Source organism: Hyperoodon ampullatus, assembly GCF_949752795.1.
Source record: "Hyperoodon ampullatus genome assembly, chromosome: 6".
NCBI lineage: Eukaryota > Metazoa > Chordata > Mammalia > Artiodactyla > Ziphiidae > Hyperoodon > Hyperoodon ampullatus.
This window is the reverse complement of record NC_136919.1, coordinates 31,775,799-31,847,887: the sequence shown is the minus strand read 5'-3', so window position 1 is coordinate 31,847,887 and position 72,089 is coordinate 31,775,799.

The following is a 72,089-nucleotide window of genomic DNA, read 5'->3' as shown; positions in this document are numbered from 1 at the left end:
TAAAAAGTCTCCTACTATTTTGATTGGGATTTCATTGAATCTACTGATCAACTTGGAGGAATTTACATAATAATAATATTTAATCTTCTGATACTGAGAAGTGTATATATACTATAGTATAACACTCCTTTATTTGTCTTATTTAATTTATCTCAGAAATGTTTTGTAGGTCTCAGTATGTAGACCTTGGACATATTTTGTCAATTTTATCCTTAAGTATTTCATGTATAAAATCCATTTTAATTGCTATATGATAGTCCACTGAGCTCAGCCATTCTACCTATTTTTTACTGAATAGGTTGTTTACAGTGTTTATTCTAATACAATTAATATGGTGATTGGTAATTTGTGCACACATTTTTTTGTATTTAAAATTAGTTTACATACACTTCCAGAAGAGAAGTTACTAAGTCAAAGGGTATGAAAAAATTTCAGGTTCGTGATGCATATTGAGTAACTTTTTGTCTTGAAAAAGAATTACAGAAGTTTTCCCAGATATTCCACTCTTTCCTCCTCTGTAGCCAAGGTGAACAGAGTCACTGTTATATAATCTCCAAGAAAGATAGAGGAAGAGAGAAAAAAATTTTTAATCCCTTTTAAAAGAGAAATAGAACACACCCATTTTTTTCTTGCTATACAGTTGAATATAAGAAAGACCAAGGCAAGTTGTTGCAGGTGATGCTTTCATGTGTTAAAATGGATGGATTCTTTCTAGTAAGTAACTCTTCCTGGACCTCAGTTTCTTCATTTACAAAATAAGATTGTTAGAAGTATCAGTGGTTTTCAAACTCTGCTCTGAAAAACCTCAGGGTTTTGGAGGGGAAGGTTTGCGATGCAAGTCTGAGCTGGCCTGCTTTGGACCCCCCAGTATCTCTTCATGCAGAAAAGCTTTTTTTTGGTCAGCTTTGCATAACATGGTTCTTTCTCAAATGTGTTTTAAAAATTGGCATCCACTAATAAAAACAATTTAGAAACCCACTGAACTAGATGGACTCTAAGGTATTTTCTAGTAAAGTCTTTGGTTTGAATCTATGGTATCTTCTGGGAGCTTGTCTACATAAGAAGCCCTGGGGAAACTGGGATTAAACTGGGATTGCGTGCTGCCAAATATATCATAAAACACCCCTAGAGTACCTTCAGTTCATAGGACACAGGGGTTCTGGGCAGGTCCCAAAAGAGACTAGAATCAGAATTCAGATTCAAATTCAGATTTCTGGGCGCCTACTACCATAGGCCAGGTGCCCTGACTGCATTCTAACATACACAGTCTTATTGAATTCTCACAAGAGATCTGTGTTATTATCACCATTTTGCAAATAAGGAAATTAGAGCCCAGCTTAGTAAGCAATGGAGTTGTGACTCAAACTCAGGTCACCTGACTTTGCACCATCCCAAGGTATCCCAGATTTGTGAACAGAGCTTGGTCAGAGTCTGGGCATCAGACATGGATTGCTAAAATAGTCAAGGGATAAAAACAGGTGAGAAGCTCAGAGAGTCACAGGAAGAACCCAGGACTGGAACATGCTTTTATGTCTACTTACCCCCAAGAAAATCAAAGCCAAAGTGGACCATTTGAGACCCAGTGCTGCTTTTTACTAGCCTTGTAATCTCGGGACCATGCCTTAACTTCTCTGAGACTCAGTTTCCTCGTACATGAAAGAATAGCAGTGAACCTCACAGGGTATCAGTGAGAACTAACTGAGATGATGAATATGATAATATCTAGCTCAAAGTCTGCACAGGGAATGTGTCACACCCAAAGTGCCACATGAGCGGACCACAGACACATCATCAGATACAGCAGTTCTGAATCAGACCCTCAACAGACAGAGAAGAGTGAGGGCAAGGAAAATAAGATTATTATCGTTTCTAAGCAACCACAGAAAAAGAATAATATAAAGGCATTTCTCATAAGGGTGCTACACTGGCTACTTCACAGAAAGACTCGTCAGGTTTTAAAGGTAGGATACAACTACCAGTGACTGTAGAGAGGCTTTTGATGATTTACAATTATTCAAAATTCTTCCTAACCCCCCGCCCTTCCTCTCTCTCCCAGTTCTCAAAGTAGAGAGTGAGGAAGACAAGAAAGACGTTTTCATTTTAATTTTATAAATAATCAAACTGAGTCTCTGAGAAAGCTTAGAAAACTATACACAGTCATCCACTTTAGGCTCAAAGCCCCCCTGGGCTATAATCTTCTTGAGGCCAGGATCTATATCTTATTTTTCTTATATACCTTCCCAAAGTGTCCTCAGAAAATAACTATTGAGTGAAATACATTCGTTTAAGACCTGCTCATTCAGACATTTTTCTCAGAAGCGGAATCTCAGATCAAATTTCAAGGTCACAGATGCTGTGGAAAGCATCTTTGGTTGGTACATATCCGTTTAGGAATAACTTATTTTAAATGTCTTGGTGCATTGTCATGTCCCACTGCTAATCCATTCTTTCTTTTCTTTCTAATTTTTGAATAATGCATGTACTTTTTTTTGAGAAACAGCATAGAAAAAAACACTGATTAAGGATAAATTTTCATTTTGAAAAAATCCTTGATGTTAGCTTATCCTCCTGATTGGCTTTAAGTTGCAAGGAAAATTAATTGACCTTGGACATAACATGTTTTAAAGCCAGAATGGGTGAAATTTTACTGAGGGCATATTTATCTGAAGTTGAAATGTAACTTGCTGTCTCTGGTATTATCTCTGATTGAAGGCAGGAAGTGTTGTCCTGTCTATTAAAAATATACTTCATCTGGACCCAAAATAAAAATATGTCAAATGCAAAGAGACCCATATTTGAACCTTGACTCCCCAGATTTACAATGTTCCATTATGAATATCACTTAAAACAGCTCTGTGTCTCCAAATAAAATAACCACTTGCCCTTCATCCCCAGCTCGTAAAAATTAATATAATGCTGCAGAGGACTGACATCCTTAGAAGAAAAGACTTGCTAGGTAAATGCTGAGACTCCCCCGGATTCTTAGAACCACAGGTCGTCACTATTAAAGTCATAAAAATAGGACAGAGAAGACATGTTTTGCTTCCGACAATTTGAGGATTGGATTTTCCAACCACCTTTGAACCTTTTGATGTTCAAATTCCTCACGGGCAAGCATTCCAAAGCCTTGCAGGGCTCCTGAAATCTGAGAAGTCTTCTCACCAGAGACATGTTGAGCTGAGCTGAAAGCTCACAGATGTGGCTGCAGCCTGCCTCCCGGAATGGGAAGGACCACAGTAAATTATGTAGATGATGCTTTCTCTCTGCTCTACCCCTCTCAAGGTCCCCTCCTATTCCAGGCCACCTTCTTTTTCTTTGTGGGGAGAGGTTTTGGCAACCAAGAGGGATCTCTCCCCTCTAGCACTGCCTGATAGAGGGTACATCTCCCTTGCCCCACCTCAGGGGCTGCACTGACAGCCTTTCTTTGACTGTGTCACTCACAGCTGGAGGAGAGTCCAGCCTGGAGATAAATCTCTCAGAGCTCGCTCATTCTTCTCCACGGGGCTGTGAGGGGAATGTTCAAGGCAGTGTGACAAGGCTAGTTTGCTCAGTGAACCAGAGAGAGAGAGAGAGAGAGAGAGAGAGAGAGAGAGAGAGAGAGAGAGAGAGAGAGAGAGAGAGATTACAAAGGGCCCATTTAAATACCGAAGTCCCCTCAGCTCCCCCCTCCTAAGTCATGGCCTTGCTCTTACAATTTCAATGGATGTATCTACAAACAGTGACCTCAGGGAGGTGGCTGGCCAAAAATATCCCCTCAGGCGATGACCCCGGCAGCTTCCTGAAAATAAGGCCCTTGTACATATTTCGAAGAGGGCGCCTCTCCACCATAATTGCCTAAGCTGCCAGTTGTTCATCCGATGGAGAGCAAAACCCTGGGACAAATGAGACTGGGAGATTAGGAGGACATTACTGGGCCACTGACAGGTGCAAGGAGACAAACATTAATTTGCTAAGATTCTAAAGCCCCGCTACAGGCCCCAGGCTGGCAACAATGCATTCTCTCCAAGAACCTGAAGGTATTTCTGGGGCGGCGGGTCATTTTCCACAAGCCAGAAGGCTTTGTTGGGTTTCTGTGTTGTGCCCTGCATTCACTGTGCATTCCAGGAGCCGGCCCGTCACTACGGCAACTGGTCACTAATCTGGCCGGCCTTTTCTCTCTTTTTGATAGACTGGAAGTAAGGGTGCAAGTTCTCTCCTCTCTGAGCCCAGTAGCTCCATCACGCTGGAAACAACTTTCAGTAGGTACTTTTCTTACATATTCTGCCCGTCACCCTTGGCACATGCCTTGTGATTGGTTCCACTGCAACCAGTTTCTTCCTCTTCCATTCATATTCTTTCCATCCTGGCATCAGAGTGATCACTTCAAGCCCAGGCTTCACAATGCTATTCTCCTGCTTAAAAAAACTGGATGGCTTTTGATCAATGGCAGGACGGGTCTCTATACTTTGTGGGTCTTACTCCATCATCCTGCATCTGGGCATGAGGAGGACGTGGAGTCAAAGCCAACCCACGACGGACAAGCCTGCAAGAAACAGCCTTTTCTGTTGTCAACCGCCAAGGCGTCAAGCATTACTTCAGCCAAACTGAGCCTAAACTGCGTGAAACTGTGACTATGGTCATCTTGTTTGAGACATCAAAGGACATCAGGGAAACTACTGAGGACCGATCGTGTCTTCAGGAAGAAAGGTTTTTAAACAATACACTCCTAAGTCCAAGCTCATCCTAGGCCTTCCTAGAACTAGGAATTACAGTAGTGGAGCATGAAAAACTGACTCCTTCATCACGATCCAAAACACCTTAGTTTGAGAATTCCCCTATATCTGAGAGCAAGAAATGATTTGGAAATCTGAAAAACAATCCATGATCTCAGTGTATGATGTGGTTTCCAGGACAAGGAAAGATCTACATTTTAACATTTCCACTGTGCACCAAACACTGTGGGAGCTTTAGATAGATAGATAGATAGATAGATAGATAGATAGATAGATAGATGATAGATAACAGGGTCTCAGCCTGAGCCTAAATGTGGATTCAGACACGTCGGATGTGTCTGATGAGTATGAGGCCGGCCAGCCACATGCCTTTTTGCCCCAGGGTCTGAGCGAGAGAACTCAGGGAAGGAGGAGCTGCCCGATGGGTACCATCATTCTGAGACTGGTGTGATGGCTTCTGGAGTCATTTCCAAGCACAGGGTTCATCATATCTGAGTCCCATGGCACAAAGAGACTGAAGGAAACACCTAATGAATTGCCTTCATAAAAGTCTATGAAACATCACGTCTCACGCAGTCCTGCACGGGGACCCCCGGAATGGAATGTGACACAGAGCAGGGACAGAGGCCTTCTTCTCTACCTTGTCCTAAAATATCTCACAGGCTCCAGGACCTATTCAGTGTTAGGAGTTCTTGGCTTATTGCTAGTGGCACTGAGCAAATGCCCTGCTGGAGACAGGGCAGCAAATATGGCACCAGGGAGGAGATACACGTGGAAATTGCCATAAACCCTGGAAAAGTAATTACACAGAGATGAGGTCATGTGCATAGAAAAGGCCCAAAGCTATAGAACCATAATTACTATTGCTGATATAACCCCATTAATATCAATCAACAATTATGTTTCCAGCACCTACTCTATGCAAATTACTTTGTTACATGCTGAGCAATAATCCTTGATCTTAAGGGGCTAGTCTCTAGCCCTCCGTGGCCTGACAATGCTGGAAGAAATTCCATCTAATCACACATTATCTCATTTAATCATCACAGTAACTCCATGAGGGAGATTTTATCATCTTTAACAAGGGCCTGGCTTCCCTGGTGGAGCAGTGGTTAAGAATCTGTCTGCCAATGCAGGGGACATGGGCTTGAGTCCTGATTCAGGAAGATCCCACATGCCATGGAGCAACTAAGCCCGTGTGCCACAACTACTGAACCTGAGCTCTAGAGCCCGCAAGCCACAACTACTGAGCCCGAGTGCCACAACTACTGAAGCCCATGCGTCTAGAGCCCATGCTCTGCAACAAGAGAAGCCACTGCAATAAGAATCCCGCGCACCGCAACGAAGAGCAGCCCCCACTCGCTGCAACTAGAGAAAGCCCACGCACAGCAACAAAGACCTAATATAGCCAAAAATAAATAAATAAATAAATAAAATAAAAAATTTTTTAGAAAAATTTAAAAGGAGGGCCCAGAGAGGTTAAGTAACTTGTTGAAGGTAACATAGCTTTTAAGTGGTAGAGATAAGGCAAGTCAGATATGATGACACAAACAACTGATCATCAAGGCAAGGCAGAGTTCCTGCTTATTACTAACAAAGCAAAAAGATGAAGAAACAAACAAAAGAAGTGTCACAGACCTTTTTTCTGTGATTCTTTGGTGGAACATGTCACCAGCTCTAACACCCTGGGGAGAAAACAGCAGCTGTCAGAGGCTGCCCACCTTGCTTTGCCTCTCGCTTGCTCTCTAGTAGCTTCCACGATTGCTCCCCTTACCAACCTGAGCCTCAGGAGTAATCAAATCAGTAACTGATATTCAGGAAGTAGGTACAGGCTTAGCTGAAGTGGATTTTGTATGTTAATTAAGTGTTTTATGGAACCTCTGAGAGCTCAGATGACACTCGGTAAATATTTCTCACTGAATCCACAGAATCTGTGAGCGGGTTCTGTATAATAAAGCAATTTCAATGTCCTGACAGATGGGCCATAGAAACTGACTGGGTGGCTATGATTCCAACAGATTATATACGATGAGAAATCTGGACAATAAGTGCTTTCTGTGATTGTTGCCTATGTCCTGGTCATTTTCTAGAAGGGAAGAACTCAACGGTTTTCAATTTGCATTACAGAGAGAGGAGGGGTTCTGAGATGCTTGCAGTTCTTTTGTCCTGGCATTAAATAAAAAAGAAGAAGAAGAAAAAAAAAGTACCTCCCAGTTCTGCTTCCTTGTTCTTGCATGAACAATGCAACCCGCTAAAAGTCATTTGTAAAGCATTTATCAAAAAGATAGAAGTGATAAATTCCCCCTTCTCTTCTTGAGTTCAGAGCTCTCTTTTTCCCTACAATTTCTCTGTAGAGGGCCTGAACGAGGTTCTGCTGTACCTTCAGCTCTTTCAGGTCAGGACTCCAAATTCTTGGAATGAGTTCATGTACATAAACCCTCACCATGTGAACGTGCACACACACACAACCCAGGAATTGGCGAACCTTGTGTTGTTAAACACGTTCAGACTAATAAATACCCACTAAGCAAAATATTTTAAAAACATTCACATAAAGATCTTTCTAATGTGAACAGAAAAAATTCTAGGCTTCTAATCTGTGGATTTTGCCTACCTTGGACAACCACATTAAAGAATAAAATTTCAAAATTGCCTAAGCCAGTCACAAAGATAAATACTGTATGATTCCACTTATATGAGATACTTAGAAGGGTCAGAATCATAGGGACAGAAAGTAGAATGGTGGTTGCCAGGGGCTGGGGGAAAGGGGAATGGAAACTACTGAGCCATTGTTTAATGGGGGAAAGTTTCAGTTTTACAAGAGGAAGTTTTATGGAGCTAGATGGTGGTGATGTTTGTACAACACTATGAATATATTTATTACAACTGAATTGTACACTTAAAAATAGTTCAGGTGATAAATTTTATGTTATGTGTATTTTACCATAATAAAAATTTTTTAAAAACCATAGGACAAAATTAAAAACATAACAAAAAAATTTTTAATTTCCTTTGTTGCTACTTTACCTTCATCAAGAGTCATCATCTTCTGCCTACACTGGCTGGTGTATGCTCAAATGATGAAAGGAATCTGGTGCAGCCCCACAATTAGATAAAGGCAAAATTGCCTATGGAAATGACCGAACCCTTAATTAGCTAATTGTAGGTGCAATTGGCCACTTGCACCATCAGATGAAGGGCAAGTGGTTAATTGAGCCCACAAGTGACCTACTCAATCAGAACTAACAAATGGCTCATCAGATGAGGTCCTGGCCAAAACGTATCTGCAAACAATAGCATGTGTGAAAACTGCACAAATCAGAAGCGGCAGTCGGGCTGCTATCTAAAAATGAAACCCACAAAACATGAGCTAATTATGGAAATGATCAAAATAAGGAAAATTCAATAATGAGCCATGATCATGGGGGAAGGGAGGGAGATGAGTGATGAAGCAATTTTGGGAACCATAGGCCCTAGATATTGGAAAGAGAATCTGCTTGGAGCCATCCCTACTTGTTCTTATTTAAAACTTTCAGGAACACTTGTCATTTTCTTCCATTGTACATTCTTATTCATGGAAGGTATCGAGAGACCTCAGCACAAAACGTTATACTGATAGGGGGCTTGGGAAATGTGAATGAATGAATGAATGGGGGACACCATATTTGCACATAGAGGGCTGAGACACAAATACAGCCACTTCAGTAAATTGATGGTACTGAGAAGTTCCTGTTGGGTCTCCCCAATACTGAATATTTTGTTTGACTGTGTTGCTACCACAGGCAAGTTAACTAGTAGGAGGAAATACTAACGATTATGAGGCTGTTGACAGAAACAATAATAATAGTTTGTACTCATCAGGTTAGGCCAGGTCTATGCTGAGGTAGAAATCCCAAAATCTCAGTGGCCCTAAACAACAAAAGTTTATTTCTTACACAAAATTCATTCTAGGTTGTTTCTCCTTCTCACCAGTAAAGATTCTTTCATCCTGTGATTCTGCCATCCCCACAAAGGCCTCCCTCTTTACCACTCAAGAGTACAAGAAGACCAAGAACTATGCAGTGAAATAGGGCTTTTCATTGCGTCAGCCCGGATGTGTCACATGTCGCTTCTGCTCACATTTCTTTGGCCATAATTAGTCATGTGGTCCCGGGGAGCACAGGCTCCCATTCACTCAGGAAAGAGGAGAGATGAAATAGGGTTGGGTGAATCTGTGGCATTTTTTCTACCACAGAGGCCAAAAACAAAGAAGAATAAAAAATAATCTATCCATTTGGAAACTTAGAATACCTCTTCATATAATGCTATTTTAAAGAAGTACACAAAATTAAATGCACAAATGAGTCAGAAACTTTCATGAGAAAACATATAAGCTGAAGTGGTGTTCATAAGGAAATGCAAAGCCATGAAACTCCTTACAAGAGGAAAGGTAGACTGAAAATAAATGACCCATACTTTCACTCAAGAGTCTTAAAGACAAGAAATAACAAGTGTTGGCGAGGATGTGGAAAAAGGGAACCCTTGTGCACCATTGGTGGTAATGTAAATTGGTGCAGCCACAATGGAAAGCAGTATGGGGGTTCCTCAAGAAATTTACAATAGAACTACTAAATGATCCAGTGATTTCACATCTGGGTATTTACGTGAAGAAAACAAAAACACTAATTTGAAAATATATATGCATCCCTGTATTCATTGCAGCATTATTTACAACAGCCAAGATATGGAAACAACCTAAGTGTCCACTGATGAATGAATGAATGAAGAAGTGATGTGGTATATATATACACACACATACACATACCTACACACAGTGGAATACTATTCAGTCATAAAAAATGAAATCTTGCCATTTATGACTACATGGATGGACCATGAGGGCATATGAAGTGAAATAAGTCAGACAGAGAAAGACAAATATCATATGATCTCATTTATATGTGAAATCTAAAAAAGAAAAAAAACAAACAAAACCAAGCTCACAGATACAGAGAACAGATTGGGGGTTGCCAGAGGTAGGGGGTAGGGGTAGGCAAAATGGGTGAAGGGGGTCAAAAGGCACAAACTTCCGGTTACAAAATAAACAAATCATGAGGATGTAATATACAGCGTGGTGACTATGGTTAATAATACCGTATTGCATAGTTGAAAGCTGCTAAGGGAAGAGATCTTTAAAGTCCTCATCAAAAGAAAAAAACACTTATGACTATCTATGGGGACCAATGTTAACTATGAAGTAGACTACTGTGGTGATCATTTCACAATATATACAAATATTGAATCATTATGTTGTACACCTGAAACTATTCAACAATATGTCAATTATATCTCAGTTAAAAACAATCTTGTATATATTGTGATCATTTCACAATATATACAAATATTGAATCATTATGTTGTACACCTGAAACTATTCAATAATATGTCAATTATATCTCAGTTAAAAGAAATCTTAAAGAAGCAGCAAAATAACACAAAAGAAATATGATTAGGAATTATTGAAGATTTTTTAAATGATGAAATAAAAAATATTTTAAAAGTACATCATATTAGTAAAAAATTAAAATGTGTTCTTTGTAAAGATTGATAAAGTAGAAAGATTTGGGGCCAGTAGGATTATAGGGAATAAAGAATGGATTACTATGAACAATGTTATAAACAATATAGGAGACATAAATATAGATGCTGAGGAGATAGCAAACATCTTAAGAGAACATACATAACAATTTCAACCAAAAAATTGGAAAATATAGAAAACTGATGAAAATCTAGGAAAACAGTCATTATTAAACCTAGGAAAATTATTTATCCTTCCTCAAAATTTTTTCTTTTTCTTATTTGCCTTCCTTAAAAATGAAATAATCACTCTGGAGTTTGGGCTGTGCTCTGGGGTATCAGTACCAGGATTCAAATCCTGACTCCACCCTCCTGGCTGTGCCAAATTATTCCACCTCTCTGTGATTCAGCTTCTTAATTTACAGCTACTCACTGATTATCGTGAGGATCGGGTAGGTAGTAAGCTATCAATGAACACTGATATTATTCTTTAAATGGGACTTCAAGCATGTGATTTTTAAGTAGGTTGAAAAAAAATTTTAATAGATTATATTTACAGAGCAATTACATCAATTATTCCAGAGTATAGAAAATATCCTATAACATCGTGTTAATTTAAGGATATAATCTAGGCACATGAACACAGATCATAGATACACAAATCAGTGGATCACAAATTCAGATGCTTTCAAGAGCCATGCAGCAATCTAAATGAGAAAAGTAGGCTTGGTTTAAGAAGGACCAGGCATGCATATTTTTTGGTCTATTTTGGTATTCTCAGTTTTAATAGAAACAAGAGACTAAGAAGCAGTTCTCTCCTATAAGAGAAACAAATGGGCACTCATAGTTAAATCACCCTCTGGCACGCTGAGGTGACAGGGAGCAAAAGGGACCATGAGAACTAGTGGCCATGGGCCCCCATTAAATGGGGCATTTGCCTCTGAGCTACAGCCAAAGGCTAACGTGCAGAATTAAACTCCCAGTGTAACCTCATCATCTCAATTTTTTAAAGAAAAATTCTCTTTTCTAAAAAAATGTAGATCTATATATTTACAAAAAAATTATATTGTCGGATCCCTACTTTATACCTTTCACAAAGCTAAATTTCAGATGGTTTAAAGAGATAAACTAAACTTAAAATAATATTTTTATGATCATGGTGTAAGACAGCTTTTCTTAGCAAAGCACAAATAAGGAAAAAATTAACATGTTAGACTACATAAAATTTTAAATATTTATATCACAAAATAGTTGTAAAAGGCAAGTAACAGTCTTGGAAAAGTATATGTAGAGTATAAAACCAAAGATTAAGATCTAGAACAGTGCTGCCTAGTAGAATTTTCTGTGGTGAGGGAAATGTTAACAATTTGGTATGTATTCTTCTCGATATTTCTCTATATATTTATATGGATATTCAGGTGGGTACCTGTAAGTATGTAGTAATATTATGCTAATAATAATATTGTAAGCAATATTGCTTACTATGTCCTGTACTGTTCTAATAGCTTTTCATATATTAATTGATTTAATCCTCATAACAACCCTATGAGATAAACACTACTGTTATCCCCATTTTACAGATGAGGAAACTGATGCACAGATGGGCTTAGTAAATTTTACAAGGACAGAGAGCTAGCAGGTGTCAGAGACACGACTCAATCTTAGGCCGTCTGGCTTCAACGCCTATACTCTTCAAATTTATACTAAATTTCCTCACATATAATTTTAATTTTCTTGATTGTTTTTAAGGTTGTTGTTTTTGTTAAGCATAAGGTGGATTTTATTGCACATGTAGCTCTACAAATGATATCTTTCATTAAAAGTCTAACTGGCATATGTCCTCACTAGGACATATATCTCTACTTCATTCTTTTTACTGATATGATATTTCATAGTGTGGATGAGATGTACCATAACTAATTTAACTGCTCTGACATTGTATTAGGCTTTCCAAAGAGCATCACCCAGAGAGCACCATTCATAGAAACTACAAAGTGAAAGGCATCTACTGGACATGTGCAGTGCATTGCCCAAGTGGTCCTGCATTTAAGTATTTCCACTTTTTTCAATAATACAAATGGTGTTGGAATAGACTTTCTTCTCCAGGTCTGTGCCAGTATCCCCACAAGCCAGATACCCAAAATTGGAATTGTAAAGAAAAGAGTATGGATGGTTTAAATGGTGATAGACACCGACGGAGTGATTCCAGAAAGACCCTATCACTATTCTCCCACCAAAAGTATAAGAGAGAACTCATTTTCTTCCACCCACACTAAAACATACACTGCCAATATTTATGTTTCTTGTCAATCTGAAGAATGAAAACTGGTACCTGACTTCTGGTTGCTTCAGCATCTTTTCATATGTTTACTGACCTTTAGAATTTCTTCTATTGGTTTATATTATTAATTTGTAGGCACATATATAGTCTACATCTGCAGTGTCCAATATGGTAGAGACTAGCCATGTGGCTATTTGAATGTAAATTAATTAAAATTAAAGTTAAATATTTAAGTCCTCAGTTGCACTAGCCACATTTCAAATGTGTATGCTCTCTGATAGAAAGGAGACAGTAGAGAAGAAGACTGAAGATAAAAGAGAAGAAAGAGATAATTAGAAACTAAAGGGAAGATGGAGAAAGTAATATGATTACAGAAAAATAGCCATAAACATAGACAGCTAGTACTGAAAGGAAACTTGGAGATGATCTGATCCCATAGTTTTCAAATTCTATTTTGTGAAGTCCAGGAATTCTGTACAGATGCACAGATCTATACATTTTAAGATATGTTTCAATGTAATTTAAGGTTGTAAATAAAAACATAGGCTCAAATTTCAGCACATCATAGGCCATTGGAATTTTAACTTGTTTTACCATTTTAACTTGTTTTGGGGCAGACCTGAAAAGTTTTCTGGGGTGTGTGTGTGTGTGTGTGTGTGTGTGTGTGTGTGTGTGTTAGAGAGCAAGCGAGAACAAACTTATGGAAAGTACGCCATTGGGTAGGAAGGTTATAGCTCTATGTGGAAGTTTTTTTAAACAATTCAAGACAATATGTCAACACTCATAACTGTGACCAAAAGCAAGCATGCTACCTTAGCTCATGCACACAATACCCATGCAAGGCAGGTCTCTGCTACATCTGCTTGACACATGCTCCCATCTTCAATGAACAGTCAATAGTGCAATACGAAGGAAATGTCAATATATACAGTCAAAATAATATGTTACATAGATAGCTTTAAAGCTCATTTTAAATCTTAGAGGCTTCTGGTTTGACTTTTTATTGATAAACTTTCTGAAAATATTGAGTTATTCTTATTTCATTTTTGTATTTATAAACATTCTCTTTTTTTTTCAGGAGATGTAAAAAAATACTCTTGAAGCAAGAAAGAGTTATCTGGTGAGAAAGAGAATATTAAAAGGGGAAGTCAGATGTCATATTAGCATGTATTGGTGTATCCACTAATGTTAACCCATTGAGAATCATGTAAGGAATGAAGGCAAGTGCTGACAACTCTCACACAAACGCACTTAAAATTCACACAAGATCAAGAAACTACATGATGGAAGGAAAAACTGGAGGAATCTATGTTTATGATCATAACATCGTCCCCATCTGCAGCAGGTTTTAGGCAACCAACTACTTCAAAATAGTGTTATGGTCCCTGACAGGTTAGTCCTAACTAAACAGAAGACAATGAGCAATAAAGTTAAGTCTTTCTACTTGCTTTTTTCAATGTTAATTGAACAGTTTGAATGCTATCAAATTTGATGCAAATTGCTTGTTAGTGAACATGCACTTTCTCCCATGGCAGAGAATCAGATTCTATGAAGGGAAAGTTTTAAAATCCAGTACTTTTAAACAATCCTACTCAAATGTAAGAGAATGAAACTATTATAAATATATACATACAACTGTTTCCATTTTCTGATGATATGTCTAGAGAGGAGTGAATTTTTTTTTTTTTTTTTTTTTTTTGCGGTACGCGGGCCTCTCACTGTTGTGGCCTCTCCCGTGGCGGAGCACAGGCTCCGGACACGCAGGCTCAGCGGCCATGGATCACGGGCCCAGCCGCTCCACTGCATGTGGGATCTTCCTGGACCGGGGCACGAACCTGTGTCCCCTGCATTGGCAGGTGGACTCTCAACCACTGCGCCACAAGGGAAGCCCCGGAGTGAAATTTTTTTAAATTAATTTTTATTGGAGTATAGTTGATTTACAATGTTGTATTAGTTTCTGCTGAACAGCAAAGTGAATCAGCTATACATCTATCCACTCATTTTTTACATTCTATTCCCATATACATCATTACAGAGTACCGAGTAGAGTTCCCTGTGCTATACAGTAGGTCCTTATTAGTTATCTATTTTATATATAGTAGCATGTATATGTCAATCCCAATCTCCCAATTTATCCCTTCCCCTCTCTTTCCCCCCTTTGTAACCATAAGTTTGTTTTCTACATCTGTGACTCTATTTCTGTTTTGTAAATAGGTTCCTTCATACCATTTTTTTTAGATTTCACATATAAGTGATATCATATGATATTTGTCTTTCTCTGTCTGACTTACTTCGCTCAGTATGACAATCTCTAGGTCCATCATGTTGCTGCGGATGGCATTATTTTTTCTTTTATATGGCTGAGTAATATCCCATTGTATATATGTACCACATCTTTATGGATAAAGGAGTGAAATTTTTAACACCCAAAATACATGACGGATTAGTGAAAGTTGTCAGTTTTATGAACTCTATCATGAATTTTACTAATAATACTGTGGATTTCAGCATATTTCTTATTTTTCTATGTTGGGTTCATGCAGATGAAAACAAAAAAAATGTACCTTACACTGGCCAATGTGTAGTTAACATCTATACAGATGATGTGAAAGTAATATCTGAGAAGAACACAGACGTAATGATTCTCTTAAAGCTCAGCACAATGTGTTCAAGCAGTCTAAAGACTCTTTAACAGAACTGTAGAGTCAAACATTAGGTGTTAACTTCTTACAAACGTGCAAGCATCTTTCTAAATATTGTTGGATCAAACCATATAAATAATGAATTACATTAAGATACAGCCTTAAAGCTGCAGTTTTTCAGAGTTATTGGTAATTATATTGGCAGTATATTACAGAATAGCCTTTTCTTTACAGGAGACTTACACGATGAACTGAAGGCAAGGAGCTAGTACAAATATTTCAAAGATTCTAAGGGAGAAAAAAAATTGTGCTTGTCAGTGAAGGAATTCCATTTATTAAGTAGCTAACAAAAATACAACAGCTTTTCAGAAATCCAGTATTTTCATGCTTATAATTGCAAATGAGGTGTCAGAAAGGGAAATGAAACTTCAAATTTCTACTGAATGGAAAACAAAGTAGATTTTTATAGCCTTGAAAAATGACAGAGGTGTGCTAAGACATGTGAGATTTTCAAAAAATGAAATCACTGAGAAATCTTATATTGTTATCAGATATATTTGAAAAATATTTCCTGCCAAAGACATTTCAACCAGCTAGATAGGAGTGAGCTTACCTACCCTCCCCAAATAAAACACTTACCAAGTAACCTAAGCGAGCGGCTATGAGATAATGTTAGTGATTCAGTCTTGAAATAAAAATATCCTATTGCTTCTCTTTCAGTCTTCTCTGATGGTTAATGCAAGAATAAGCTTAACCACTGAAAACCTGTTACCTTTTGTAAAAAACTTCTCTAAGTGAATCAGCATTTTTGTCCCATAAAACCAAAACAAATCACTGGAATAATTGGATTCTGACACTAGTTATTATCCATAACTCCTGATTTCAAAATTATGTTTAATGACACATAATTCTGAAATATTTCAGTTGCCTTTACAATAAATAATAAGCATGCATTAAATAAATATATGTGTATATATAAATATATATAAGTGAATACATACTGAAACTAAGAAAATTATACTAAATATTGCTTTTTCTCTTGTTATATATTTGAGTTCTTCATATCATTTTGTTGAAAAGAAATACTGCTAGAAATGAAGCAGAGCTGATTGATTCAACTCCATTTTACAGAAAAGCGATTGCAACCAAGGAAGCAATGAGCACCATACTTCAGAGCATGGTCTCTAGGTTCTGACAGATTTGGGCTTTAATCCTGACTCCATCACTTATTTTCTGTGTGCCACTGGCTATATTTCTTAGTTTCTCACCAAGTTTTAGTTTCATCATTTGTTTGATGAAGGTAATAATAGTATTGACCCCAAGGGTTCTTATTATGGTTAAATTCAATGCAGTGAATTCTCTTAAAAAAGAAAAAAAAAAGAAAACAAAATGAAACATGCCCTGCATGGGAAAGTGATCCAGTATCACCCAGAAGTCAATAGTTAAGCCTGGACAAGTTAGTTTTCCTAGTTATAGAGTTCTCTCCATCATACTAGTCTGCAGTGAACCCAGTGGGAAAGTTCCTTCGGATGAAGACGCATATGGCTTCTTCCTCTGCAAGGAGGGGAAAGAGACAGGAGTCCAGAAATTCTGATCTGGAAGGTGGACAATGGCCAGAAATATTTCTTAAGTGGTGGTTAGTTTTTCTGTTGAAAATGTGGGTTTTGAGTGGCATCGGAAAAGGTGGAAAAAGTCTTTGTAGCAGAGAGTATGAGATTAATAAAATTTATTGAGCTGCAGTTTTGACTAAGTTCGGAGACTTTGGAAGAATATGAAGCTTTGAATTCCAGTAGAATTGCTGCAAACTCAAGGTTTGCTACATAGCAAATGTGTGGTTTTGGCAAGTCTTTAATATCGCCATACCTTTCTGCTGAGGTTACTGTGGTAATTACATTAGATAACATTAGGTGAAATTCCAGGCCTGTTGCTGAGGCCCGCAGCACAGAAGACAGACATGTGGCCCAGATCCTCCTAGACCGTGGGCTCCTTGAGACCGGGAAGAGTGTCAGACTCAATGTTTGCTGAGTGTTGAACAAACCCTGAACTCTCGTTTCTAATACTCCTTGATCTGAATATTTGACCTTTGTTCTGCTAGTGGTAGCCCAATTTATTAAGACTTCTTCCTTCATCTTTCAGGCTATGTTACTACCCTCAGCCTCTGGTCCCTGGAAATAAAATGGGAATGATAACCATTTTGTACAGGTATTATGTGATTTAGCAGTAATTCATGTAAAAGCTTCAGCACAGTCCCAGCACACAGGCACAAATTCAAGTTCTAGTATTTATTATCTTCTAAGTGTCCTCCCCTGTGAAATGGGATAATAATGCAGTTTTCCTGAAGTCTAAATGAAATTTTTAGATGTGAAAAGACTTTTCAAATTATAAAGTGCTAAGTGAATGTTGATTAACATCTTCAGTAGAGAAGAGGTAATTTAGGTATCTTCGATTAAAGACAAAACAAACATTAAGTGCCAGAACTTGAAGTTTTCCCACTAAGTTCTCAAACTGAAGGATATTCTTCCTATTAATGTGTTGGTTAAATGTGGTCCCTCCACCTGCATTCTTGAAATCATTCCCTCTACCCTTTCCAGGAAATTTGTTCTATCAGTCAATGAATCGCCACCTCTATAAGATCAAACTGCAGCTAGTAGCTCGCACACTTAACAAATCAGTGCTTGAAAAAAAATTGGCTAGAGGACTCCACTTTCCAAGGATGCTATAGAGGAAATGCCTGTGTTGGGTGGAAGACAGGACTAAAGCGATAGGAATGTTGAATTGGAAAGGGTTTATATTCCAGTTCTTACCACAGCAAGTGGATATTTATCTGCTTCTGCTCAAGGATTTCTAGCCATTTGATTTTCAGGGCACCTTCATTTTTAGAAAGCTCTTTAGATTGCATTAAATTCTACCTCTCCTTAGGCCACATTCTCTCCTCTGGAGCCATCAAAACCAGCCTCTTCCATCTTCAATGTGAGGCTGTCAAATATTTAGAGAAAGAGATCAAGCTTTTCATCATTTGAGCATGTTATTTGTCAGCACACAAGGGAGCTTGAGGGAAGGGTGGTCAGTGGGTTTGAGGAGCAGCTCAGACAGGGTTGGGCAAACCCTCTTTAACCACAGTCTATATCTTGATTGGCCACATCAGATCCAAAGAAGCCACAGGATGTCACTAAACCACCCAAATCTGCCCATTCTCTTGAAATTCTCTTGATCTTAGTCATACTTTTGGACCCCTCTCATTTTCTATAGCATATTAAGTAGTACTTTGGTAAAAGACATGCTTTATGTGGGAAAAAACCTCTTACATATTGCGTAGCTACAGGCATTACGATTCCATCTTATTTTTTCCCCTCTCAGGCTCAAGTGTCTTTTTGTCAGCCTTTTGGTATTCAGCTCCAATCCCTTCTCCTTCCTCATTTTCTCACTGTATAATTTCTTCCTTCCTTTCTAATAAGCCATTTGAGAGGTTCCCAAACCATTTTAGCTTTTCCTCAAATAGGGTGACAAAATGGCATGGAATATACACATAGTCAGGATGGCCTCAGGCAGGAAGAAAATTATAAGGGGACAGTAGAACCTCTCAACTTCCATGCCTCTTGATGATGGGAAGGCTATGGTTAGATTCTGCAGTGAACCACAATTCTGTTGTCTAACTCCAGGTACTTCTAACTAGCTGCTACTTATAAGTAAACTATGGTTTCTTGTTACATTTAAGCCAGTGCATCTATTCTTATTTTTTCATCTCACTGTTAGTTGCTTAGTCACTCATTCAATGAATAAAATATCAGTCATTTCCATAAGTCTCTGTGGACCTGTTTTCAGATATTCAGCAAGACATTGGCCTAGTCTGCTAGGATTTCTCATTAGTATTTGTAAACTGGTAGCAATAACACACATCATGTGAATGAGCTGTTATTAAATATTTTATATATGTCATGAAGATCCTTATGACACTTCCATGATGTATGCAGAAGAGAGATATTATTAATAATTATCATTCTAAAGATGTAGGAACCAAGGTTCTGGAAGATTGTTTGCCTGGATAGATTGTATGTGGTGGGGTTAAGACCCCAATGCGGGTCTTCAGACTCACAGTCTCACTTTATTTACCTCACACTGTATTACTTGTGCTACTCCTTCCCAAAAAGAACAAAAAAAAACGCACCATGGAAAATATTATTACGTACAAAACGTTTCTCCTAAATTCTTCACCCTTGGCTTAAAAAAAGTAACACCATGAAATCTCCCTAGAATACTTTAGTCTGAAGTTCTGTCTCTTCTTCTAAAACCAATGTATTGTACACTTCCTCTTTGACTTTAACTCATGTTCATTCATCCATTGTGCTTTGGAGTGTCTTTCTTGTACCAAAGAGCCAAGCATTGGGAATTCAAAGTTGAGTAAGAGATGGTCCTTGCTTTTGAAGAGTTCGCTGTGCAGTACAGGGCATAGGGAACTCTTTTAAATGGTACAAAAATAATGATGCTTATAACAATAACGGCTAACATTTATTGAGTACTTACTATGTGCCAGACACTTATAAGCACTTTACACATATGGTTAAAAAATGCACAGTGTAATATGATTTATATTTTCTTATGAATACATATTACTTGCCCAGCTGGTATGCAAACTCTTTGAGAACAAGAGCCTTCCTTCTCAGTGTTTTGCTTACATTATATATGTCCTCAGTTAAACCAAAATGAACCAGTTTATGGTAGCAACCTGGGAATTATAAACTAAACTGGAATACAATGAAGACTTTCCTACCTGTTTTAATGACAGCTGTTGCCAAGCGACACAGATATTATTAGAAATCATTTTGACTAGGTTGAAAGGGGACCACAAAAGGACAAGGTTTAATAGCACATGAACTGGATGATAGCTGTAAATACATTAAAAAGTTTGAAAATTGTTAGGATATGAAACACCATGTTTCACAGATCAAAAGTGTATTTGGAGAATTAACCTTACAAGGGAAGGAGTAACAGATGAAAACAAGGGACTGGGGTCTACAAGTCCTACCTAGCTTATAAAGCAGTAAAGAATACAAATTTCAGTGGTTTAAGCAACAGTTCTCAACCAGGAGCAATTTTCTCCATAGGGGACATCTAATGATGTCTGGCCACAGTTTTGGTTGTCACAACTTGGGGAGGGGTGCTACTGATAGCTGGTAAGTAGAGATCAGGGATACCGCTCAATACCCTTTAGTGCACCTGAGAGCTCTCCTCTCCACCCCCAAGAAAGAATTACTCAGCCACAATGTCACTAGCACCGAGCCAGGGAAACTCCAGATTAAAATAAAAAAGGATCATTGCTCACTCCTACAACATGTCCACCATGGAGGAACTTAGAACTCTGCTCTGGGATCATCATCATCCTCAGTCCAGGATTCAGGCTAACAGAATAACATGGCTGAGAGAAGAGAGAGCTTTGGTGTTTCTCACAGTGGCAATTAGATCATCCAGCTCTGAAATGCCATGCATCACTACCGCTCAAACTCATTGGCCAGAACCAATCACATGGTCCCACCCAAGCCATAGGAGCCAGGAAGTGCAATTCTGAAACTAATCACACAGTCCCACCCAAGCCAAAGGAGCCAGGAAGTGCAATTCTACTGTTTGCCCCAAACAGGGGAGAACTCGTATATATGATGAATAGCACAAATGTATAGTTTGAGGGATGGAGGGCAGGAAATAAGAATAGTATTGGGCAGAATTATCACTGTTCTGATCAGTTTAAAGTTCTGAAGTCAATGCAGATTCCACTTTCAGAAAATCTTTACAGAGAAGGAAGTAGTATATTCACAACAAGTGTAATTTAGAGATTCTTCAGCTGGAAATGGTTAGAAATAATGCCTACCTCTTAATGTTATGTGAAAGCGTAACCTCTCAATATGTGAAAGCAATTGACATGGTGCTTAATTTCTAAGAAATACTCTTTAAATAATTTCCTCCCTTCTTTCCTTTGCAGAGTGGATAGAAGGGCAATAATGTAGCTGAAGAATAAATTTATCAAAAATGGGCTACTTCTTTTGCATTAGGGAAGAGAAGAAAACACTGTGTTATGTATGATAGCTCAGGCCTTTGCTCCTTCTTGCCAGGATTGCATCAATTAGGTTATGGATTCCATAACTCCACTCTCAGTCCTTTCCTCTTCTCCCTCCCTCCTTGACTTCAAAACTCCAAGTCAGTCTTTATTGTTTCCTTAATGAAAACCCTTCAGTGGCTTCTTATGACCCTCACTAGAAAAATCTAATTCCTTAGCACGGCATCCTTCCCTTTATGACTTTGTCTGCCCAACTCTCGATCCTCATCTTTCTCCCTGTTGCCCAACGATTTATATTTTCTCAAACACAATGCTGTTATCCATGTTTCATGCCTTCTTGCAAACTGACTTCTTCTATACATTGGCTTGGCAAACCGTACTTTGCCCACAAGAAGATCTCAACCATCACTGTCCTCAGGAACATATTCTCTGAGTCTTCCCACCCCCATACTCATTTCTATGATAGCATTTATTAAGTTACACTATTTGACTGTCTAACTGCCTGTCTCCCCCATTCTATGTAAACTGCTTTTACCAGGGGCTGCATTTCATGTCTATAGTCACAGAATCTAGCCTAGGACCTGACATTGAATGGGAACTCAACAGTGGTTTTTGAATGAATCATTAAGATATAAATTTCATTTTGCTATGTCTTCATAATGACCATTTTAGCATATGCATATTATCCAGCCAAGATGATATCAAACTTTTCAAAACACTAAAACAAGGTAATATTTTCCTTTAATAAATTAGGGAAAAATTTGTATAAAGAAGAAAAATGTCAATCCTCAGATATTTCCTGCAGCATTATATAAAAGCAAGATTATCACCTTCTTTTCTCAGCAGTAGCTCTTCGGAAGGGACTGAATAAGGTATCGATGACTGAATAAAGTTAGATAAATAAGTAAGAAAGGGGTTTCACCTTTTCTGTTCCTAGGAGTTTCCAACTCTTGCACCACACATTCTAGTTTTATTATCTGTCCTAGAATGGTCCGACTTGGACTTGAATCTCAAGTTTGCCTGGATCATTACCTCTGAAGACTCTCTTAGGAAACAAGGGATTCTAAGCAGAGCAGACAGGAAGACATCACAATTCTTAAAAAGCCAAGAACAGAGGCAAGTGGAGGATAATCTGAAGGATGAGAGCAGGAAAGATGGTGAAAGGCAGGGAGGGATGGTAGCAAGGAGGTGGGTACAGAAATGTATGGGGATTAGGACACACTGAAGAAATGGAAAAGAAGGCCAGTGAGACTGAAGCTCATAGGATAAGGGGGAGGGTGGTGGACCAGGCTGGAGATACTGCTGGGGCCAGACAGGGCAAATCTTGTGAGTATGTTAGGTGTACAAAACAACAAAGGTGAATACTTGCTTCACGCTGCTTTGCAGTTAATTTTCTGGTCCTTCCGGAGGACCTTCTCCCCTGATACTGGAGGGTACATGGATGGAAAATGTGAAGCACTGGCTTATCACATATCTTGCAAAGTCAACTGTACTGGTCCTAATTTGCAGATGAGGAAACTGAGGCACAGAGAAGAGAAGTGAACAAGGTAGTTTATGTTGTAATCAACAGACAGGATTTCAACTTTTGTCTACTGGACCCCATCCTGTGGTGAGACTTTAGAAGTCAACTTTGTCTCCTCCATGATTTACCTGTGACCAGTCAGGGCTATGTATACTCATTCTGTGGGCAATAGTTTCCATTTTTATTGCTTTCTAAAATTGACCTGAACATGATTTCCTTTAGGCCCAGCCTCTTTGTGGAATCTCTAATCTGGGATCAAAGCAGGTTTACATGGTTGTCTTAAAATGATCTCCTTCTGTCACCCCATCAGTCACAGGTACATTCAGCACTCAAATGCAGTCAGCTTTCCTTTGGCTCATCTGAGATGTGAATCACTTGTCCATGCCAGTTACATTTTGCTTAGTAAATTCACTGCTCTACCCTCAACAGGTTATTCTCATCCTACCTCACTTCTCTGGAATTTATAGGAAACTCAGAATTTGTCAGAGTTGAAATTGACTCACTGCAACTTCTCACTCGAAGAGATTTCATTCAAATAAATCCTTGATGCATTCAAGATCTTAATGAATCAGCACATTCACAAATATCACTCTAATATAATTTCTCCCAGAAAAAGAAATAATGAAATACTGAAACAGTTAAGTTGTGCTTTGATGATTTACTTAATGAGTAGCATTTGCCTGGGGTAGAGTACTGCCTAAAGTGGAATCAGAAATATCTTTTTCTCGATGCTGTACAGTGCGTATGGGGGACTCGTTTATGTCATGGAACCCGAGCACTGCCAAATGTGACGTTCCATTCCTTAATGAATCCAAGGGTTCAGCTTTCTGGCAAGGGATTATCACTTTCTTAGTCTTCTTATTTTCTATTCCCTTTCAGCACCAGCTCTTGCAATTGATGTTCTTCTCTTGTTTAGTTTTTTCACAAAGAAATACAATTTATCACATTATGAGAACTGCTAAATTCTCGTCAAGGAGTGTGAAACCACAAAACTGATTAAGACACAAAAGCTGGACGGTTGGCTAGGTTTGGAGACAGAGTGGCGTGGTCGAAACGCGAGCTTTGAAAACCCATGTGATTTAACGTGCTGTTGCAGCAAAATGATAAATCACACCATATCCTGGCCCTGCGAGGTCCCTTGTGAATAGATGAATTCATGGATACCAAATTCACAAATGCTAATGGTCTCCTCTGTTCCCGTAAGTTTTCACCTAACTTGTGTTTTGCTTTTTATGTAATAATATCCAAAGTCCTAAGTCCTTTGTGTATACTCAGTCTGTTCTGGGTCTCTCTTTGAGCTTCTGCCTTTGACTGTGAACTTGCCACATGACTTTAGCCAATTCGTCATTGACACTGACCTTATTTAGCACCCCAAAAGTCCCCATAGCCATTTCTGACTTTTCTGCGCATCTGTTTCTACCAAACAGATTTTATCTGACAAGGGATATAAACAAAAACCTAGATTGTCTAAGGATCTAGGTTTTATTACTCTGGGTGAAACAAATGTTCACTAAAAAGAAACATTTTGAATTTTTTCAAGTGAGTCACAAATTCAATGAACTATTATATATTCATGAAAATTATGAATAAATAGTGATATAGGGAAATGATTGTGATGTAATACTAAGTGACAAAACAAGATACAAAATGACAAGTATGGTGAAATTTCAATGGTGTAAAAAAAGTATACTAAAAATACTAAATTTCAATATACCAACAAATAGTAATCATATCTGGGTACGTGAATAATTTAAATTTTCCATTTATAGTACCTCAGATCTTCAATTCTTTTTACAGTCCCTAAAAAAGACTATTCAACAGCTCAGTAGTACCTATGAAGTACCTTAGTCTTAGAAGAATTGTAGACCAGCTCTTTAAAACACTGCTCAAATTCCTCCAGTTTCAGAGGCTAAAAATCAGGGCCAGCAACTTGAGGAATTTAATAAAGAACAAGAAACAAATCCCAACTTCAATTCCCCTGCAAATATGACAGGATTTTAAAATGTGCCTGGAAAACTGCATCTGGGGTTTTGCCAATCCCATAACGTTTGGGACGTTTGCTGAACCCAAAACACAGCCGGGCCCACCCATCCATAATTAAAGCCCTCCCCCCAGATGAATTCATTGCTTTGTGGCACCATCTGTCTCATTCCCTTATTTACATAATAGGGAACCCTGCTCCGACTGCAGCAAATGAGAAGTGACAAAAGAATGGCGAGTGAAGATGAAATGTATACATGTATACATCAGATTATGTATAATATGGTCAAATCCTTCCAATTTAAAATTTTTTTAAGAATTCCAAAACCCATCACAATTTTCACTTGGGCCTTTTTCCAGCTCCCGGAACCTCCTTCCTCCTTCTGCTGTATCTGCAGCTCTCACTAATATGGCTTGTTTCACTCAAGGAGTTCATTTGTCACGTTTTATTTTATTAAATACTTTATTTTCCTCTTGTGGACCCAGTAGAATGCCAGTTCGAGAAAATGACATAAATCAGTTGTGTTTGGTAGTCACTAAGGATGCAGAGGAGAAATAAGTAGTTTCGTATTAACTTGAAATTTAAAAAGAAAACAAAAATTGTCCCCCATGTAAAGCTTCCTTGAATCCTCATTTTCCTCTTGCCTGTCTCCTGGGAAGTTCCTGTCCTAATAATGGGAGCATGAGGACTGGATCTGTTCAAAGACAGACAAAGGGCTGATTTTTGAATATGCAGTAGTCACTCTAATCCCATGTTTTGTGTCCCTTCCTACAGGCTGGGGCAGGGACACCCTTCCAGTGCCCAAGGCAGCCACAGGATTCCTATCTGGGCTCTGCCACTAACTCTCAGCAAATCCACATCTGAGAACTTCAAATTCAGAGTCAGTGCTCCGCTGCCCCATAAATGCCTGCCTGGAAGCTGAGATGATGCTGTTCTCTATGGATCTAGAGTGTCCCCCTTTCCAAGCCCCCAGACACAGATGCAACTGGGTGGAGTGTTCGGGTGCCTGAGTTCCTTCAGCTTTGGTACTCACCTTTCGCCAGGACTGAGCACCGTCAGACCAGAGGGAGAAAGACGCCAAGGCTTAGAGGTGTATATTGTCTTCTGCACCAAGCTGAGCTCTTTTGCAGTCAGGGATTAGGAGGGAGCCTCCTAGGCCAGCACTGACAGCCCACCTGTGGAAGCCACACTTCAGGTTAAAATGTGAGAGGCTAGAGTAAAGTTCCCTGTGCTATAGAATAGGTCCTTGTTGGTTATCTATTTTAAATAAAGCAGTGTGTACATGTCAATTCCAAACTCCCAAAATATTCCTCCCTCTGCTCAATATTCTGTAATAACCTAAATGGGAAAAGAATTTGAAAAAGAATAGATACATGTATATATATAACTGAATCACTTTGCTGTACACCTGAAACTGACACGACATCGTTAATCAACTATACTTCAATATAAAATAAAAACTGAGGGGCTTCCCTGGTGGCGCAGTGGTTGAGAATCTGCCTGCCAATGCAGGGGACACGGGTTCAAGCCCTGGTCTGGGAAGATCCCACATGCCGCGGAGGAACTAGCCTCGTGAGCCACAATTACTGAGCCTGCGCGTCTGGAGCCTGTGCTCCGCAACAAGAGAGGCCACAATAGTGAGAGGCCCGCGTACCACGATTAGAGTGGCCCCCACTTGCCGCAACTAGAGAAAGCCCTCGCACAGAAACGAAGAGCCAACACAGCCATAAATAAATAAAATAAAATAAAATAAAATAAAATAATAAATAAAAGAAAAACTTAAAAAAAGAAAAGATAAAAAAATGAAATAAAATGCTACGCAAAGTTTAAAAAAAAATGTGAGAGGCTACTGCTGGGAACAGTGGCTTTATCAGCATAGAGGGCTTGGGAATCCAGCTGATCTACACAAAATGGACTCCTCAACCCCTCTCCAGGTCTCTCAATCAGAATTTCCAGGGATGAGGTAGAGGAATCAATGTATTTATTATGCTCCCAGGTAATTCTGATTCACAGCCCAGGTTTGGGCCCTACTGGTTTCCATAACTCTTGTTGTGATAAAAGGAAGATTAGCATATCTTTAGAAGAAACAATTTCTTAGTTCTAAACTCCAGAAGGAATTTGCCACGTGTGTGTCTTTATCCAGGGCTTACTGATCAGCGGAACAAGTAAAGCTAGCAGCAATTTCATTCCTCAGATGCAGAAATGTTCATGTGGACACACCTTACACCCACCTGCGATCAACCTGAGGCCAGAACCCTAGGCATTTCCCTGGTAAAAGCATTTCAGGCCTGGCTACAATGATAAGGTTCAGGCTGGGCTTCTAATCTATGCCTGGCAGCCCACTGAGGCTAAGAGCAGCCTCAACAAAGAGGCCAAACCCACCCCCGCAGCCCCACATTCTCATCTGGTGGCTGAAACCTTCCAAAAAAAGAGGTGAGTACAATGATGATAGAATTTTTCAATATAGGCAACTTGGATTTTCTCAATCATATACAACGTATGAGATAAAAATAGCTTCAGAAAACATTACAATATTTACAATGATGTAGAACACAATCCAAACACAACCTCTGTCCTTGCCTTGCAAATGCAGCTTAAAGGCCAGTGGGTTAGACTTCTTTTCCAGCCAGGTGCCCTCTGCTAAGTCCCTTCCATCTACATGGGAAAAGCTGCCGCTGCTATTGTAAACAGTAAAGAAGTGAATTAGCAAAGAGTGTATGGCAGTGGGGACACTTGGCTCGGACCTCTGGGCCTTTCATTTACTGATTGCACAACCTTGAAACGTTAGCTGAAGTTGATCGTCATCTGTAAAATGGGATAATAGGGGCCTATCTGACAGGGTTGGAGGATCAATCAGACAAAGGACATGAAAGGTCTAAGTAAGCAGTAAAAACAAGGGGTGTTATTATAAGACATGGTATGTGTTCTACTGAGCTGGCAGTTTAGGAGAGGAGATGATAAATTGGAAAATTAAGTGAAATTCAAGTTATTGCGAAAGCCCAAATGTGGAAGGGATTTATCTGGCCTAGAGATCGTAAGGCACTTTTCTTCACAAAGAAGATTCGAACTGAATCTTTAGGGGTGGGTGGAAGTCTTCTAGGAGGACAAAGGGAGGCAGTATAGCATAGGTGAGGGGAAAAAAATGGATGCTCATTTCCGGAAATAGCCATGTCAGTTGACAGGACTGGTTCATAAGGTGCATTTTGAGGGATAGGAATTACAGAAGTAGGAGGTAGGGAGCCTCTAATTAGGCTTTTGTTGCTTTGTGCTGAAAGGGAAGGCCTTTCTGTTGAACACACTGAAGGACCCATGGAGGCTTTATAAAGGAGAGTGACATGAATACATTTGGGTGTAGAAAGGTCACTCCGGAAATGCTGATTAAGATGGACAGGAGCAGAGTGAGAGGAGGCACGAAGGCCGCAGCTGGAGGGGGTGTTGCAGGAATCCTGGTAAGGAGAGACAGACGCAGCAGTGATGGAGTGGACGTTACTTATTTGAAAGATGCTAAGAAGGCAAGAAAGGCAGGACTCAGTAACTGATTGGTTGGGGCAGGTAAAGGGGAATAAGAAATCAAGGCTGTCTCCCAGCTTACAAATGCAGGTGAATGAGTAAATGATTTGCACACTGACCAAGAGAGAAAGAAAAGAAGATGAGCAAATTGAAGAGTAAGCTGATGTGGGAGAGAGTGAATTTGCTTTGAGACATGTTGAGTTGAAAACTACCTGTGAAAATCCAGAAGGAAAATTCCAGTAACTATGGAAATGAACATCTCTAATTCATGGGGGGAAAAACTCAGGGGAAAACAATCTCATGATGTGGAAGCTAAGAGCAGTTATTTGATGGCAGGATGTTCTTAGAAGAAGTTTGCTAATAGCAAATACAGTGGTTATTTTCAGAAATTGAACTGCTTGGAGGATTGTGTTTCTTTCTCCATGAGCTGAGCTCTGGGTTCAGAGCCACACAACCAACAGTGCTCAACCATATTCTTGAGGCTCCAGACAAAACTCAAGGACTTTTCAGCTGTGCCATGCCCAAGGTGAGATAACCCTGGACAATGGTGAAGGTCATAGACATAGTCAAATGAGACAGTGTACATGAAATTGCTTTGAAGTCCCTCAAGAAACAGCAGTGTCTTCTCTCTTTCCTCGTTTCCTCACAGAGGGGCAGCCCACAGCAATATGATCAGAAGCTGCGTCATGCCTGGCACATTATCTGACATACAGTAGTTATGCAGTTAATGCTTCGTGAATAAACTGCCGAAGGCAGGTACATGTTAATCAAACAGAATAAACATTCCAATGGAACTGGAGGAGGCTGGAAGACGTTTGGGTTCCCCCCCGCCCCCAGGTAGAAGTGACGCCCAAAGTGGGTACATTCAGATTTTAGTCAACGGTGGCATTTCACCCTGGCCACATCTCAAGGGAACCATTAGGGGGGTTGAAAGTGGGAAACTGAAATTTTCTTTCTTTCAAGGAGGAAATGAAAAGCTCCAAGAAGGGATGAGTGGGTGCGGCTTCTTTTTAAACAGCGGTGAAATGCTACATCAGGTCATAAACCTGCGGTAGACTTTAGTGACTGTGTTTAAATGGATGAGTCTCATTGCCTTATGAGATCCGGAAAAGCCATAAAAATTCATGGCCTACTTGTGGCTGAGCTCTAATAAAGGAATAATCGGTGCTTTAAGCGAGGGGTAATGGGAGGTACAGTGGGAGATTTACTGGAGCAATAAGGGCTGCAGAGAGAGAGTAGGGTTTTCATCCCAATTACACTGACAGACAACAGTGCAAGACTTCCCTGACACACACTTGCAATCCTGTTCTGTTAAGTGACAAGATGGGGTCCTTAGTTCTTCCTTCTCCTGCACTTGCAGGAATCAAGCCTTGGAGTTTTACTCAGGGCTCCTGTCATCAAGGTCAATAAATCTGCACTGAGGCTCCCATTAGAGATCACTTGGTATGGTGGAAAGAACTTGGAATGTGGATAAGGGAGAACTTTAGTTTTAAACCCAGCTCTGTCACTTACTAGATGGTTTTCTTATTGACCCTAATGATTCCTTCCCAATTATTCCTTCCTGTCCATTGCCATGGGACTTGGGATGTCTATCTATGGGGGAAGCCCTCACTCCTATGACCTGGACTTCAAGCTTGGCCGTATGACTTGCTTTGGCCAATGGAATGTGAGTCGAAGTAATGTATGCCACAATCCAAAGGAACTTTAAGAGCCTTTGGGAGGGGAGCCATTGCTCTTTTCTCTCTGCCATGGGAATAATATACCCCAAATCAGGATTGCTTTCTAGTCCGGGTTCTGGAATAAAGAAGACCCATAGGGCAGGGCCAAAGCTGCCTTCAGACACTGCACTAGGAATGTAATATGATTGAGAATTAAAGGCTTGTTGTTCCAAGACATTGAGACATTGGGGGTGTTTGTTACCTCAGTATAACACAGTGAAAGCTGACTAACACACAGAGTGATTTTGGGAAAAGCTCTTAACCTGACTGAGCACTATTTTCCCTAAAATGATGACAATACACTCATTTTTATGTTTGGGTGGACATCAAATGAGATTCTTGCGCCATGTATGACAGAGTACCATTAATGGTGGTTTTTGTTATTCTAATTTGCTACTCAATTAGAGAAATAAGAGAGGCTAAGTTGCTTTTTCAACAGGTGTGCTTCTGATTAGCTATGTTTCAGTGACTTGTTGCTGTGGAGTCCCTGTGCCAATGTGGCAATCAGGAACTGACTGGACATTTATGACACCCTTCTTCCAGGACTAGGGCAAAAGAGTTTCTCAGATCTTTTCATTACAGCCTTCACAAGCTGTGAAAGAAATAGCAGCAGGTTCACTTTCACCCCATTACACGTCCAGTCAATGGAACACTGCCTTTTCCTTACCTGGGGTGACGGTCAGGCAGCTAAGCGCTGGCTCCTATGGCCCTTTGTACCTGGCCACACTGCTGTGAAAGCCAGGGGACTGTGCTCATTGCAATCACAGTAACAGCCTCTTGCCCAGGCCCAGCCATACATGGTTCACAAAGCTTCCACAGTGTTCATTTTGATTTTCACAACAGCTCTATGAGCTTTTCATTCCCTCACTCATTCATTCAACCAAGTGCCAGCTACATGGTTTCTGCCTTCATGGAGGTTGGTATTATTGTATTAGTGCCAGTTTATGACTAGTTATTGTATTTATTCAGCAAATATTATTTTGCATCTACTGTGTGCTGGGCATTGTAAAGTCAATGAAGATACGCAAATGAACCAAGCCTGGTCCAGCCCTCAAGGAGCTCACAGTTGCAAAACGAGGATGCAGACACGTAAATCACCATGTCTGAAAGGTTAGAGCAGAAGTGTGACCACAGAGATTGAACCAAGTGCGTGGGGCACAAAGAAGTGAGACGGTGAGTCTGTCTGGAGAATCAGGGAACCCAGGCCACAGGAAGGGGCATAGGGGCTGGGTTCTGAGAGGTGACGGGTAGCGTACCAGTTGGATGGAGTGGAATAGAGGAGCAAACAGTGGAAACAATGTAGAGATTAGGAAGGAGGTCTGTGCGTGGCTACAGCACAGGGTCAGCTGGGGCCACAGGGAGAGACGGAACTCAGTAGGTGGGAAGAAGTATGTTGTAAAGATCCTTGAGGTACAAAGGAGTTTATCTTTATTCTGTAGGCAATGGTGAGATTCACATAAAGTGTTCTAAACAGAGGACTATCGTGGTCACATTTTTTTAAAGAGATCACTCCGGCAACAATGTAGTCTATTGGAAGTAAGAAAGACTAGGGTAAAGGAAACCAGTTAAGAGGTTAATTCCAAAATCCAGAGTCCTGAACTAACGTGTGCTCACTCCAAAGTCTTGGGTTTCTGCCAAGGACTTGTACTCATAGGGAGATGTCACCCCTATTTCATACCATCTCTGACCTTCCTTTGGGAAAAGCACACACTTAACAAATGATCCACCCACTTAGTTAATTATAGTCTTTTATCAGAGGGATAATCGCCTCCCAGATACCTCACACACTCTCTCTGGATGGTGATCCCAAGATCAGGGTCACCAGGATAATCAGCTAGGGCTTGATGATGAATGGCAAACTAACACGTGCTCTGAGCACCAAAAAAGCAGGGATTTTTTAAAAAGTACGTGTAGACACATTTTAAAATCATCATGGAAAAATCAGAACTTTGTTGGATTTGGATACACTTATTTTATAATTTACCTTTGTTTTCCATTGCATATAAATGTGGGGAATAGTGGTGGCGGTGGAGGTGGGACACATATTTTTAGCACAGAAGTCTTCTAAAGGACTCGCTCTGGCCCTGATTATGCCCTCTTTTCTCTGGTCACACTGCAGGTGGCCATTTCCTTCCTTGGAACGCCTTTATAGAGAGAGTCTAGACAGCAGCAAGCAGGAAACTGCAATGAATTGGATTCGTCACTCACAGCAATGCCGAGGACATCACCACCGCCCTTAGTAAGGCTACACAAGGGGACACGGCTAGCAACTCTTACTGCTTAACTGCTCAGGTTTGAACTCCATGTAAGTTTATTTGGGCAACAGAACTGGAACCAGAGTATTTCATACTTCGGTTACTCAACAACAGTATTAAATTGAGATCCTCTATACTGTCGGGGCTTGAAAGTCTTGGTGATTATTGTAGGGCAGGTTTCTTAAGCTGTAGATAAACTACTCCAAACTAGGGCAATCCCAACACTCTTCCAAAGGATCCTGATTGGAGGCCCATCTGTTTCAAGAAGGTCGGCTCCATAGAGAGAGGCTGAGAGGAATGAGCTGTTCTGTTAACAATATAAGTCGTTGCTGTTCCCAAACACAACCCAGTAGGCTATACTCCACTAGAGAACCAAAATCTGAAAGGTCTATTCAGGCTTTCTAGGCTGGAGTCGTTCGAAATCACACTTTAAGCTTTCCCTACTAATTCTATCTTTACTCTTTGGTCACAAGCCACAAGCTTTCCACCAGAGTTCTCTTGAGATAATAAAGGTACATATTGAGCACTTACTATGTGCCAGGCATATGCTAAATGTTTTACATGCATTCTCTGATTTACTCTTCATATCTATGGGGCATAAACTATTATTATCTCTATTTAGCAGATAAGGAAACTGAGACACAATGATCTTTGGTAACTAGGCCAAAGTCATAGAGCAAGTAAGTTTTGGAGCCCAGGCTGGAATTTAGGAAGCCTAACTCTAGAGCCAACCTTCTTGACCATTTGCTTTCCTGCCTAGGAGTTTAACCTGATCTTTTATTCTAATTTACAAGCATTTGTTAACTTCATTTGTAGGGGAGAAAACGGAGGTGAGAGAGATTAAGTGACTTGCCTCAGGTCACATCGCTAGTGGTCACAGTGCTGGAACAGGCATACAAAATCACTGCCTCCTTGATTTCTTAATTTGACATCCTCATTTTAACCTAAACTAGGCCTAAGATGATTTTATTCCCCTCAAGGGAAAGAACAAAGGGAGGTGGGAGTGGGGTGGCATTTATTGAGCTCTTTCTAAGCATCAAGTAATCTGCTAGGCACTTTATATCCAACATTCATTCATTCAAGCAACAACCTGGAAATGCTGGCATTATTGCTTCCATTTTCCAAATGAGAAAACAGAGGCTTCAGGAGGTCAGGGAAACCTTCCCAGATACCAAGTGATGGAGCTGGGGCTCCAGACCCCATCTTTGTGAACATGATGCCCGGGCTCCTCTACCAAGAATTTAATAGTGGTTTATCCCTTGAAGGTGTGGATTTTATTCCGTACCTGCTTTTACCAGGTCATCAAGGATGAAGGAGTAAAATGGGTCTTGAACCAACACAGGCCATCTTCTTCCATCATCCCCCCACGAGATCCTGCCCACTATGATTTAACTTGAATTTGTAAGCAGTTTCTCCAAGGCTCTGGGTCAAATGGCTTGTGACGTTTTGGGAAGATTCCTCCCCCTGATCCTGTTTCCTGACTCTTCTGACTTGGGCCGAGCAATGAGAAGCCTCACAATTTATTTAAAGGTTACCCACCAGAGAAAACATCTTCTAGACCTTGGCTTGAAATTGCTAGGTGAGCCAAGTCATATTTTAGGTACAACGAATGTGTTATTTCCCAAGTATTGGGGGTTTAATACAGCAACAGAAGACTCTCACCAGAAACCGTCCCCCTAACTTTGAAATATGTGTGTACAGCAGAGAAATTTTTCTGGTTTTGATGCCCTTGCAAAAATTGTCAACACACTGTATCTTTTTTCACAGCTCTTTGATGTACTTGAAGGGGTTTCTTCCTTGAACAAGAAGCCACAACTCCAAATGTGTTTAAAACAGAAGCCTCTAAACATTTGAAGTTCAGTTCAAAATTCCTAAGCAGAAACTTGGCAAGAAGTCCTAACTTAAATTAGGAAAAAGGAAAAAAAAAAAAAAAGAAAAACCCTTCTCTCATCCATAAAGTATCAAATGTATACTTCCCAATAGAAAACAGACTTTTCACATCCATGTCATGCTGGTCTATCTTTTTATTCACTGCATTTTCCCCACAAAACTTAGACTTTTCGACTCATATCAAAAGCACGGTAAAGACCATTTGGATGTATTGCTTTCATCTCAAATTCAACAAGCCGAAGTCTTAACCTGTAATCTTTTCTCTACTCGGTGTTCTTTGCTTTCTTCTTTGTTTCTCCATCATATAGGCTCAAAATCTAGACAAGGACAGGAAATATGCCTCAATTATCTTTATATGCTTAGTACCCAGGCAGTGCTGGTACATAGAAGATGCTCAATAAATACGTGTTCAATAAATAGACTTAAAAGTCGTCTTCTCCCTTTCTCTCTCCTTCACCCATGCATCTTATCTCTTCAAAGCCTTTATCACTTGTGTTTTACAATATGAGTACCCAACAGCCAAATATGGCCCATCTGATCAGGTTGCAACCTGTTTCAGATTTTTATGGAAAAAACAAAAAACAAAAACATATAAAATCAGCCAGAAATAGAAACTAAGAGGCCAGTGGTTCCAAGTAATTATGGGTCTGAGTGCAGATTAGGGTCATTCTAAAAGAAGTGGACCCGGTGTAACTGTCACTGAATCTATGAACAATTTTAATCTTACATATTAAATTACTTTATAAGATCAAGGTAAAGTTTAATGGATCATTCCAAAGGATTTCTTACCAAAAAATAAGTATGTACCATATCATTAACATTAACTTCTTAAGAGCAGACTCCATAAAGCCCCTGTGAAGTCACTAGCATGCTTTGAACATGGAAACTACTTACTAAAGCTTCCATGTATCCTTGAGTCTCACTTGAGTCACTGTGCCCAAACTAACCACCAGCTATTAGTCCTCTTTTAAACTAAAATGTATTATCAGTAACGAATAGGCTTCATTATGCTCTATTTCTTTTTTTTTTTTTTTTCTTTTTTTTGTGGTACGCGGGCCTCTCACTGCTGTGGCCTCTCCCGTTGTGGAGCACAGGCTCTGGAAGCGCAGGCCCAGCAGCCATGGCCCACGGGCCCAGCCGCTCCACGGCATGTAGGATCCTCCCGGACCGGGGCACGAACCAGCGTCCCCTGCATCGGCAGGCGGACTCTCAACCACCGCGCCACCAGGGAAGCCCCATTACACTCTATTTCTGATTATGGGGTTCTCTATAAAAACCATATGCTTTTACTTATTTTTCCTTCAGTTATTTATCTCTCTCCATTCTTTTAATATATATTATGAATCTTATGGTTACTGCTGTAGTTCATACGTTCCTGTTCCACTAGATCAGTGGTTCTTAACTTGAGGTGTACGGTATAGAAGAGAGACTGTGGAAGTAGAGGTAAGGGCCCAGAAGCAAGAAAGCAGCATTGACTTCAAGCTGGCATGAGTCTAGAGAAACCTCAGACACGCTCATGAGCATAAGCAGATTCTGGAGGAAGGACCCACAGGGTTTAATATGCACCAGGCATAGTTTTAGGCAGTGGGGGGGAAGCAGTGAACACAAATCCTGCCCTCCTGCCCTTCCATTCTGATGGAACAAACGGCTAGCAAACAAATAAATACATATTATGAAAAACAGTCATGAGTGCTATGGAGACAAATGAAAGAGATAAGGAATGGAGAGTTCTATAAATTGCCATTTTATATAGGGTGGTCAGAGAAGGCCTCCCCGAGCAGAGAGCTGATGGAAGAGAGAAGAAGGATTTGCTGTTATCTGGGGAAGAGCCTGAAGGCAGGGGAAACAACTGAAGCAAATGCCCTAAGGCAGGAAAAGACTTGGACCAGCTTCAGCAGCAGAAAGCAAGGTGGCCAGTATGGTTGGAGCAGAAGGTGGGAAAGATCATGTACAGCCTCGTGCTGGTGAGAGGGCTCACACCTTCACTCTAAATGAGTGTCTACTTAAAAAGACAATCTTTCCCTGATTCTACTGCACCAGGATGCTGGTTGTCCATCATGTTCCAAGCACTCTGATAAGCTCTGGGAACGTACACATAAATAAGATCCAGTCCCTCTTTAATAAGGAAACAGATATTTAGACAGATGAATCTAAGGCAAGGCAGCAAACAGGCAAGTGCTGTTAAGAGAGCTGGGTGGCCTTCAGGAGAGCTGAGACCCCTCTCAGCTTCAGAGAGGAGGTAGTCAGGTTTGGCTCATGGAAATAGTTCCAGTATGATGGACCTTGAAGGATGGGCTGGATTTGAATATGGGCATCACTGAGCTACAGAACTTTCTAAGAAAACAAGTCAAGAGACAGAGGTGAAAATATGCCCGATATTTTCAGACAATTGTGAGAATTGCCTGAGATGGGAAATGCCTGAAGGTGAGTAATTGGAAATGGGTTTGGACAAAAGGTTTGAAATTGTATGTTTGAGGTACATAGAGGCAAGACAGAGAATCAGTGAACCCTTATTAGCTCTGGGGTATAATATGCCTTCTACATCATTTCCAGATATGTATGTTTACATCTATACATGAAGATTTCATAGGAGAACAGTACATGCAGTGAACGTACAGGAATTAAATTGAACTCTCCTTTGGTGATTTGGTGAAAAGTTCTAAATTAGATTCGCTATTAGAGATAATTTATTATAAACCCTTCCGTCACCCTCCAACATTGCACTGACGAGGAGTATGAGTCCTAAAGGTTTAATAGGCAGTGAAAGGTCATGTTATTAATAGCTGATGAATCAAGAATCGGACTAATGTCCCATTATTTTCCTACCACATTTCTCTACTCAGCTCTATCCGGCTTTTCCATTACTGTACCAAAGTAAGGTGAGGGTGACACATTTAGTGTTTCAAATCCAGATCTTGAGCTTGTCCCATTGTAACACACAGATGATATTAATGACTCATCTGCTATTCCTCCCCCAGATGAATGCAATCTACCTCCTTACAACTCCTTCACACTGTCAACCGTGACTTAGCTGCACAGCTGTAGGCAAGACCTTCCAAATACTCAACTATGGCATCTTCCACCCCTGCTTACTTCTCTGCAGGACAAAAAAAAAAAAAAAGGAATTCCCTCCACCCACCACTACCACACCATTAAGAAGTTTTGTTTCCATTTATTTGCTCAATATTCCTTACGAGAAGATCTTGACTTGTTCTTTTTCAGTAATTGAGCTTAGCAACCAGATTAACACACTTTTGGATTTTTCAAATTTATTTCTAATGAAAAGCAGAGTTGACAGAGAGCAAAAGAGAATGAGCCAACTTAGCCACAAAAGTAAATTTTAGCTCTTTGCTTGTATCTTAAAGAAAGACTAGAAATTTGGAAAAATCCTTCCAGAGCTTGATGTTTCATTTGAATCTTGAAAATAACAAACTAGCCTCAAGACTCCACCTAATGGCTAGCTGTTTCAGGAAACCCTCGGGGAACAGACCCCACTCCCCAAATCTGTGTGCCCTTGAAATTCCATACATACCTTTAAGATGATGGCACAGACCGTACTGTGTTGTGATAATTGCTCTACATGTCTCTTCTTTCCCACCAGGTTCACAGCACCTATCACAGTGGGGAAGAAAGAAGGAAGTTATCAAGATGGGAGGGAGGAAGGAAATGTTCAATGTACATGTTTTCCAAACTAACTCAAGACACATGATCTGGCAAAGAATGTCTTGGCTGCTACTTAGTTAAGAGTAACTTGAAGAGAAATAGCTTGGGTGTCAATACTAGGATTCCATGCACACTGCTGGTTTGTGATGACACCAGAAAAGAATGTTCTAATTTGAGACTGAAAATCTATGATGCTCATATACTCTGCTCACATTACATCTCAAACCTGGACAAATGAAAATAAACATTTCTTGGATCTACGACTATTTTTATAAAAGCTTACACAGGCACTTCTTGGTCTAGATACATTTGTGTTTTACATATTTGATATATACACAATTTTATTTAGGCCTTTTAGTGAAATAATACAGTGATGCAACGTAACGTGTGGCAAATACCATGGTAGGTGGGCACCGCAGTACCTGAGACCGTAATTTCTGGTGAATGACAACGTTCTAGTATCCATCTTTTACCCTGTTCATTTCTCCATTGCCTGTCAAGTGAGATGCATTTGTGCTGTGTTTGTGCTTTTCTGCACTGTGGGTTTCTTTCTCACATTAACTGCTTGTGATTCCACAGCTACACAGAGCAACGTGGCACATGCTTCACTGTTCACAATTTTTAATTTATTTAAGCATAGAAAGAAAAATCCGAAGACATGATATGACCCATCGCCATCAAACCTGTGGCAGTACAAGGAAGCTGATTTATCACCTCCAACTCTTTCTCTGTTTACATCACCTCTCACCCTGTATACTTATTAAATAAGTCCAGCTTAAGTAACTATAGATTAAATAGAAATAGTGATATCCCTCTAGAGTGGCTGAAATATCCTAAATCTCTTCTGTGCCATTACTCTATTGGCAAATTGCTTTGGGCAGATCAGTTTTGGCTGGCATCCTTTGTAAGGAATTTAGCCACTGGTCATGTCAAGGGGTGTCTGTACACCTGAGTTTTTGATCTCCAATACTTGGGACATTGGAATTATGTTTGTATGTTTGAGAAACATTAATTGATGATGAGCCTCACCTTGCCAAATGACTTAAAGAATATTGGTATAAAAAATTAATATCAGAAGTTTGACTTAGGATATTAATTCTCACTAGTATTTTACTAAGACACTGAAAGGTTTCTGCCAAAGGAGATACAAACAAGGTATGTCCCAGGGCAGAAGTGCATATGATGAAGGCAGCATGGACTACTCAACGGAGCAACAGAATTTAAATGATTCAGAACCTCAATCCATGAATATATTTTGAACATCCATTATATGCTGGAACATGTGCATATATAAAATCATATAGTAGTATATATAAATATAGGGTATAATTATGAGTTCTTTTAGCATAACTTAGAAGGTATGGGAGAGCCAAAGGAATACTTGACCACCTCTTTGAAGAGATTGACTTGGCTGAACAACATCTTGCAGGAATCTTTTGGGTGGGGTCAGAAGAATCAGCAGCCTTTCACATTGACTGTATTTACCCAAATCATCTGTCTTTTTTGCAAAGGTTTAATTTTCACATGAAGCCACACTTATATTGGAGTATGCAACTTTCCATTATCTATGTTAAATGTCATCCCTCTAGTTTGTTGCATTTTTTGATATCTAATTTTGATATAAGACATGTTCTTTATGATTCCTTCTGGCTCCATATCAGCTGCCACTTCAACAAATAAGTCTTCACCTATCTCAATAAAAAGATAGTTGGCCTGGGCCAGATCAATGACCTGAAGTTTCACCGTTTCTCCAGGGATCTCCCTTCTGACAGCCACTGCGACACTCTACCAATTACATATCCACCAAATTGAAAACCATCAAGCTCTGTTTTCATCTTTACTTTAAGGTTTTATAAAGCACCCAGCTCAAATATCCTACTCTTGTGACTACAGGATTTTATAAATGGGCAAGATTTGATCCACAAAATGAAATGAGGGCATAATTTATTCTTAGGGATTTTTGCTAAGTCCCATAGGGAGTCCCATAGGGATCTCTATGCCTTTTGTAATTGCTCAAAATTTTTCACTTAATCTATTTAAAAATCAGAAGCATCTTCAAGTTTTCTAAAGCTTTTGGAAATCAAGATATTGGCTCAGTCACCTAGTACCTCTTGGCTCCCCTCATACTGCAAACATGGCTGACAGCATCTCAACAATCTCATCTGCGTCTCTGCCCAGCTCAGCATCAGGCAGGCCTGCAATTCCATCTGGGCAGAGGGCTCCATCTCCTTTACAGAAAGGTGACACTCCTTTGGAATCACTTTATCTTGATTGGGCTTCCAGATCCTCCCCTTAATGCTCGTTCCCCTCTTTCCTGACTTTTTTGACTACTGATCTGGGGAGCAGTTAAGAGAGGCATTTTATAACTTGTTCAGTTGACAATTGACACCTTGCTTTTTAAAAACAAAAACAAAAACAAAAGAATACATGTCACCAAACATAATGTACCTAAAAATCAAAGGTGCTTCAACTAATCGAGCCTGAGTGAGAAGATGGAAAGGCGAACTTGTTTCTAGAGGGAGTGCTTTTATTTGTGGGAAATTCCCTCTACAGATGGTGAGCCTGTCAATATAACAAGAAGGGTGGAGGCCGTCCCTCTCAAGATGATTTGAGAAATAATGGTGAGCAACCAGGTAGCTGATGCACTGTGAGAAGGCCTGCCGTCCACGCCTCCGAGGGATCTGCCCCGTTCATCTGTCAGTTCAGCAGAAGCTCTGTCTGTGACAGCCAGAAGCCTGGCAGTAAGTCAATATGTTCCCCTTGAGACAAGGAAAATTCCGCAGGTCAGACTCACTAGGCAAGTAGACTACAAAAAGCGCCGAGTGCATACAAATGCTATAGTAAATTAAGATAATGATATTAGCTGTTTATTGTAGATAAAACCTAAATCGGTAATAGAAGCATCTAGGCGATTCCAACACCCAGTGTATCAACATCAGAAAGAGCAGTTATGATTGTTGTCCAGGAAAAAAAACCTCCAGGACTGACTAACATTTAGAGATATAAAGCTTTCATATCCTTCAGTCTTCTTTCCTTTGTGATTTCCACAGGATTTTCATTTCCAGAGATATTATACTACTTGCTTTCAAAGGAATTCAATATTTTCATTGAGAAAAGTAATTTCACAGGAAAGTAACACAGAGTGATGTCCTGCGTATTCATTTTCAGAGCCAATATTACAAAGTCAATTTGTGCTGCACGGAGCTGGGGCGACATGAAAAGGTGCAGATCCTGTGTATCTGGGTTTCCAGGGTCCTCTTCTTCCTTCCCATTCCCCTCCTGCAGGACAACCCACAAGCCTTTGAAAAGAAGTGTCTGGTGGTCAAACAAAACAGGCTGCCTGATTCCCTTAATAACCTCACCCAGCGTCACCCAAAGACCTTGATCCCGAGCCCAGGACTCGATTACGGCTTCATCCCCTCTGCCCTGTAGGAGAAGTCCTATCTCCATAACCATCACAATCATCCTGTTTCTTTTCTTCATGTTGTTATAGAAATTGGAGGAGAAAGCAGCCAGCGTAAGGTGAAAGACGAGGAGATGAGTGACTTCCTCTGGTACTTCTGTGCAGATAAAAGCTAATTCTGATAAAACCAAGACTGAAATCCTTCCAGCCCACATAAAGTCAAGGTCAGACAACATGAACCAATCAAGCTGAAAGCTGACCGATTTTTTTCTTTTCGCAAGTTAAGTCAGAGACTGACAGAGGTGCAGAGGTGGATGGAGGAAGGATGAGGGGGGAAGAGGGAAGAAAGGAGGAGAAAAGCCCCCCCATCGAGGTGAACAGATGGACTGACAGAGTGAACGAGAGACAGAGATGGAGGGGGAAAAAACGGAGTTCCTTTTGCTATTCCTGTTCCTTACATATTTCAGGATCAAAAGGCATAAGAAAACATCTTCAAGTTTTTCATCAGGCATTGGGGGTGACGGGACCACAAGGTCCAGCTGCCAACGGGTGTTTTTCCTGGGGTTTTTCAAGTCGGGCCGCATGCTCTAACCTTGAGGATGATGTTTATTCCTGGGGGAGAGATAAGCCAGCAGCCCTGGCCTCAGCCCCATCAGAGCAGAGTGGGCATTACCAGCGAACAAAGGAAGAGCGCTGTACAGCAACAAGCATTTGGTTTTGATTAGAGGATATTCAGGGACTGTGCAAGTTCTATTAAAATAAGCACAAAACCATCTTAAAGGGCTTTTTCTTTTCTTTCTCTTTCCCCCCCTCAGTTTATATTGTTAATCTTTCTTCCTGGACGGCTCCTCACAAATGCCTTTTGTTTTCTTGTGTGATTCTACGTGCCAGGACTCTAAGAAGGCAGGACGGAGGTCCTGTTCTGGCATGCTTTCAAGTCTCTTCCATAGGAGATGAAGGCTTGTTGCTGTGCCTTCAAGGGTATAAATTTAGAGGCCGCCAATCCGTCCGGAGGTAATTCAAATGCTGGTAAATGGTGGAATCCACCCTGGCCCCCTGCTCCTATGAATACCCTGGCACTTACCCCACTCAGAGGAAACGAAACCAATTTGGGAAAGCGAAGAGAGAATAAACATGCAATTAAAATGGTCATTTCTCCTGGTTTCTTCCTTTAGTTCTTTTTTTAACACTGCATCCCATTCTATAATCTGATGATGAAACGGGCCTGGTTAATTATAACAACGTACAAAAGATCGCTGCCTTTTCCCCACAGTGACTAGGCTAGGTCTGAATATTTTTTTTTGTGGTGGTGGCGAGGAATGGGGAGAGAGGTGGATGAACTTCAAGTGAAGCCGTCATTTTGGAAGAGCCGCTATTTTTATATTGTTTCACACCCTTTGCCAGGGTGAGCATTACAGAAATGGCACTTTCCTTTCAATTTATCTATCTTCCTCCTTTATCCCTAGATAGACAAATAAAAATGAATTCTATCCAGAGGCAGCATGCATGCCGCTTCTATATGTTCTTCAGATAGCTTATTTTTATTCAGCTTAAAGCAGAACCTATAATTTTTATTCGAGATTCCATCCAGCCTCTCTCTCTCTCTCTCTCTACCTCCAAGCAAGTCTTCAAGAAGCCCTGCTGCCCTGTTTTGTTCCAAAGACTCTGCTAAAGGCCAAAAGATGGAGATAGCACACCCATCTGGTCTGTTTTCACATCCTAAGAGAAGGGCTTGAGAGAGCCCCCTCCAGTGGAGGGAACAAGGTGGTCGGGAATAAGCATTGCTGTCTTTGTTTGTGATTAGCGTCTTGTGCTCATCTCAGGAAGACTCTTAATATCCATGGGGAAATAACACCATTAAATGAAGCTCACCCAGCAATCAGGAGACTTCGTTGCCAGGGCTCTGAAATGCTTACACTTAAAGATTCCATTTCAGTGTCAAGAAAACATAAGCATCTCACTTCCCCCTTCGCCCTTTTCTCTTGTTTTTCCCCTTACCCACCATCACCCCACCCCCCACCCCGCCTAATTCTCAACAGTGTGTGAATTTTATATGGATCAACCTTAAAGCATCTGCTAGAAAATAACAGCCAACCTGTATATGAAATAGGAATAGATTCCATGTCAGAGCAAAATGAAGATCTTGATGCCTCCTCATTTCCATAATATTACCCTTGTGCTTGGTGAATAAATACCGCAGGAATACCAAACAGTGGTGGAGCAAAAATGAATATTGAAATTTATAAAATGGCCAGTGTCCAAAATAGTAATAGTCACGGGGAAGTGTTTTGACATCTGAGATAACCTCCATTTTCCTTCAGAGAGCTGAGCATGCTTGATTTGGTAACACAGATTTGAACAAACACGTTATTACAATGCATTTCAAACTGCTCACCTCTTTTTTAACCCCTTCAATTTCGACAATCTCCCATCACCCCAGTTTTAGAATAAGAAGGGTATTAAAGCACAGAATTTTAAGTCAGATGATTTGGGGCTAGAATCCGTGTTCTGTCACTCTCCAGATGTTTAGCTTTGGGTACCTGAATGAATCTGAGCTTCAATTGACATCTATAAAGTGGGGAAAGCAACGGACCCATTCTCACAGGGTAGTGGTGAGGACTAAATAATAACATATATTATAGATGACATAAAAAGTCATGGTAATTATCACAACTAACATTTATTGCATACTTTAAAATGTATCACTGTTTTAAGAGTCTTACACATACTAGCTTATTAACTATGAGATAGGGTTATTGGGAAGATTAAATGAGCTATTTCATGTAAATGAAGTAATACACTTCTGCCTGGCACATGGTTAACGCACTATAAATAGTGATTACGGTGATAATAATGTAATCCCCAGAACCTTCTAAAAATGGAATTGATATTAGGCCTTTTACACAGATGAGGAAACTGAGGCACAGAGATATTAAGGGACTTACCCAATAGTACAGATTAGGAGAGAGTGAAACAATTCAAACAGACAGTCTGGCCCTGAAGCCTATAATTTTAACCATTGTACTATATGTAAAAGCTCTTTATAAAATATGACACACATTAACATGTACATATGTGTGTGTGTGTGTGTGTGTGTGTCTGTGTGTCTAGACACACACACATACACACAAAGTTGATTTCTCATGTTAAAAAAGGAAATATTCTGGTTAAGTTTCTACCACCCGGGCCAACCCCATCAGTAACGAATGAAAGTTGTGACTGGTGCTTGGCCTGATTTATATTCTGAAATCATCATATTTTCTTCTCAGTCCCCTTCCTGCCCATATTTTCCTTTCTGGCTGATGGGGGTTGTTCAGCTGGGCTTTGTGTGAGTTACAAAGCAGCAACAATTACATGAGGGAGTCCAGGAGCATGTTAACCACAAAAAAACAGTTGTCATCAACACTGTGCATCTTAATGCAGTGCTTCCGTCTTTACGTAAGATTAATTGAAGAGCAGATGTTCTGTCACGCCCCATGTTAGGTATGGTTATCTTTGAGATTCCAGCTCCTCCATTTGCTGGGTTTTAATTTGCATCATTATGCATTTTGAGCCTGGGGCATGAGTAGTCAAGTGGTAAACATTAGCTATACTGCACTGTATTTCCAAATGCAACCTCACTATTAGGCTGACTAATAGAATTCAATTCTATTTTCAGCCGAATCCTCTCAATTTTCATTTGCTTTTGACACGTTACATGGCAGGAGGAGAGAGCAACGGAAAATGAGGGAGAGAGGGGCAGCTACAGCACTGTTTGTGCACAGGCCTCGAGTCGGCAAGACAGCCCCCTTCCGGTGGGTTTTGACCATGCAGCTGAAGAGCTCCCACCCTTGCCTTCCTTTTACACACAGCTGTGACAGCCCTGAAGTTTCCCCTCCCATCCTCATCTCCTAGGTTGACACTCCAGATATGGCAAGATGTCCCTGCTGTTGTTAAGAACTGGAGACGCTAAAGTGAATTCTGATTTTCTAAATGCAACTCCTAAAAACTGATGTCAAAAAAGTTTTCAGGCCACGATCAAAGTCCGCTATGAATTAATTTGTCATTATAACACAGCCCCGCTTGCCAGGCATTTCAGGCCAGGGTCTGGGAAAGGCAGCAGATATCTGGGTTGACAATTTCATTTAAAGGACAGAAAGCTTTCTGCTTTCTTTTCATTGGTATCTTGATTTAATGAACACACAAACAGACCATGGCCATATGCTCCAAATACCAGCTTGCTGTTCTTCAAGAAGCAGCTTGGGAAAATGCCAAGGCAAGAAGCTTGGAAGAAACTTGAAAAGGCTTCAAGACATATCTGTGTAGCCTGGGATAGCAAATGCACCAGTGATTAATTACGCTGGGGTTGGACGTGAATAGGAATGCCAATAAGGTGTTCGTAGCACAGCAATAGTGGGCACATTGGCCTGATAATAGAATCCTTCCTGTTTTGATTTCCTGAGTTTCCTTTCTGTGGGTAACACATTCACATGCAGCTCAGAGATATAAGATGGTAATGTCATGCTGCTTCTCATTACAGAATCATTAGATCAGGTGTGACCACAATCAAAGAGGGAGTGGCCCTAGGAAATGGGAACTCCAGAATTTGTGCCAGAGAATTCTTGCCTGAAGAGAAATCAATGACTGCCTCTTCCTGCAGAAACCCTCCACAACACCCCCTCGAGATGCTCAAAAACAATGTAGGGGGTGGCTTGACTCTGCTGGCAACACAATCCATAGATTCTCCCCTAAATGACTTTGAAAATGATTCCCTTCCTTCAGAATCCACAGTAGGAATTTGCTGAAGTTGGAGAGCAAGGAAGTTCATCTTCTTTCTCTTCCTCTGTTAGCAGATGAAGGAAGAAGAGGAGAGGAAGAAGAAGAAAAGTTACCTTTTATCCAGAGCAGAAAGCTTAACTGAGCCTAATAAGAGGGAAGAACTTGTCTTGGTGGTAGAGTTTCAAGGATTAGGCTCATTGGAAAAGGACCATTTTGACTCCAGTCTTGGGGCCTGTGTCATCCATCTACTTTAAGGACAACTTGTAGGTGTTTTCCATCCTATATTTCCTGATCTAACAATCCGGCCACGTACATGTTGAATGGCTTCGCACCACCTACAAGACATAGTCTAGAATCCTTTATCTTTCATACATGGTCCTTTATGACCTGACCCTGCCTTACAGATCCAGTCGTGGCTCCTGCTTTTCCCCCCTTCACCCCCGATTCCTCTTATCACACTACTTGTAACAGGCTTAAGGGTGCTGACCCTTTTAACCTCTAGGCTTTTGCACATTTGCTACCTCTACCTAAAATTCTCTTCTCCACATTGTCTTTCTAGGAAACATTCTGCCTACATTCCTATCTCTTGGGATATTGTCCCAAATTTCTCACTAATACTTCTATATCTCTCCTTGAAAAGAGAGAGGTATAGAACCTCAAACCAAACACATTTAGGGCTTAACTCATCTTTCCCTTTAGACATCCTCCACTTTGTAATCCCTGATGCCAATGAATGGTACCTACAGACCATAAGGACACTAACACTCAAAACACTGATTTTGTTTCCCTTCTAACTCCTTGATAGCCAGTCACTAAATCATTCCTGATGAGTTTACCTCCAGAATCACTCTTCTATCCAAAATCTTTACGCCCTACCTAAATTGTCTCCCAGGATTTTCCTTTCTATTGTCACTTCCCTACCCAAATACTGGTTTTATCTCACATGGCCTATTGTGATAATCACCTAATTGATCTCATTTCTTTCCAGTCTTTCTCTCTTTCTATCCATTTTACCTTGAGCCACAGGATTAAATTGTGATGGTGAAGTATTCATTCAGTCATTCATTCAATATGTATAAGCATATGTGCCAGGTACCAGGAAGTACACCCCTTAAGAGCAGAATTCCCATATCCATTTAAAGTGTCTATCGGTGATTGGTACTTAGCCACTTTTAAATAAGTGGGTATTAAGGAAATGACTAAATGAATAGGGCTTAACGTTTAGTTGGAGAGAAGAGTTATCAGAAGCTAAAAATAACAAAATGCTTCTATGGAATACTTCAGGACAATCTGTAATTGATTGCCAGATGACAGATATTAGCAATCTAACTAATGTCATCAGAGAAACCCTTAGAGAAGGTAAGGGAGAAGAAAGAGAACCAAGATTTATTGAGTAACTATTATGCATCTAGCCCGATGCTATGTGAATCATATACATTATTTTATTTATTCCTTACAAGAACCCTATTAGCAAGCCCATTTTCCAGATGAATCAGCAGAGGCTCATGGAGGTTAAATAGCTTGCCCAGTCATCTAGCTGGAAAGGATTAGAACTGAGGTTTGAATCAAGAAGTGTGTTGTCTCAGTGTCTCCGTTTCCACTGAACTAAACTGGAAAAGAAGAGGTGCCTGTAAAAACATTTCAAAGAGGACTAGATAGGTCTTTGGTTACTGATTTGACACGGTAGACCTCAGTAAAGGAGGGGTCAAAATTTACCCTCAACTTTTGAAACAGAATGTTTGGGAGGAATACTAGAAGTATGAATTGGGTATGCTTTTAATCAGAAAGCAATTTATTTATAGATCTACTGAGTTAGTTTAGTGAGAAACTCTTACCTCTAACTTTGGGTTCCTTACATAGCTGACCCTTGAACCATGCAAGGGTTAGGGACACAGACTCTCCACGCAAAAATCCATAAATAACTTTACAGTCGGCCCTCAATATCTGCAGTTCCACATCCACAGATTCAACCAACCGCAGATGGTGTGGTGCTGTGATATATATTCAGTGAAAAAAAATACGCATGTAAGTGGAACCCCGGTTGTTCAAGTGTCGACTGTATATCATCCCTTGGTTTCTGCAGGGGATTGGTTGCAGGACCCCCAGAGATACCAAAATCTGAGGATGCTCAAGTCCCTTATATAAAATGGCATAGTATTTGCATCTAACCTATGCACAAACTCCTGCCTACTTTAACTAATCTCTAGATTACTTATAATACCTAATACAATGTAAATACTATGTAAATAGTTGCTGGCTTGCAGCAAATTCAAGTTTTGCTTTTTAGAACTTGCTGGAATTTTTTTTCTGAATATTTTCTATCCACAGTTGGTTGAATCCACGATGTGGGACCCTCCGACACGGAGAGCTGACTGTTATTTGGTTAGGGTCTTCATGGGTTCCACAGTGCCTGCAGGATATCAGATAAAGGCAACACTGAAAAATGAAAACTAGCCATGAACTTACTTTCTAAGGTCTGGGGGGATGCCTGGTCAGACTGTGGTGTGATATGATCAGTTTGGTTGTTAAGAACAAGCTTACGGAGGGTAAGGGTGGTATAATAAGATCACTAAGAGCTGGGCAGAACTTTCTATGGCACTTAGGACAATGTTCCATCCAGGGTTGGAGCTTTGCCTCAGGAACCTCAAATCTGTTCAACTAGAGTCTGCTCACTACCTGAGGTAGCAAGAACCCCATTCCATCATCAGAATGATCTAACAGTGAGAAATTGCTTCTTTTTTTTGGAATCAAAATCTACCTTCTAGTTCATCTACTAGCCCTATCTCTGCTAGTCCTTTAGAATATGATAGCTCTTCCTATATTTTCTGACAACCTTTGTATCTCCCTTCAGTCTTTTCTTTTCCAGGCTAGAATCCACACAGTAAATTTACTGTATATTTTTATCTGGCCTATTATATCCACTTTGTAAATGAAGACACTGAGTGTTAATCAAGGTCAGCAATAAGCCCAAGCTCATAAGGCTCACAAGCAGAGAAGCAAGAATTTGAACTCAGTCCTGTGTGCTACCCAAACCCCTGTTCTTTCTATTACAAATTGCTGCTTTCACTTTCCCATTGGACATTTATTTACAGATAATCTCTTTCCCCTTCTAAATTTTTAAGTGGTGCAAAGAAGAACACTAAAGTAAATTGGTTAGTGAAAAATAAATATATTTCAATAAAAGGATGACAAGAACAGCATATTTTTTAAAAAATTTATTGAAGTATAGTTGACATACAATATTGTATTAGTTTCAGGTGTACAACATAGTGATTCGACATTTATATACACCACGAACTGATCCGCACAATAAGTCTAGTAACCATCTGTTACCATACAAAGTTATTGCACTGTTATTGACTATATTGCCTAAGCTTTATATTACATCCTCATGACTTATTTATTTATAACTGGAAGTTTGTACCTCTTAGTCCCTTTCACCTGTTTCAACCAACTCCCCACCCGCCTCCCCTCTGACAACCTCCAGCTTGTTCTCTGTATCTATGAGTCAAAAACAGAATATTTTCAAGGGAGGAAGATAATTATGCCTGACAACAACTGCAAGAGAAGTTTCACCTTATGTTCAAGTATTTCATTTAGCTGTGAGCTTCCTGGCACTCAAGGCAAAAAGAGAAGTAAAACCACAGTTTCAAAGCTCTTGCCATACGATAAGAGGAAACTAACCAGTTCCTGAGAAGAGAGAAATGTTTTCCTGGCACTGCATTCTAAAAAGAATTCTCAAAAGCATTTATCACATAGCTGTAAGAAGAAATCATCACTTAGATGTTGAGTAAAACAACAGATGATGCCCTCAAAGTGGCTTTACAGAAGATAAAACAACAGTCTTCCCACAGCTATTTCTTGTAGAGATTCTTTATTAAAGCAAAGGGGAAAATACTAAATTGCTACTCAGTGAAGGCAGTTCTAAAATCAGCAAAGCCAATGTAATTTGCAAGCATTCACATAAGAACAGAGCCCAGAAAAAGTGAGGAATGGGCTTCTCTACTGGCCCAGACAGTTAGAACTTTGGAGAGGGTAACCCTGCTCTGGCCAGAGATTATATAAAAGAAATGTCCTCATATACATGCTTTGAGAATCTCATTTTCAGCTGGGTTTTATGTTTCCATTACCTGGCCTTTTAGTTTGGATGTCCATATGGCTCCTTCCAGCTCCTTCTCTTTATCATATTTTCCAGGCTCACAATTTCAACTCTTGGCACTGCATTTCTCAGAATGGATCTCCTCCCCAAAGACCCTTCCACTTGATGAGCCCAGGATCTTCCTTCTTCAGGTTCTTCTTTAGCCAGGGACACAGGCAGCCCAGTAGGCACCTGGTCAGCAAATCCCTTCGAGAATTTCTCAAAAAGCAATCACTTCAACTGTGCTCTGGGAGAGAACTCAAGCAATCAATTCCAGACTGAGCTTTCTGGCAGCACTGAAGGTGCAGTTCCTCTGTGTGGCTGAACGAAGCAAATTCCATCGGCTTTTGATATGAGACATTCCACTGGCACAATTGACATTCTGTTAGGGTAATTGTGGAATCTGACATACTTTTCCAGTTGAAGGGGCAAGGCAGGGTATGAAAGTGCTTGCAGATACAATCAAAATTTTCTTTAAAAGAAGATTTAAATCTGCTTAAGAGCTCAGCTAAATCTCTGGTTGACTTCAGAACGTGGGAGGGATTTTTCCCCTCAGTTGCCTTTGTTTTTGTTTTAGTTGAAAAACACTAACAAAATTCTAAATAAAATTAAGAATTTATCTACAGGCCACCATCCATTCATCCCTATCAAACTGACTTCCTTTTACCAGGTTCTTTTCTAGCCTTTGCTCATATAAAGACATAATTTTTTAAATTACAATTACAGCATAGGCATACTCTTGCATTCTGGGTTTTTCCCCCATTCAGCTTTATAAACACTTATCCTACTACACAATTACCACACGGTTTTCATAATTATCATTTATAATGAAGCCACACCTCCATTAAGCAACTGCATTATGATTTAATTAACCATTTCACTACACAGACATTTAAATTGTTTGAATTATTTGGGTTATTTCCATACGACAAGTTCAAAGGAGTTAAAATTTTAAACCAAACCATGTAAATATGGTTCTTTACATCTTGTCAAACTGATTTTCGCAATGATAGTTCCCATTTACACGTTCATCGGTAACATATGAAAATATCATCATCACCACAGCCATGCCAACACCAGGGATTTGCATTTTTTAAACATTAACGTAAAGGGTAGAGAGTGGCACACGTGCATGTATTTAGTGTAATGTTACACTAGAAATGTGTAACAATTGTTATAATAATAAGTGTAACAGACAGTGATGGTGCCAGTCAAAGAGCCCTTCCCTCTCTTCCTTGTAAAAAGCCCAGATTTTGTTCTCATTTCCATCTTTCCTCCACGTCACTCAGAAATAAACACTTATTAGTCAAAGACAATCTTGAAAATCCTATTTCATTGCCAATGAGACTCAGAAAGGGGCCCCCAGAGCTTCTAGGAAGGGTTTCTTTGCTCCTAAAAAGGGCAGATGAAACAACTGAACACAACTGGATACTCTATAACAAAATGATAGCATACCCACAATCATTATATCATGTAACTTTGAATATACTTCTCTGACTATGTATCCTTAGTGGCATGTGCTCTAAAAACAAAAAGAACTACAAAGAAATCTTAAAATTTACTCAGTAGGTTTTTTTTTTATCATAGTGATGTCAGTGTTATAATTTTGTTATTTTATTTGTATTGTAATAAATATAATAATTATATATAATCTGTTTATATATTATATATAAACTGTTGTATTATACAGATAGATATAGATATATAATCTGTTATTAGAAATAAAGATATGCACTTTAAGGGGGAAAAAGGCAAACATAAAGTAAAGTAAGACAGTGTAATGTTAAATTTGAATTGCAGATATCAATATAAACTTATGATTATATAGATTATATATGTATGTGTGTGTATATATATATATATATATATATATATACACACACATATATATGTTTCTCCTAGCTCTTTCCACTACAAGAAGACAGAAGGAATAATAAACCACCATCAATAAATACCCCGGCAACGTATCTTGGTTTCTAAATGCCAGTCCCCACCTAAGGTAACAACAGCTTATAGAAATGGCTAGTCTATGTCTGGGACAGAAAAGTACAAGGTTAATATTAGATACCTTGTTGTGCCAGAAGGCAAAGGAACATTCGAAGACTAAAGGGATAATGTCAAAAGCACAGAGAAGCCAACTTGAAGGGATTCCAACTGGCAAAATTTGGGACAATTTAAGCATCAGAGATAGTAATCACTGTAATTGATTATAACATTAAAAATAAATGTATGACTCCGTAGTAACATTTAAGTAAAAGAAGGGGTGCTTTTCTCTACAGAAAAAATACAAACTGATAAATGTGAAAGGAATGATAGAATATTGCTATTTTATAACCTGCAATGCAATAAGCAATTCAATGGATCCTGAAATCATTAGCTGAGAAAGGACAAAATGGCAAAGTATCACCCCCTACCCCAGATTAACTGCTGAACTCTGCAGGGAATATATACCTTTGTTATGGAGAGATATGACAGTCACCACTTTAACCAGGTAGTCAAACTTAATATCACCAATAGTAGGACATCCTGACATTGTGCCTGATATGCTGCAATGTGTTGTACATGGCATCACCCATGAAGTTGTCTTGCCTAAAGTAACCTAAATCTACTCAAGGCTCTAGACCTGATGTCTGTGTGTACAGTTAATTGAGAAGAATTTAAATGACACCATTAGGAAACAATCACAAAAATCTAGAATGTGGTACTTATTACAAGACCTGAACTTTTCAAAATATCAGTGTCACAAAAAATTAAAAGGTATGGGGACTGTCATAGATTAAGAAAGACTAAAGACTCATAAACAAATGCAATGGGCACATAATCATTGGTCCTAGATTGGGGGTGGGGGGTGGAAACAGATATAAAGGATATTTGGGAGCCAATGGAGAATCTGAACATGCATTCGATTTGAAATAATATTATGGGATTTTTGTAAACCTTAAGTCTGACGATTATACTATCCTTAAACAGAATATTATCCTTTTTCTTAGGAGATGCATGCTGAAGAATTTAGAATGAAGTGTTATGATATCTGCAACTTAATTTCAAAAGGTTTGGCCAGAAGGACTGTTCTTTCAATTTTCCTATATGCTTGAAAATTTTCAAAAGAAAAAGTTCATGAAAGAAAAGAGAGATGAATGAGAACAAACAGTCCTACTTCTTCCACTAGATGTTATCCCTTAGTTGCCATAATCCAGAGGATATACTGATAAATTGAGAAGAGAACAGCTAAAAACAAACGAACAAAACAAAACGAAAAAATGATTCCTGGACTTCGCGAGCCACTGAATTGACCAATTTTAGAACCATCTTACTTAATGGTTTCCTATTATATCAATTAGTTTATTTTTTTAAGCAGTTGAGGTTTTGAAACTTGCAAACAAAAGTATTCTAACTCATAGCATAAGTAGCAGACCACATAAACTTACCATATGGCAGCCACCATAATAAATACAGTTATTTATAGTATATATTTTCAGCATTTTATATCCATATGAAGTAAGTACCACTATTATCCACATTTTCTTCAGATTTGGAGGCCAAAGTGTAGACAGGTAAGTCTTATTGAAGGTCACACAGCCATTAAGTAATCCAGCTAGAACTCAAGCCTAAGCATCTAGCAATACCTTGCCACTGAGTCCCAGTCACTTATGTTCAATTGCCTGCTTGCCAAGTCCATTTTGGTCTAGAATGTACTTCTTGAATTTAAATTAACATGGCTTATACAACATTCTTGATTCCCTTGACAAAACATGGCTCTCCACCCAATTCCTCAAGACTAAATCCTAGAGATATCCCTTTACTTGCCTCTCCACACCACATCCAGTCTATAAGCAAATCTCTTCTCCTTTACCTCAAAAATATACCCAAAATCTGTTTGCTTTTTTATTTTTTTTGGTCTGAAGCTTCAATCTGCTACAATCGGGACTGAAGCTTCCACTGTCTCTCTCTTTTTTTTTTTAATAAATAAATTTATTTATTTATTTATTTATTTTTGGCTGTGTTGGGTTTACGTTTCTGTGCAAGGGCTTTCTCTAGTTGCGGCAAGCGGGGGCCACTCTTCATCGCGGTGCGCAGGCCTCTCACTATCGCAGCCTCTCTTGTTGCGGAGCCCAGGCTCCAGATGTGCAGGCTCAGTAGTTGTGGCTCACGGGCCCAGTTGCTCCGTGGCATGTGGGACCTTCCTAGACCAGGGCTCAAACCCGTGTTCCCTGCATTGGCAGGCAGATTCTTAACCACTGCACCACAAGGGAAGCCCCCTCCACTGTCTCTTATACAACTGCAGTAACCTCCTAACTGATCTCCATACATTCATTTTGCCCCCTGCATCTTCTCTCTACACAATAGCGTGATTGACCTTTCCCTGCCATGAATGATTGGATCATATCACTGCCATGGTTAATGACCTCAAGGATTTTCCACTAAACTTTAAATCCAAATGTATTACAAAGGTCAAGGAGGTACTACAGAATCTCTTCCTGTCTTTCTCTCCAACCTCATCTGGAATCCCTCTCCCCCAGGTTCACTACACTATAGCACACATACCTTCTCTCTGTTCCTCAAATACAACAAGCACAGCCTTGGCACTGGTTGGTCTTCTCTCTACCTGAAATACTCTGCCCCCAGATATTTGCATTGTTGGATCCTTCAGATCATTCAAGTCTTAGTTCAAGTGTCTCTTCAGGGAGGTCACTGAAACTCTATACAACACACTCTACACAAAGTGCTCACGATCACTCTCAATTGCCTATGTAAAAGTTAATAATCTTTCAAATGATCTTGTTCATTCATTTACTTAGTTTTTTTTGTTTTGTTTTGTTTCGTTTTACTTTCCTTTCCCTCTTCCCAACTAGGATGTACGTTAAATAAGAGCAGGAATATTACTTGTCTTGTTTAGCACTTTATCCCTTGTTCCTAGAATAGTGCCTGGCACATAGTAAGATATTCAATAAATACTTGTTAATGAATGAATAAATACAATATTCACTGGCTCTTAACAACCACATTTTGCCACTTCTCCATAAAATATTGACCCAGGTTGCTTTTCCTTGAAAGCATACCCCCTAGTTTCTCAAAGTTTCCCTTATAATGCTGCAATCAGACAGCAACAAAAAACAGTAACCTTTCTCACAAGATTTTTTGCCATATACTTTGTTTCATTTTCTTTTTTTCTCCTATTACTTGGAAGATGAACATTGAATTTTAAGCTATACCAGTGGTTATTTTTAACTTTCATAAAAATATGTTTTACTGCTATTGCTCTAATTTTCAGTATTAAGAATAAAATATATTTTGCACTGCATCAAAAAGAATAAAATATCTAGGAATAAACCTACCTAAGGAGGCAAAAGACCTGTACTCCAAAAACTATAAGACGCTGATGAAAGAAACTGAATATGACACAAACAGATGGAAAGATATACTGCATTCTTGGATTGGAAGACTCAATATCATCAAAATTACCATACTACTCAAGGCAATCTACAGATTCCATGCAATCCCTATCAAATTACCAATGACAGGGCTTCCCTGGTGGCGCAGTGGTTGAGAGTACGCCTGCCGATGCAGGGGACACAGGTTCGTGCCCTGGTCCAGGAAGATCCCACATGCCGCGGAGCAGCTAGGCCCGTGAGCCATGGCTGCTGAGCCTGCGCATCCGGAGCCTGTGCTCCGCAATGGGAGAGGCCACAACAGTGAGAGGCCCGCGTACCGCAAAAAAAAAAAAAAAAAAAAAAAAAAAAATCACCCATGACATTTTTCACAGAACTAGAACAAAAAATTCTAAAATTTGTATGGAAAATACAGAAGATCCTGAATAGCCAAAGCAATCTTGAGAAAGAAGAACAAAGCTGGAGTAATCACGCTCCTTGACTTCAGACTATAATACAAAGCTACAGTAATTAAAACAGTATGGTACTGGCACAAAAACAGACATATAGATCAATGGAACAGGATAGAAAGCCAAGAAATAAATCCATGCACTTATGTCAATCTATGACAAAGGAGGCAAGAATATACAATGGAGAAAAGACAGTCTCTTCACTAATGGTGCTGGGAAAACTGGACAGCTACATGTAAAAGAATGAAATTAGAATATTCTCTAACACCAGATATGAAAATAAACTCAAAATGGATTAAAGACCTAAATGTAAGACTGGACACTATAAGACCGAAAACATAGGCAGAACACTTTTTGACCTAAATCGCGGCAATATTTTTTTGAATCCATCTCCTGAGTAATGGAAATAAAAACAAAAATAAACAAATGGGACCTAATTAAACTTAAAAGCTTTTGCACAGCAAAGGAAACCATAAACAAACAAAAAGACAATCTATGGACTGGGAGAAAATATTTTTAAACAATGCTACTGACAAGGAATTAATTTCCAAAATACAGGAACAGTTCATACAGCTCAATATCAAAACAAAACAAAACAAAACAAAAAACCTGATAAAAAGATGGGTAGAAGACTTAAATAGACATTTCTCCAAAGAATACATACAGATGGCCAACAGGCACATGAAAAGATGCTCAACATCACTAATTATTAGAGAAATGCAAATCAAAACTATAATGAGGTATTATATCAGTCAGAATGGCCAGCATTAAAAAGTCTACAAATACTAAATGCTGGAGAGAGTGTGGATAAAAGGGGACCCTCCTACACTGTTGTTGGGAAGGTAAATTGGTGCAGCCACTATGGGGAACAGTATGGAGGTTCCTTAAAAAACTAAAGATAGAGTTACCATCTGATCCTGCAATCCCACTCCTGGGCATATACCCAGAGAAAACTTTAATTCGAAAAGATACATGCACCCCAATGTTCATTGCAGCTCTATTTACAATAGCCAAGACATGGAAGCAACCTAAATTTCCATTGATGGATGAATGGATAAAGATGTGGTGTGTGTGTGTATATATATATATATATATATATATACATACATACATACATACATACATACAATGGAATATTACTCAACCATAAAAAAGAATGAGATAATGCCATCTGTAGCAACATGGATGGACTCAGAGATTATCATATTAAGTGAAGTAAATCAGACAGAGAAAGAAGTATCATATGATATCACTTGTTTGTGGAATCTAAAAGAAGAAAAAAGATACAAATGAACTTATTTACAAAATAGAAATAAACTCACAGACATAGAAACCAAAGGGGATAGTGGCGGGTGGGGGAGGAGATAAACTAGGAGTTTGGGATTAACATATATACACTACTATATATAAAATAGGTAGACAATAGGGACCTACTGTATAGCAGAGCAAACCATACTCAATATCTTGTAATAACCTATAATGGAAAACAATCTGAAAGAGAATAGATATATATTCATGTATAACTGGATCACTTTGCTGTACACTTGAAAGTAACACAACATTGTAAATTAACTATACTTTAATAAAAAAAAGAATAAAATACATATTACGCACATATACACAGGCATATGTACTCTGTAAATGATGAAGAAATCAGCATGATATTCTCTTACTTATCAAATCCTATTTTTAGGTAGTATACAGAATTTTTGTCTTAGACTACTATTGTTATCTTACTATCATTATGTTATTATTTTTACTCTGTGTATTTACCCTTTCCAAGAATCATTTAAGATATTTACCTTAGAGTTTTCCTTTCCACCATATGTCTAGCTGTGATTTAATATAACTTTATGTTTAAATTATTTTCGTTTAACCTACCAGTTTATTCATTCATTCTGTGACTTCTCTTTTAATAACTTCTTTATTTTGATTCATCTCAGAGATATCAGGAATAGGTCTCCAAGTAATTCTTCAAGAAAGATAAATGGAAAAAATATATCCCATGTCCTTGCCTATTTGATAATGTCTTTCTACAGCTTTCACATAAGTGTCATAAACTGGCTAGGCACAAACTTTTCTTCCATAGTTATATAGATGTTCCTCTATTGTTATAAGACATAAAGTGTTAAGACAACCTGGAATTTATTCCTTTTTGGATGACCTTTTATTTTGCATAAATATTTGTGGCATTTTTTTCTTTAGTTGAAATTTTAAAACATTTCAAGAATGTGCCTACAGATTAGTTGCTTTTCATTAACTGCCTGATAACCATTCATTTGCTTTGATCTAGGGCAGACATCAGCAAATGTTTTCTGTAAGAGGCAAGACAGTAAATATTTTAGGCTTTGAGGGTCACATGGTCTGTCACAATGATTCAACTCTGCCATGTAGGGCCCTTCTTGACAGCTGTCTTCTGGCTGGGATTGCTAAAGGAATGAACAAAATGGGGAGGAGTCTATGGCGATGAGGCTTGGAGAGGAAGTATTTGTTATTTCAACCTGCAGATGACACTAAAATCTAGCAACTGATAGCTAAGCAGGAAACTGAAGTCACTGAGTGAGGAAAGGGTATCCAAATGTGTTTGAAGAATCAAAGGGCTACAACACATTCCAGAGAGTTCAGAAAACCATGGATTTGAGGACAGAAAGCAGTGAGTGTGACAAATGCACAGTCAAGTGGTTCTGGAGGGGCATCTGAGACAAGGGTGCTTGGGTGAGGATGGCTTTGATTCATTCCCCCACGGGGACTGAATAAAAACTACGTTTCCATCTTAAAGGATAGGATAGGATGGGTATACATCAATGGTCCCTGCTCAAAGACTTTTCATGACTCCCCATAATTTATGCGATAAAGTTCAAATGACACAGCAGGAAATCAAAGCCTTAACCTATCTGATCCCAGCTATCTTTATCCTAATTCAACATCTGCCTTTTTCACCCCTCCATGCTCCATATATTCCATTAAATAGCACATTTTCTTAATGAGTCAAACTCGTTTACAACTCCATGCCTTTTTATTCTTAAAGTGTTCTTTCTCCTCCTCTCTGCCTTGTAAAATAAATATATCTTTCAATGTTCAGCTTTAGTGTTCTCTTGTATATTAATATTTCCCCACTATTCTCAACTATATTAAATTATATATATTAAAATATATTCACTCCCAATATCTCCCTGGAATTCCATCACATGGCTTTCATTGTAATCCACTTACTTATGACGGTCTTCTAACTAATGGTTTGTCCCTAAGCCATTTCATTTCTTTGCTTGAAACTTAAAACATAAGTATTTCCACAAACTCAACCCTTTTCAATGTTGCATAATTGACCATCTAAATATAGAAAAAGACATGTGCCCAAATAATATAGCAGTATTATTTATAATAGCAAAAGAGAAATGCCAGCAACTGGTTAGACTTTTTTTTAACATCTTTATTGGAGTATACTTGCTTTACAGTGTTGTGTTAGTTTCTGCTGTATAACAAAGTGAATCAGCTATATGCATACGTATATACCCATATCCCCTCTCTCTTGTGTCTCCCTCCCACCCTGCTTATCCCACCCCTCTAGGTGGTTGCAAAGCACTGAGCTGATCTCCCCGTGCTATGCAGCTTCTTCCCACTAGCTATCTATTTTACATTTGGTACTGTATATATGTCACTGCTACTCTCTCACTTTGTCCCAACTTACACTTCCCCCTCCCCATGTCCTTAAGTCCATTCTCTACATCTGTGTCTTTATTCCTGTCCTGCCCTTAGGTTCATCAGAACCTTTTTTTTTTTATTCCATATATATGTGTTAGCATAACAGTATTTGTTTTTCCCCCTCTGACTTACTTCACTCTGTATGACAGACTCTAGGTCCATCCAACTCACCACAAAGAACTCAATTTCGTTTCTTTTTGTGGCTGAGTAATATTCCATTGTATATATGTGCCACATATTGGATCCCTCTGATGCAGCACTTCAGATTCTCTGTGCCTCACTTCTATTTCCAGCAACTACTTTATCAACCAGCTTCCCCCAGGTGGAACCTGACAGCACCTTGCCCCTCTTACTTACTGCCTTGCAGTGTTCTGAGACTCACAAGAACCAACTTGGCACTCATGAATGTACAAACCAGAAGTATGGGCAATCCTCAACCAATAGGGATGGGAATGATGGATAAGTGTTCCTCCCTTTCTCCCCCTGAATAGATGGTTCTTGAGGGATTCAATAAGATTTACCAGAAGAATCTGCAGCATCAATAAATCAGTTACTTATAGTGGTGGTCAAAACAATAACACATGCTACTATGGGGTTTTCCTTCTTCCATGTTTCATCCTCTCTGTCCCTCACTACTGCTCTCCGTGATCATATTCATTATTAGATTTTGGAGATTTTTAAATGATTTTCTATGTGCACAATTATGTCATTTGCAGATAAAGACAGCTTTATGTCTTCCTTTCAAGCCTGCATGTCTTTTATTTCTCTCTCTGGTCTTACTGAATTGACTAGGACCTTCAGTATAATGGTGAATAGAAGTGACAGTAGACATCTTTGCCTTGTCCCTGATCTATGTTTCACATTAAACATGTTTGATATGATGATGTTAGGGTGTGGTCCTTATTCACTCCCTAAAATGGGTGCATTTTAATGTAAATAAATTGTATTTCAGTAAGTTGTTTTTTTAAAAAAGCTAACCCTCCTAAATAGATGAAGGTGAAATACAGGTAGTTTCAAAGAAGCAAAAACGAAGAGATTATGTCACCAAGAAATCTGCACTAAAAGAATTAATAAAAGAACTTCCTGAAGGAAGACTGAAGGTAAATGATATCAGATGAAACTTAGATGTAGAAGAAGGAATGGAGAGCATTAGAAATGCTAAATATGTGACTAAATATAAAATATTATACTTTTTTCTTAATTTCCTTAAAAGACAACTGATTACTTAAAATAACAATGTAACATTGTACTGTCAGGTTTATAACATACATAACTAAAATAGATGACAAAACAGCACAATTTTTAGTTGTAAATGGAATTATTTTAAATGGTTCTTACATTTTATGTGGGTGGCACAATATTAACTTAAAGTACACTGTGATAAGTTAAGGATACATAATGAAAACCCTATGGTTGCCACTAAAAAGATAATACAAAGAAGTATGGCTAAAAATTTATTAGAGGAATTAAAGTGATATGTCAGAAAAAATACAATTAACCAAAATAAGGCAAGGAAAACAAGAGGAAAACCCACAAAATGGTGAGTAAATAGAAAAAAAATCACAAGTGATAGGCCTAAACATAAACATTTCAGTAATTTCATTAACTATAAATGGATAAAACATTTCAATTAAAAGGCAGAGTTTGTCAGACTGGATAAAAAAGTAAGATATAAGAATATACTGTTTACAAGAAACAAGCTATCAGTGCTAAGACACAGACATGTTTAAAGTAAAAACATGAAAAAATATGTATATGCAAATACTGAACATGATAAATCTTGGGTATGCAAATTTCTGTCTTAGGTTCTGTCTCTTAGGGAAGCTGATCTAAGATGAGTCCCAAATGAAGATATAGCATCTATGAGTCATTCAAAATGTTCTGATCCTATAATTGCACCTAGTATTCATTGGATCATAAGCAACTTATCACAGTCACTTTCCAAGACTATGCATGTAGGATCTCCCCCATATTCAAGTGGTTCGTGTAAGCTTGAGGCACTTTCCAAAATCATGAGCATCCTTGACTGGCCCTTAACATAATGATATGATCAGGTACTGTCATGAAATTACACACCATGTCCCAGCACATCTGTGTGATTGGAGAGAACTTACACAGGTCCTGAGTCCTCTTCCGACTGTGATGAATTCCCAGACTGCATACTAATCCTTTCACCACTCAACTCTACCATCTTACAAGGAAGTTCAGAGCAGGTGAGACAGGCACACTGCCCATTTAGACTTTCTAGTCATAACTGGGGCTTTGGGATGCTATCAGAGAAAATCCCAAGTACCTTTACAAACTTAACTGGACCAAATCTTCCCCAGTTTTTCACAGGGAAAGTCTCCACTGGCAAATTGTATGTGAAACATGGACACATGACATATTCAGGTTGTCTTTCCCTAGAGAAATTTGGATTTATGACACACTGTTTCATTTTTATCATTGAGCAATATTGCAGAGCCATACAATCACGTCATTCAGAAGGGGGGAAAATTCTTCATATTTGCCCACAAATTCAGCATTTCTAATGTTCCTCGTTTCTTCCTATAAATCTGAGTTTTCATGAGTTGTCATTTATCCTCAGTCTGAAGAAGTCTTTTCAGCATGTCTTATTGAACAAGTCTGTTGGCAACACATTCTCTCAGCTTTTGTCTATCTGAAAATGCCTTTATTTCACTTTCATTTGGTGGGGCTGGCTATTTTTATTTTTTTAATTTTTTTTTTTGTGGTACGCGGGCCTCTAGCTGTTGTGGCCTCTCCCGTTGCAGAGCACAGGCACCAGACGCGCAGGCTCCGCGGCACGTGGGATCCTCCCGGACTGGGGCACGAACCCATGTCCCCTGCATTGGCAGGCAGACTCTCAACCACAGTGCTACCAGGGAAGACCGGGCTGGTTATTTTTTTTTTTTTTTTTTTTTTTTTGCGGTACGCGGACCTCTCACCACTGTGGCCTCTCCCGTCGTGGAGCACAGGCTCCGGACGCGCAGGCCCAGCGGCCATGGCTCACGGGCCCAGCCGCTCCGCGGCATGCGGGATCCTCCCAGACCGGGGCACGAACCCGCGTCCCCTGCATCGGCAGGCGGACTCTCAACCACTGCGCCACCAGGGAAGCCCTCTGGTTATTTTTAAATCAACTTTATTGTGGTATAATTGGGTTCATGTGTTAATGTCTCTACGTGATGCTCCATGAGGGCAAGACCCATGACTCATTCTGAAGGGACAGCAGAGCACAGTGATCCAGAACCCAAACTCTAAAGCCAAATGCCTGAATCTGAATCTCAGCTCTACAGTCAACTACTTGGGCAGGTACCTTAGCCTTTCAGCACCTTAGTTTCCTCATATACCAAATGAGGAAAATAGAAACTACCTGTTTCAGAGAACTGTTGCAGATATTATGTGAAGTACTATGTAAAAAATCTTAGAACAATGTCCAATACATAGTAATCACTATACAAATGTTTTCTATTATTGTTGTTATTATTAATATCTATATCCCCAGCAACTAATAGAATGTTTATATCTTAGTTAATACTTAAAACATGTTGAATAAACAAGATCTTCCTAGGTTATTTAAAGACTCAATGAATCGAGAAGTCACAATCACTAAGAATTCTAAGATTATTCCTTTTGTCTACTGGGTGTAAGATAGGCTCAAGGATGTATTGTACAGCATGGGGAATATAGCCAATATTTTGTAATAACTGTAAATGGGAAGTTAGTTTAACCTTTAAAAATTGTATAAAAATAAATTTAAAAAAAAACGATTATTCCTTTTGTAATTTTCCTTCTGACAGTGACCTAACTAGACTATGTGGTCCTTGCCATGGACTCCCCTCCCAATCCTATTTTGGGCTTTGGCCTCCCTGTTCTTTCCCCTCCTCCATTAATCTTTCAAATTCAAATAAACAAGGGTCCTCTTTTCCATGAATCTTTCCCAAATACCAAAGTACAATGTGCTCACTCCCTTCCATAGGTCTTGGAGTTTTTGTCTGACCTTCTTTTTAAGCAGTCACCATAACTTATGCCAGACTATAATTTTTCAGATCTGAGTCATTCACTTGTATATTTCACCATAGTCATGAAGGATAAAAAGACCCCAGGATCAACCAACTCCAAGCCTGAGATACAGATATCCTGGCTGCTAATCTGCTGTTGCTTCATGCCTGAGGGCAGATATTTGGGCTTCTGCTTTGAACTCTGTATTTGAGTCCCCAGGTTAGTAAACAGCCTACAATACTACAACTGGACGTGGCCCTGGTCTCCAGTCTGGATTGCAACATTGGCAACCTGATGCTGACTGCCTGCCCCACCACCAGGCAACACCCACCAGCCGAAACCCTGTGGCCAGACTTTACTCTTTGAAATAGACATATGATAATGAAAGTCACCTGTCCAAAAAGCGTCCATGTCTCCCCTCTGAAAGAGGAGTACATCCCTAACTTGGTACCAAGGCACTTTTAGCCTTTCCTACTTCATCTTCCACCAATCCCTTTCCAAGCAACTTAAATTCCAGCTACTCTGAATTTCTTAGAGTTCCCCTGGAAGTTTTTTTTTTTTTTTGAAAGATGTAGGGGTGGAGAATGGAGGGCACACGGTACATCTACGTAGAATACCTTCACCCTCATAACTAATTCCTACTTAGCCTTTAAAACCCTCACCAGTCATCATACTTAAATCAGCAAGGGCATGTTCAAAAGTTCAGCTAGTGGCTCTGCCTTATTGCAAATGCTCATTAGCTAGCAACTTTGAAAGTGAAAACCCTGTGCAAAGGGGAGATTTAGCCACGCAGGATTTAGCAGAGCAGGTGCACTCAGGCATGCCCAAAAGAGCAAAGCAAGGAGCAGCGTTTCATTCCTAGTTCTCAAAAGCTTCTATTTCTTCTTGTAGATCAGTGGGCTTTCTGTGCCTATGAACCATGTCAGTGTTCTAGATCTGCAAGCCCATGACTGTTGGCCAGAATATACACATATGCTACCATGTCCAGAATCTAAACAAGTGATACTCTCAGAGAGGATGCATCTCCTACTGAAAAGCTACTGCCCCAAAGATGTAAAAGAACCAGGAGAGAGTGACTGCTCACAAGACATCTCATATCCAGCCCTGAGCAATACTTTTCCTTATTAAGGGAAGATGTGAGTTGCTACAATTCATCATAAACCCTTATAGAATCTTTTCTTCAAATATGCTCTGTTGCCCGGCACTCTGTCCGACAGTTCCTCACTTTTTCAAGTGAGGGGCTCAATAATTTCTCCATTCCTGGCCTTGGCTTCAGTTAGTGTAAATGAGGCAAGCCTTTAAAAAGGCCTCAAGGAATGATGGTTGTCCTCTTTTCCCTCACTGCATCCCCGCATACGGCTTCCATCATGATAATATAACTCTTGGTGGCTGAGCACACCTGGCGTAAGACCAGTTAAAATAAAACTCCATGTTTCTGTGGTACCTGACGCTTCAAATTAGAGGGTGGTTATCTGTTGGTTAATACACTCATTGTTAGCTTGGGTTTAGATTCTTCTTAACTTACAGTTGAGAGAGAAATGACAATGACAGCCATCCTTTGGATGGCTGGGACTTATCTATGAGAAGATGCAGGAGCTGGGCCCAGGTAAAGGAACTTCTCTTGTGTTATTGTGCTGATCTTTTTTTTTTTTTTTTTTTTTTTTTTTGTGGTAAGCGGGCCTCTCACTGTTGTGGCCTCTCCCGTTGCGGAGCACAGACTGCGGACGTGCAGGCTCAGCGGCCATGGCTCACAGGCCCAGCCACTCCGTGGCATGTGGGATCTTCCCGGACCGGGGCACGAACCCATGTCCCCTGCGTCAGCAGGCGGACTCTCAACCACTGTGCCACCAGGGAAGCCCCTGTGCTAATCTTTTTAACTCACTCAGCTGGTAAAGTTCCATGTCTTGCCCTTGGCCACTGTCATTAGCCAGGTGCAATGGCAGTTTTGAGCCACAGCTGCTCCTCCTCTATCAGGTGTTGCCTTTGATCCATCAGTAATGCCTTGTGACTGGAGGGTGTTTATACCTTCCTAATCTGGAGGTTTCGATGACTGCATGGAGTCAATGCCACTCAGGAATGTACGTGATTCTGAAATGCAATTTTACTCCACTGTCAGGTCTGAATAGGTGTCCCATATATGGTAACATCTCCTTATTTGTGGGCAGAAACTCAAAGAAGAAACCTGTTCCAAACACCTACTGTATGGGTACTATGGACACTTTATATGTATAATTTCCTTTGACCCTCACAACAACCTTGTGAGGTCAATGATATCAGCTCCCTATTAGAAAAGTGATATCTGAGATTCTGAAATAGCAAATAACTTGCCCAGAGTCATACAGCTACTATGTGATGACTTGGGTTTGAAACTGATGCCAAACTTGTGTTTTCCCATAATTTAATTTAGGGATGGTTAATATATTTGGATCACAGAAACTTCAGGGAGCTGCTGGGTAAAGCCTTTGGATCTTTAGGGTATGGAGGACTCAGGTTCTCCAGTTGTTGGATTTCTGGTACAGTTGTTGGTACAATTTATGAGATAGTAAATGCAGAAGGGGCAGGAGTCTGTGGGCATACACATGCCTCCGTTATTCCAGGCCTTCACCCAGATCACCTCAACAGCATCTGAGATGCATACAAAATGGCGCCTAAGTGATGAAATCAAAGGAGACTTGTCTGCCCAAGCAATAACTGTAGAATAGATACAACGTAGCCCAAAGGTTTAGCCATCCTCTCTTTTGCCTGTCTGCAGAGAAAGTACATTATCTGCAAAAATTCTCCATTCTTCCTTTCCTTCTTTCCTTTCCCTCCTCTCATTTCTTTTTCCTTTCTTGATTTCCTGTTCTTTTTTCTTTGCTTATTTACTTTTCCTCTAATTCATTCTTCAACAATAGATTCTTATTAAACATCACATACACGTGGAAGCATTCTACTTAGAGAGATGACTTATGCTCAATTATTGCCATCCATGAACTAGCACTCTGATTTGTGTAATAAGACATGTACATAAAAATATATAATACAAGATGAAAAGCATTAGTGGTCTTAGGAGAAGTTTGGAAAAATATGTAGTGGGGGTAAAATGAAGGATCAGCTTACTTTTAACTGTAGATGAGCCTTCAAGGATAGATGAAATGAATGGATAGGATATAGGCATATAAAACAAAGGGGAAAGGAACCTGCCAAAAGTTCTGTGCTCTGCAGAATAATGCCCCCCACCCAAGGAGGTCCACAACCTTTTAATGCCCCAGAACCTATGACAATGTTAGGTTACACGGCAGAGGGGAATTAAGGTTGAGGATGGAATTCAGGCTGCTAATAGAGTGACTTTAAAATAGGGAGATGACCCTGGGTTATCTGGGTGGGCCCAATAAGGGTCCTTAAAGGTGGAAGAGGGAGGCAGAAGGAGAGAATCAGAGGCGATGTGATAATAGAAGCAAAGTTGTACAGATGCTATATTTACGGCTTTGAGGATGGAAGGGATATGGTCATGAGTCAAGGAATGAGGGTAGCCTCTAAAAGCTATAAAAGGCAAGGACCAGATTCTCTCCTAGAGCCTCCAGGAAGAAACACAGCCCTGCCAATATTTTGATTAGCCCAGGGAGACCTATATCACACTTCTGACCTCTAGAACTGAAGGATAATAAATGTGTGCTGTCTGAAGCCACTGAGTTGGTGGTGTTTTGTCACAGCAGCAAATGGAAAACTAATACAGGAGAAACCACATGGTAGAAGGGTGGAAGTTTAATTGCATTTTTTATGACACAAAGTCCACAAAGGAGAAAGTAGGAGATGAGGCTTGGGAGGCAGGCAAGAGCCTAGCCATGAAGGGCAATAGGGAAGAGAGTGACAGGATCAGATCTGCATGTAAGAATGACCATTGTGGCAGTTGTGTGAAGGAGAAATTAGAGGGAGCAGGTCAGGAAAATCAGTTAGGAAGCTGCTGGAATGGTTCAGGCAAGAAGTGATGAGGTCTCAGGGAGAGCAGTGTAATGAGAAGAGATAAGAGTAGTCATTCATTCATTCGTTCATTCAAGAAATTATTTTTGAGTGTCTGCTATGCACCAGGCACTGTTGTAGGTGTCAGGGATATGGGCAAGCCCATGGCTGATATTCTAACCTTCCTTCAGGACTTATAGTCTAATGGGTATAGGGAGGCAATAAAGAAATAAGTATATAATGTGTTAGGAGTGATAAGATCTCTGGAAAAAGGTGGAGGGGGGAAAGTTGCCTAGAGAGTGACAGATGTGCACAGGGTACTATTTCAATGGGACTCTGGGGAAGGTCTCTCTGAGAAGGAGGTATTTGAGCACAGATCTGAAAGAAGAGAAGAAAAGGATCAAGCAAGTATCTTGGGGTGACGCCTTCCTGGCAGACAGCAGAAAGGGAAGTGCATTCACAGTAAAGTGCAGAGGCTGGTATGGCTGGAGGAAATGAACAAAGGTGTGAGTGGTGGGAGCTGAGGGCAGAGGTGTGGAGTACAAGCATCTCATGGGCAGCTTTGGTGATCACTGTGAAAACTCAGGCTACCCAATAAGATGAAGGCATTCTGCTTTTAGAATTGATAGGGCTAGGAAGCTGTTGAAATGGAGAGCCAGGAGTCTGAGAATAATGGACTGTCTTCTCCTATGGCTTCAGTTGTAAAATTCATCCTGAGCCAATCAGACGTTCCCATCAGATGTACCCGCCCAAAGGAAGCCCGCTCAGAAGAACATGGGAAATGTGAGCTGGGATACACATCATCGCAGAATCATCCAAATCCAGCTTGACTGTGAAGTGGGTGCTTTGCATAAAAAAAAATCTCCATCTTGCTTTCCATGCTTTCTTCATGGGTCAAAACCAGATTGGAGGTACACCAACGGAGAAAATTTGGGTCCCAAATTTTTGTACATTAGCCTGGTTAGAGACAAGCCAAGAATTCTGTTCAACTTACAACTAGAAAATATCCCACAGCAATGATGGTACCAGGTGTGGTTTGAGATGTGTCCCTTAACCTTTCTAGGTCTCAGATTCCAAATGGAGGAATGGAGGATTGTTTAGTTTCCAAGAGATCATCTGATCTCTTCAAGGCCTTTTGATTATAGGACCCACAGTTCTACACCTGAAATAAAGGCCTCAAGTATATTCAGTAAATGGGCTCACAGACAAAGGAGGAGAAATCAGGGGTCTTCAATCTTTGGGATTTTATGTGGCCTCATATTTTGATATCATAGAGCAGGAAAGCATCCACTGCAGGGATAAGAGCACAGACCCATGTTTTAATTTCAATTCCATCTCTTACTGGTTGTGGTGTAGATTAAGCCAGGGTACAAATACACAACTGTATAGTAATAACCATAAGACTTTGAACTCATTATTTTCCCCCTCTGAGGCTCAGAACATCATCTGTAAATTGGGGATATTCATATCTATGCCACAGTGTTATTGTGAGATTTAGAGAAAAGACAGGCAGGAAATGCTCATGAGGCCCTTTACCATTTAAGGGTGTTAAAATGGAAGAAAATACTGTTCCTGTTACTTTAAAAAGAAAATTAAAAGTAAGAATTCCATTAGAAGTTGAACACTGCAATCATCCCATTGAGGAACAGCACATTAAAGACACTACCTCGGGGGGAAAGGAGAAAGATAAGTCCAGGTTCTCCACAGTTGCTCCTAAAGCAGCAAAAGGTCTCAGATGCACAATCTCTGCAACAGTCAACCTAAGAATTGAGCGCGAGCACTTTCTTGTTCTGTAATCCTTGACTCCTACTCAGACATCTTATTAGCTCACCAGGAGTTCCCTTAACACTGATTGAGAACCACAGCCCTAAGGGGAACTCAGGGACTGTTCAAAGTAACACTGATTTCATCTAACTGTATACATCCTCAGCAATCTTGCTGGGAGAGGGGCACAGTGGGCCAGCAGGGTCTGTCCCTTGACTTACCTGCTCTGCTCCCTAAGGCAGGGCTATGGTGGGGGCCTGGCCCTGGAGCCTGCATGTCCCCAGCAGCAGTGTGAGCTGCAGTGGGCCAGTGGGAGGCCCTGGCAGGAAATGAAAGAGGAGGAGGAACGGACACACCACGGTACTTCCCCATTTCTCTCTCTGCTCAGGGAGGAATCTCTGAAATCACTGATGTTCTTTCCATGGCTCCAACTCCCACCTGCTGACCCCACTCTGGCTTCCATCCTTTGTCACTTCCGTCTACAGATGGAAGACATTTCCTTTGATGGAAGGTAGGTTGATTTGCTGTCCCCAGTTTGGCTTTGCAGCTTTTCTTTTACCTATGTGAGCAATTTGCTACATTAATTTCCCTCTGTTTTTAATGCTTATAATGCTTTCCTTCCTGGGTGGACTCTAGCTGATAGAGCCACATTGAGAGTTGGCTGCACCCAGGGCGGGGTTGATGAGCTCAGAGGGGTCTCACAGAGCAGCAGCACCCTGGAGGCAGCAACACACTCTAGGGTTGGTCTATGGTCAAGTTGGTCCAGAAATTCATTCTTGTCTGTGGTCCTGAGCTTATTTAAACTGTAGGAAGTAGACTCACTGATTCTAAACTAGCAAGACTTAAAAAAATAAATCATAAAATCATAATGTCCATTTAAAAATTCTGATGAGAAATGGAACTGCCACATGGACCAGAACAATCTTCTCAGCAGGACTCACACAGTCCTTCATACAGAAGCCTGATAGAATCAGAGGGAAATTTGGAAAGACTAGAGACAGAAGACCTTATGTGTTTAAATGTTGAATAGCATCGGGCTCTGAGAGCCCACAGTATCCACTGCCACAACAGAGATGGCCTTGACAATCTGCCAATGTCATTTATCAGGAAATTCATATCAACAGGATAGACAGCTCCTACCCTCCTGGAACATATACAATAAGTCTCCAAGTCCAGTGGCCATTCCCTGGGGAGGACTCTGACAGGCACCGCCCACATCCACCTCTGTGACCCCTTTACCTATACTTCCCTGACTGACCATCCCCTGCTCCAATGAATACACTGTTGCTTTGGATCTCTGCTACCTGGAGAAAAAGTGTCAATCATTCTTCAGTAGGAAATGGTCATGAACTTAGGTGAGGCAGATCCCATAACTGGTCCTCCCCAGACCTCCAGAGGGAGACAGGGCTCCTAGGGAAGTTACCATACAAGTGAATCTAAAGAGTGGCCTGCTGAAAAGTCAGGCCACACACGGAATGAAGCATCCTCCTCTAAGTTTAATAGTAAGTAAATGAGGTCATTCCCCCTCTGGAAACCTAAAGGAACCATCAGGCACTTAGGGATCATGTGATTTCTGGTGACCACAGGCCAAGGCAACACTCACTCACACACAAGCACACTCATACACACACCCTGCAATAATAGCAGGGTCATCTCAACAGCAAATAAACCATTCAATATCATCTGTTGAGCAGCATCATACATGGCACTCACTAAAGCTGGCATCGGAAGACTTGGCCTTCCGGAGGACTGATTATGTTCTCTACATCTGTCTCCATGAGGCACTTGGAGCAGGAGAATTTGACCATCCTCTTTTTGGGATCCATAATCTAATAATCTATGCTTTAAGTCTCAAAAGGCAATTTTATGGCTTCAAGACCAAATTTTTGGAAGAGTAAGGAGGGCAGAACCCGAAGGGTGTGCTGGTAAACCAATTCTCAAAAAAAAAAAAATTGAATTTATAACTTTTGACAACTTCTTGATAAATCTTCCCACCATGGCTGATTTTAAACTTCCCAAGTGAAACCAACCAACTGGCAAAATTTCTTTATATTTGACAAAATTCTCTCTCATGAGCTGGGACAAATACAAACACGTGACTGGAATTTCTGTCCCTCAAAATGAACCATCATCCCTCAAAATGAACCACTGTAGGAACTCAAGAAAATCCATCTATGATTAAAATGTACTTGTAGTTTTCTCTGCTACCTAGAGCTGTGGAGAAACATTCTTACCACCATAAGGATCTCAAGTCTATCTCTCACAGAGATTATGATCGCTTATTTGTCTATTTATTTATTTATACCTTCTTTGTTTCAATAAAGGATTTAAGGTGGATTACTTAAATACATTCAATATAAAAGTAGATAAAATTGAATTTAAAATAAGTAGATGAGAAAAGTGGGACAAAGAGAAAGTTTTAATAGTAATAGAGAAAAAAAATGAAATCAGGAGTGAGTTTAGCACACAAAATACAGGGTATAAGGTTTTCTGGGCCATTCAGAGTGCACGCGGGAACAAACAGACATTCAGTGATGAGCCCCTCACAGGAGTTCCTGTGTCCAGATTTTAGTGATCTGCCCATCTGTGCAGAGTAATGTGGCAACTGGGTCCCAGTGGGTCCATTTGGACATTAATGTTACACCCAGGACTTCTATGGAAAGGTGGTAAATGGGCCTAGTGTCCTACTGTCTGCCTGCAGAGGCTCTTGGCAGTCTAATGATCTCCCATTGCCCTGCCGATTTGTCAGAATTGCTGTTCTGGAGCAAACC